A 72,089-nucleotide genomic window follows, 5' to 3' on the forward strand; every position below is an offset into this window, starting at 1 on the left:
TTATCGGGCCATCTGCAGGAAACAACTGAGTAGCGTCTGCAAGGTACGTAAGTTCTTAGGTAAGCAAACATTATAGGCAAAGTTCCAGTCCACTTGCACAGAATGTTGGCCATCAAAGTTTAAAAAATAACTTTAGTGATAAACATCCTGTGCAAGTGGATTGTATCATTGATTATTATGATTACTCTAGTCAGTTGTTTCCTGAAGATGGCCCAATAAGCCTAAAACTAATTAGAAATAAACAAAAAATTTTTAGAAAAGAAAAATTAACTTGTTGTTCAACGTTAAATATATCAATGCCTCTTCGAGAGAGAAATTACTTGTGGACAAAATCAATAGAATTATCTATATGTTCGTCCAATTTATTACTCTAGTTATGTGGAAGGGTCATAGAAAATTTAAGATAGGAACTCAGGTACGTCATGACTCCATCGGCGATTGGTTTTACTAAAGCATATAACAGTATCAAAAATTTAAGTATGGGAGATCGGGGCTAGTTAGTTTTTGTACGTTATTTGGAGAGACTCTGCTGAATTCGGTGGATAGCCTAACTTTTTGACTACCAAGTCATGTAAGACCCATCAGTTGGATATGTGTTTAAGCAGCCCCATGGAGCCGAGCGATCGCTACGGTCGCAGGTTCGAATCCTGCCTCGGGCATGGATGTGTGTGATGTCCTTAGGTTAGTTAGGTTTAATTAATTCTAAGTTCTAGGCGACTGATGACCTCAGAAGTTAAGTCGCATAGTGCTCAGAGCCATTTGAACCATTTGAAGCAGCCCCAAACACACTTTTTCCTAAAGCTTGCATGTGGACATAACCTAATGTGGATCGCAATATTTGCGCAGCACAAACTAATAATCGAGGAAAAAACACTTTTCAAAGAATAACATTTTCACAAAATAAATTCGCCAGGAATAAATAACACTTGAACAAAAATAATTCTGCGTAAATGTATAAACAAGACAGAAACTTAAATGTGTGAACAAACAATGAACTGTGTAAAAAAATTTTGCTTATTAATATAGCTACCAATAATCATTAGAATAGAATTAATGTTTTAAATCAACGTGAGTGTAGGAGCTTTGCGCTCGGTTACGTGAGCAGACGGATTCAATTTCCGCACAGTTTTACTTTGGCCATATCAAACGATATCATCCTCATCTGACCACCTCCAGTTTTCCCCCTTTTTGATCGTGGTGGACGCGCGAATCTCGTTGCCATTGGTCACGAGAATCTTCTCTGGGTACATGGACATGGTACTTCACCAAAGCCGGCCGGTGTGGCCGTGCGGTTAAAGGCGCTTCAGTCTGGAACCGCGTGACCGCTACGGTCGCAGGTTCGAATCCTGCCTCGGGCATGGATGTGTGTGATGTCCTTAGGTTAGTTAGGTTTAATTAATTCTAAGTTCTAGGCGACTGATGACCTCAGCAGTTGAGTCGCATAGTGCTCAGAGCCATTACTTCACCAAAACAAAGTAATTTACATGGCATCCAGGGTGACCAGGACACCCTTGAGATTGTGGGGGATTCGTTGTTGGTCTTGTTCGATGTGACTTATTGGCATCTTCTGAGGTTCTGCATGGTTCATGGAAACTGTCGAATGAGAAAGCCACCATGTCTTGAGACTTAGGTTGCAAGATGTTCAGGTTCCGAACTGTCATTAAGGAAGTCCAAGCTGTCCTCGCTTTCGGCATAGCTAATGTCTGACACGTCATCAGAATCCTTAGAAGAAATTCATATCGATGTTTTGTGGAAAGTTTTTCTTTTTCGACTTGTCAGACTTAGGCATCTCGCCTTTCTTGACTGTGCATAGCTTTTTCTTCGAACTGGCCCTTGCAAGTTTTGATGGGACAGTCTGTTAGAATATCAGTAAATCTTCTATTTCGGTCTAAGCTTGACTGGCGTCATGACCCCGCTGTAATAAAAGGGCAAATTTCTTCTGAGGCGATATGTATTTATTAATGTTTTACAGTCACTGTTTATTTGTGAATGAACAGCAGCAGAGGGGTTAGTTGGCATGGGTCTGAGGCGAGATTTGCCATCTAGCCCCGTAGCAAACTACGCCAAGTAGCCCCAAGGGAATATGAAAACGAAATGGATGCCACACAATCACAAACATCAAAAACAAAAGATTATGACATATGCATCCAATCATAGTTAATCTCTCTTTCGAAAACCGCCATCAGTACCGGTAGCGGCCCAATTTGGTCTACAGGTTCGCTAGAACAAAAAAAATATTGCGATGAATAGATTTACCCACCAGTCACAAAAAAGACGAAACAGTTGTCCTTCCTTCATGCCACTTGCAAGCAGGCTGAAGTTACTGTAGGTGCCGTAGCTTCACATACACTCTCATTTCACATGATGACAGCGCTCCAGCTCTCCTATGGATAGTCTTAGTGTCTTATTTGAAGTCAGGGACGACTATACACGATTGTCTCTGAAGTCCAGTTGGATTATTAACATCAAGCACGATAAATGATTTGGAAAATATCAGCGTAGGCTCAGTTACAATGGAAATCAAGGGCTACAATATTTAGTATTATATGTTATATGTGTACGCAGCTCGTGGTCTCGCGGTAGCGTTTTCGCTTCCCGAGCACGGGGTCCCGGGATCGATTCCCGGCGGGGTCAGGGATTTTCAACTGGCCCGAGATGACTGGGTTTTATTGTGTCCTCTTCATCATCATCATCATCATTCATCCCCATTACGGTCGAAGGAAGGCAACGACAAACCACCTTCCTTAGGACTTTGCCTGGTACGGCGGTGCGGGCCTACCGCATCGTTCCCCTACGCTCTGCCAAGAAGCAAGGGACTTCATTTCCATTTCCATGTTATATGTAGAACATGTAAGCCCACAGTACAAAAAGTCTCTCCCCTCCGCCGCCTCTCTCCTAGGACAGATACGTTGATACCGCTAAGCATCATCTGTAGCCTCGATAAGGCGTCAGTTCAGCGGGGAAGAGAGTCCACTAATATTTCCAGTCGTAAAGCTACTCATTGATATAAATGGATTGCGAAGAGCTAACAGACGTTGGGGACGTTGAATTCTACGATCCACCAGCTGGTCCAAATAATTCCAGACAGTATGTATTTTGTTAAAATGGAATTATTTAGCGGACCAGTCGAGATGCGATATGGAAAATTGTGTTCATCAAATCAGTCTGTCCAAAAAGTTTCGAGAGTGGATTAATAAAAAACAGGGAAAAGTTAAGTTGGTGATTGTAGTGCTTCAGGTTTTATACGTGGCCCCCTTAACCCGCACCACCCATGAAAAACCCTTCTTAGGTACGTTGTTCAATTCGCGCGTCGCATTGACTTGAGTGTCGGATACGTCGTCAAAGCTTTCACCGGTCATATGCACTTCTACAGTGTGTCTTTCTGTGACAGGTTCGTGGTGATAACTCTAAGTTTCGTCATCCGTAACGACTTTTTTCCGGGAAAGAAATGCCCACGTTTATCATTTCAACCAAGTCGCGGCAGGCGTCCGCGGTCGTTGTTTTTGTTTGGGAGTCAAGGTGTGCGGCACAGACTTTGCAAATACTTTTCACTTCTTCAAAATATTCTAGAGACTGTCTTTAACATTTCATTTCGAGATGTTGCTCCATTGTGGTTTGTCACATAATAACTTTGGCACACTGCTTAACTGATCGAATGTACATATATTGCACACGTTGTTCAAGTTGTAGTTACTGCGCTGACGTCGCTTATACGCCAGGAATAAAATCAGACTCGGAACCTATTGGACGGACGGTGTATGAATACACACATGTGAACACGGCTAGTGTCATCTTGGAAGGCGGGAGTGGCTCAAATGGCTCTGAGCACTATGGGACTTAACATATGAGGTCATCAGTCCCCTAGAACTTAGAACTACTTAATGGGGGTAGGTCGTCAAACGGGCCGACTTGGAGCAGGAGAGGCACCACAGGACATTTTAATTTCCACTGTCTATACTTTTTCAAGTAAATTCATAAAACTTTGTCAGCATGACAAGGAAGGATTCAAGATTCACACTCGTAGCAGCGGAGGTTCAAAAACATAACAAAATAATTTTTTTTACATGTGAAATTTCATCATTTCTTCACTTACTATTGGCTGCATTTGTTGCTGTAGGTACACTTTCCTTCGTAAATAAGAGAGACTGTTCGATGAATTATGAACAGCATACAAACCATACTTACAGATGTCTGAAACTCTAGAATCTATTTAATTTATGGAAAATGAATGAACTGTTACCTTTTTAAACTTTATGTTTAGAAAAAAATCAAATTTTGTAGTTAATGAACTCAATTTTTACCACTGTTTTTAATAGATTTGGAAAATTCCAGAGTTTCATACACTTGTAAGTATAGTTTGTATGCTGTGCAAAATTCATCAAAGAATCTTTCTTAATTGCGAAGAAAAATTTACCTATAGCAACAAATGCAGCCAACAGTAAGTGAAAAAATGATGAAATTTCATATCTAAAAAAAAAAAAAAATTATTTTGTTATGTTTTTGCACTTCCACTGGTATGAGTGTGAATCCTGAATCCTTCCTGGTCATGCTGACAAAGTTTCATGAATTGATTTGTAAAAGTATATACAGTAGAAAATAAAATGTCCTGTGGTGCGTCTCCTGCTCCAAGTCGGCCCTTTTGACGTCCTACCCCCATTAAACCTAACTAACCTAAGGACATCACACACATCCATGCCCGAGGCAGGATTCGAACCTGCTACCGTAGCGGTTGCGCGGTTCCAAACTGAAGCGCCTAGAACCGCTCGGCCACACCGTCCGGCCGAAGTCAGGATCTCCTCAGTATACTCATCACGCAAATGTTGAAGAAAGGGCAGCACTATGTCACCGAGAATGTTGAAATGAACGTCCTGGTTCATGACTGAGGTAACGTGAAAGAATGAGCCCAAATCATGGTACGAAAAACACCCCTAAAACATAACAGAATCACCTCTAGCCTGAAATTCACGGCTCCACACACTGCAGCTCAAACGCCTCATTGGGTCGTCGCTGTACTCGACGCCATACATAATTATAAAAATCACGACACACCTCCACTCACCTACTGTCCATTTTCTGTGGAACATTATTCCTTGCTGTAACATGTATTTTCAACCTTGCAAAAAGGGAGCATGACATTAGAACTCTCGAAGTCAGAATTTGTAAGAAAGGAATTTCAATTCCTCGAGTGAATCCAAGTCACGGAGCGAAAAACATCTGCCTACTTAACAGAACACCCTGATGACATTGTTATTTTGAGTGACAGTGAAGAAGAATTACATGATCTGCTGAACGGAATGAACAGTTTAATGAGTACACAGTATGGACTGAGAGTAAATGAGAAGCAGTAGGTGTGAGAACTTAAATCTCCTGTATGCTGAGTCTGTCCTTGATGGTCACGAAGTAGATGAAGTTAAGGAATTATGCTACCTGGGCAGTAAAATAACCAAATCTGACGGAGCAAGGAGGCCATCAAAAGCAGACTAGCTATGGCAAAAAAGGCATTCCTGGCCAAGAGAAGTCTACTAATATCAAATATCGGCCTTAATTTGAGGAAGAAATGTTTGAGAATGTACGTCTGGAGACAGCATTGTATGGTAGTGAAACGTGAACTGTGGGAAAACCGGAACAGAAGAGAATTGAAGCATTTGAGATGTGGTGCTACAGACGAATGTTGAAAATTAGGTGGACTGATAAGGTAAGGAATGAGGAGGTTGTACGCAGACTCGGGGGGAGGAAAGGAATATGTGGAAAACACTGATAAGGAGAAGGGACAGTATGATAGCACATCTGTATAGACATGAGAAAATGACTTCCATGGTAGTAGAGGGAGCTGTAGAGGGCAAAAACTGTAGGGGAAGACAGAGATTGGAATACATTCAGCAAATAATTGAGAACGTAGGTTGCAAGTGCTACTCTGAGATGAAGAGGTTAGCACAAGGGAGGAATTCGTGATGGGACGCATCAAACCAATCAGAAGACTGATGACAATAAAGAAAAGCTTAACATGGTTCAACTCAAGAAACTGCTGACCGTAACTGGAGACCTGATTCTAAGATTTTCTACAAAACTAATTGCTTTTGAATACATTGTGGGAGTGAACAGTGATCAATGTATTACAAACATTTACTAGCAAAAGACTGTTTTTGATAATAAATATTTTTTACAAAACTTTTAATTTTTTAATTTTTTCAGCATGAAAACTCTACTTCACGCTATTCATCAAGGATTTGTATTGCATTATTAAAATTCTCTCACTGGAGGGATCATGATAAATTTTTTACTTTTGCGATCTAGTACTGACTTCGCTAAATGCATAAAAAAGTTCCGTGTGATGGCTTGAGTGTCACAACGTAGTTCCATTTAAACTCCTTATCCAATGTCCGTAGGCGGATCGAAACTGCCGTCACAGCAGCAAAAAGCTTTCGGGCTGTGTGCTCAGTAAATTCCACTCCACAAACTCGGTTTACGTACCATCTTATCCACGTGGAAACTCCTCTATAGCGGCAGCGTCGTGCTAGCGGCCCAGTCACTATAAAATTTTTCCATAAGCAGCTTCTCCCCAACATCATCTAACGAAGCTGGCTGATGTAAGAAACGAGAAAACTGCCAATGAGGGAGATAGACGTTATCCAGCACAACAAGAACTGTATGTAATAAGCACATGAAAGATGTCATCAGAAAGTAATAGGCATTTTTTAATTTCGCGGGTTTTATACATCCAATTTCCAAATTTTCTTTTATCTTTTTGGTGCACATGTTTCTGATGTATGTTTGCATTTTCAGCTGTTTTGAATATTTGCTTTCTTGTTGATAGTCGAATAGGATATACGTGTTTTCGAGTGCTTGGCGAATTTTTCTTTCGAAAAAGATGCAAAGAATTTGCATTACATTTGGTTTGAAAAATGGAATAAAGTGCAATACCGCACTTTAAATGTTGACTGTGTCTTTTGGCGAATCTACTATAAGTAAGACTAGAGTTGGCGTGTTGTATAAACGTTTCAAGGATGATCGAGAAGACGTTGAAGACGACCACCCTGAACGAATTAACACGTGAGTTACTGACGACAGTCTGGAAGAAAGAAAGAAAATAGGTCTGCAAGATCACCGAATTACCATCAGAGAGGTCGCTGATAGTAGTAGGGTAAGGGCGGTATCACCCCATTTTTGATATCTCATTGATATGCAAATTAATTAAATGGATCAATTAATTATTCTACACCCTCAGCCCCCCCCCCCCCCCCAGATGACGTTATATGGTTTCCTCAACTGAAAAATCGGTCCCTGCCCCCTCCCACTCCCCACTATTTCCCCTCCCTCTCCCTACTCCTCCCCCTCCTGCCTACCCTATTGGCGAGAATTTCGAATTTTGGTGGGAACTTCGAATTTTTGGCTGGAATTTCAGAAATGGCCCACAAGGCTGCGCTGACCTCGCACCCCACTCCTCAACTGAGAATTGGAAATTAAAAACGGCAGTGCTCTTTCCAGTACTCGAACTTCGGTTCTTCTGAATGGAAAATCCAAATGCACCGCTGAACACAATCAGAGGAGCTTGAAATTCGCAGTAGCCAATAGGAATGCAGCATACAATCACATAGGGGTTATAAGCAGGGCCCAGCAGCTCTGTGCAGCCTGAGTTGCAGACAGTCAGTCACCATGAAGCGCCAGCCGAGACCATCCAGCGCTGCCCAGCTGCAGCAGCAGTAGAACGGGAATAAGCCATGAAGAGTAAATACCCCTTGCTTAATGTCTGTGTTTACAGTCATGTGAGGAAAGTGAAGTCTTTGTGCTGCTATTATTGCTTGTAACAGTTTTCTTCTTTGCTCATCAGTGGATGCGACGTCCTCCAGCCTGTCGGGGTCTGCAGCAGCGACGTATCCCATCCCTTTGGGACCTGCAGCAGTGGCAACACACTGGAATCCTGTTGCGCACCTGGTCAGTTTGTTGGAGCAAGACAGTGACCTGTTATTGTTGGTTGAAGACACCCAGCCGTCCCATCACAGAAGTGCACCGGGGGTCCGAACCAGCGTGACGCAGAACGGTACTGGACCTTATCGCACGCACCTCCACAGAATATTACAGCGATAATGCATGGACAAAGTGAGGATATAGTGGGTGAGAAGACACCAATTAATCCCTGTGCACCACTACCGTTTACTTCAGTGTATAATTTAACCGCTAGTGGTTCGAAACGTTAACATCTACATCTACATCTACGTGATTACTCAGCTTTACACAATTATGTGTCTGGCAGAGGGTTCAATGAAGCACTTTTCAGCTGTCTCTACCATTCCACTCTCGAACGGCGCGCGGGAAAAACGAGCAATAAAATTTTTCTTTGCGAGCCCTGTTATCTCTTATTTTATCCTGATGATCATTTCTCCCTATGTAGGTAGGCGCCAAAAGAATATTTTCGCAATCGGAGGAGAAAAGTGGTGATTAATATTTCATGAGAAGATCCCGACGCAACGAAAAACGCCTTTCTTTTAATGACTTCCAATCCAGTTCACGTATCATGTTTGTGGCACTACCTTCCCTATTTCGCGATAATGCAAAACGAGCCGCCATTCTTTGAACTTTTTCGATATCATCCGTCAGTCCCACCTGATGCGGATCCCGTACTACACAGCAACACTCCAGAATAGGGCGGACAAGCGTAGTGTAAGCAGTTTCTTTAGTAGAATTGTTGTACCTTCTAGTGTTCTGCCAATGGATCGCAGTCTTCGATTTTCTCTGCCCACAACATTATCTATGTAATCGTTCCAATTTATGTTATTTGTAATTGTAATCCCTAAGTATTTAGTTGAATTTACAGCCTTCAGATATGTGTGACTTATCGCGTAATCGAAATTTAGTCGATTTCTTTTAGTACTCATGTGAATAACTTTTCTTTATTCACGGTCAGTTGTCACTTTTTGCATACACAGGTATCTTATCTAAATGATTTTGCAATTCCTTTTGATCATCTGATGACTTTACAAGACGGTAAATGACAGCATCATTTGCAAGTAATCTAAGAGAGCCACGCAAATTGTCTCCTATGTCGTTAATATAGATCAGGAACAATAGAGGGCCTATAACACTTCCTTGGGGAACGCCGGATATTACTTCTGTTTTACTCCATCGCTTTCGTCTATTATTACGAACTGTGACCTTTCTGACAGGAAATCACGAATCCAGTAGCACAACTGAGGCGATATTCCATAGGCACGCAGTTTGGTTAGAAGACGTTTGTGAGGAACGATGTCGAAAGCCTTCTGTAAATTTAAAAATGTGGAATCAACTTCACATCGCCTGTCGATAGCACTCATTACTTCATGAGTATAAAGAGCTAGTTGTGTTTCACAAGAACGATGTTTCCTGACTCCGTGCTAATTACGTGTCAATAAATCGTTTTCTTCGAGGTAATTTATAATATTCGAATACAAGATGTGTTCCAAAACCCTACTGCACATCGCCGTTAGTGACATGGGCCTGTAATTCAGGGGATTACTCCTATTTCCGTTTCTGGGTATTGGTGTGAATTGAGCAATTTTCCAGTATTTAGGTACGGAACTTTCTGTGAGCGAGCAGTTGTATATAATTGATAAATATGGAGCTATCGTATCAGCATAATCTGAAAGGAACCAGACTGGTATACAATCTGGACCGGAGGCCTTGCCTTCATTAAGTGATTTAAGCTGCTTTGCTGCACCGAGGATATCTACTTCTATGTTTCTCATCTTGGCAGTTGAGCTTGATTGGAATTAAAGAATATTTACTTGGTCTTCTTTGGTGAAGGAGTTTCGGAAAACCGTGTTTAATAACTCTGTTTTAGAGGTACTGTCACCAATGACTTCACCGTTGTTATCGCGCAATGAAAGTATTGACTGCGTCTTGCCACTGGTGTGCTTTATGAATGACCAGAATATCTTTGGATTTTCTTCGTTGTGGAAATTATGAAAATCATCTCGCATTGAAGTACGCGTTATATTTCGAACTTCTGCAAAACCTTGCCAGTCTTGGGGATTTTGCGTTCTTTTAAATTTGGCATATTTTTCGTTGCTTCTGAAACAGCTATCTGACCCGTTTTGTGTATCATGGGGGATCAATAACATCACTTATTAACTTATGCGGTATATATCTCTCAATTGCCATCGATACTGTCTCTCTGAAATCATTTCACATCTTTTCTACGTTTACATGATCAGGTCGATAGGAGTGGAGACTGTATCTTAAAAAGGCGATATGAGCATTTTTATCAGCTTTTTCTTTTTTTTTTTTTAAATGGATGTGCTTTGCGTTCCTTGTTGATGGTTGTGGGTGTTTCGGTATTCAGCCTAGCAGCGACTGCCTTGTCGTCGCTAATTCCTGTTTTCGTGATGATAATCGCTATTTGTCCACGATTATTTGTTACTAAGAAGTGAAGTATGCATTCGCAGCCATTTACGCTTCGAGTCCGCTCATGAACTAATTGTTCAAAACAGTTTTCTGAGAAAGGTTTCAGTCTAATTTCGGATGACGTTTTATGTCTGCCACCGGCTTTAAACGTATAATTTTTCTAGCATATCAAGGGTAGATTGAAGTCGCCACCGACTATAATTGTATGACTGGGGTACCTATTTGAAATGAGACTCACGGTTTCTTTGAACTGCTCAGCAACTGTGTCTTCTGAGTCGGGAGATCGGTAAAACGATCCAATTAATAGTTAAGTCCGATTGTCAAGTACAACCTCTACCCATACTATTTGGCAGTAACTATCTAATTCAATTTCACTACAAGGTAAACTATTTCTGACAGCAATAAATACTCCACCACCAACTGTATTTAATCTATCCTTTCTGAACACTTTTAGATCATTTGAAAAAATTTCGGCTGAACTTATTTCCGGCTTTAGCCAGCTCTCTGTACCTACAACTATTTGAGCTTCAGTGATTTGTATTAGGGCTTGGAGCTCTGTTTCTTTCCCAACACAGCTACGACAATTTACAGCTACAATACAAATAGTTTCTACAACCACATTACTGTGTTTTACCTGCCCCTTTTAGACGGACAAAAAAACCATTCCAACCCCTACTACCCGTGTAGTCGCTTCCTGTGTGTTATGGACTCGTGACCTGTTAAACAGTACCCGGAAACCCACCACCCGATGGCGCAAGTCAAGGAACCGCCTCTGATTCAGATCCTCCACTCGGTTCCGCACCAAAAGATTACAGTTGGTCCTGTCGACGATGCTGCAGATTACCATTTCCGCTAGCCTTCCGAAACCAGAGAGAATCCCCTCTGATCCAAAGCGACACACGTCATCGCTACCGACATGGCAGTTGACTGCACCCTGTACTCTTCATGGCATCTGGAAGCACCCTTTCCACATCCATAATGACTCCTTCCGATGTGGACACGGAGTGCACACTCGGTTCCTTCCCCTCCTTGGCAGCCATGTTCCTAAGGGGCCCCATTACATGCATAACGTTGGAGCTCCCAACTACCAGCAGACCCACCCTCTGTGAATGCCCATACCTTGTGGGCCGAGAAGCTTCCTCAGGAACAGGGTGGACGACCGCCTCTGGCTCAGAGACTTCGTCAAACGAACCGGGGAGGCCCTAGGATCAGCCCCTCGGAAAGTCTTTCACTACCTGCCAGTCTTTGGAATGACCTCCCACTCGACCACGGGTGAGGGGTCAACCTCAGTGTAGGCAGTACCCGGGGCGGTCACAGCAATGGACCGATTGGGGGCACGTGGGACGTGCTCGATGTCCCTCGCATCCCTGCGTCAGAATTCCCCTTGGCAACAAACTCGAGCTGTTTGACGGAAGCCAACACTGCCTGGAGCTGTGAGCGAAGGGTCACTAACTCAGCTCGCATCTCTACCCAGCAATCACAGTGTCTATCCATTACTGAAGTCGCTCCTGCTATAAACTCGTAAAAATATGTAATAAACGAACTGTATACTCGCCTTATAAGCAGCAGGAACTCGAGTGGCTCTGTCATTGACAGTCTAACCAATACTGAGCTGTTCTAACAAAAACAAACAAAAGCCTGTACGATACGAGGGTCGATACATGGTCGATAGCAACGGCGGTACTGTACGCTACGCTGTTTTTAAAATAAAAGGTTATTCCTCGTAAGCACCCAAACACGCAAGAAATTACAAAAATGTGCTAGTAACTACACAGGTAACTGAAAATAAGTCGCTCCTGTTTGAAGCTCGTAAAAATAAGTGATAAACGAACGATGTACTCGCCTTATTAGCAGCAGAAACTAGAGGTGCTCTCTCACTGACGGTCTATACTTATTGGTATAGAAGCATCTGCAGACAGAGACTGGCGTGTTGTGGCAGAGATCGAAAATACAGCTAAAAGTGTTAAAGTGCAGCTTACAGAGATGGAATGGAATGAACTGTGTCATGCCAAACCCTGCATCAAGCAGCATCTGAGCTGTTCTCTGGACATTTACTGTGCTGCTCTGACTCTATCCGTTACAACAGTTTACAACGACTCTTCACTCCATGTGAAGTCGGGTGACACATTCATTTATCTACAGCACTCCACCATCACAAATTTATTCAGCCTACAGATGTTGCTATCCAATTGGAAAGACTGAATGAATGGCTGCCTTCTTTTAAGGCTGTGTGTAGGGACATTGCAGAGTATCTCTGTACAAACAGTGTGCATGTAGACGACTTAAAACAGTGGGTCAATATGGTGCTATCGGAAACTGATGTACTTACAGTAAGTTTGAGAGAAATACGTGCTGTCTTCTGCGCTTACAAGAAGGCTTTATTTTCTATCTTCTGTGTGCGTGTTCAGGTAGAGAAAGAATCTGTTGATGTAGTGCATCCCATGTATGGTTACTGAATAAAAATATATATAACCATGTTTGTGTTTCTATTTCATACCTCTCACTATATTGCAAGTACTAAAGCTATTGCTACCAGTATTTTCACTGTAATCATGCTACGGCAGAAAATTAAGTCATTTGAGTAAATTCTCTGTTGAAGCCCATTGCACGCCAGTACCTGACAGGGTGAGTGAAGCATCAAGACTTTATTGTAAGCGGCTGGAGCTGTGCCAGCGTGGAAGAAGACTGGAAGAAGAATGGTGTAGTCTTTCCCAACAAATACGTGTGGTAATTGTAGGTCCATCAAACAGCGGCAAGACAAATGTTGTCATTTTGCTGCTAACACATCCGACTGGAGTCCGCTTTCAGCCTGTATGTGTATTTTCAAAAACACTGTTTCAGCCCAAATACCAACTATCACAGGAGAGATTGTAGTGTGCAGATGTTGAGACATGCGCTACATTCATTTAGAGTAGTGATATGCCTCCACCGTAAACATTAAAGCCAAACTCAGTGCTCATATTTGAAGATTTTGCTGTGGAAAACCAAGATCATATTCGACGATATTTCTGTTTTGGTCGCCATATGGCTGTTGATGTATTTTATCTGAGTCAGACATATTCCAGAATCCCAAAGCAGCTGATGAGGGATTATGCAAACCTAATTATAGCATTTAAATAGACAATTTGAATTCAAAATACATTTACCAGGCCCATGTAGGAACCAATATCTCGTTCAACGATTTTGTAAAGATATGTGCAATTTGCTAGAATGGCTCAGGAGTTTCTATATATACAGCCACAGAACGAGGTGAGTACATCAGTATACGCACCACGATGGATAAATGCTCATGCATGCCGGGAGCTCAGTCTGATAGGATGGGTGTGCGTAGACTAAACATTCACTTGTACATGGACGCGAAAATTCAGACTCTCGAACGTATTAGTTGGAGGCGCAATCAAGGAACTAGAGAAGTATTGTCATACTATCTCAGACCGAACAGTACACAGAATGATCGGGTTAATGCAATCGAAAAGAAAGCAAGCGACTTAATTGAAGGGGAAATGTTATTGAGAAGGGGACAGTGTATCGACGAGTTAATGCAATTGAAGAGAAAGTATACGACTTAACTGAAGGGAAAATAGCTGTTACCGGGAAGGCGGAGCAGCATAAGAAGAAGAAGAGCGGATACAGAAAATCTCATGCTGTACAAAAGCTCGATTGGTATGCAACGAGGTGTCGACTAAGCATAAAGTCATTGAGGCCGTTCGAGAGCAGTTGCTGAGGTTAGGGAATTTGAAGCGGGAGCAGACACTGCAAGATACCTTTAAACCAGTTACTGAATCTCTCTATGAACTCCCAACGAAATTCCTCAGCGACGACGATGACGCTATTGCCGATTTAAATTACTGTCACAGCGACGCTAGGATAGACAAAACATTCAGTGTTCACGGTGAAAGACCATACATGTCGGCCAGGATGCCTATAACTTTAAATAAAAGAAAAAATAGATAGGGGGTAGGGAATTTCAAAGAACACTTGGTCTACAGGATTTTACTTTCGTAAGACCAACAAAAACTGTAAATTATTCACCTAAAGATCTGGAAATGAATCACAAAATATTGCATTTGACTGATCTACATAAGAATGCGCAATTCGAACAATGTGAAACATAAATCCATCATAAAATCGATATTGGATGGTGAAAAAATAGCAGCGGTGATGGTATTGAGATTCAGCATAAAAGAGTGAGCAATCGACTCCCGCAGTATATATATTACGATGACCTCAATGAGCTACGCATCAGCTGCTGCTGGTAATACAGCTCATTCGAATGAAGTTGTTTCGGTAATTTCTGATCGTAGAGAGAGAGGTATCATAGAATACGTATGGAGACTGCAGATCGAGAACTGCACAAACTAGTACGCAAAACACGCCCTCGTAGATATTTTATGATTAAAGGTTTCGTCGACCTGCGGCAGGTGGATCAAGTCGACATGAGGGAATATTCACAATCGAACCAAACATCACACAATAAAAATGAGAGCGATTGATGTTCGTGATAATAGACTTCTAGATACAGTATGCAGTCGTATTAAAATGCTACATAAATGCAAACAGAAATTTAATGTAGATGATCTAGCGCGTATTTCAAAACACAAGGCAGTATTTGAGAAGTCATTCGTGTCAAATTTCACGGTTTCCGAAGTGCAGAGAACGGATCCTAGACCTTACCTCTTAAAAGATAGCAATAGCACTGAAATTGCAGGATGCATTTACACAGAAGAGTTACAGAACAACTCGGAACCAGAACAGAGGGACATATGTCGTCTAGAGCACAGAGCGTTAGTTAGATGGATTGGTTTTCCCGCAGCACAAAACATCTGGATAGACGCTAACGATTTGGTATACAACATGGTGCGGAGACCACAAGCACCTCAGTAGCACAGCATGTATCATAGGAGACGCATTAGAGGAGGAGGTGGTATTATCGACAAACTACCAGTCGAATTACACATTCCTGGGTAGAGCTACAGTGCATAGAGGGGTAAATTTGCTCTACGAAACGTGTATGGAACATGACGTCGCATACACAGCAAATAAAGAACGTCACACCACCAATCGAATTTTAGCTGATAAAGCTAAGGCAATACGTGCGAGAAGGGATCTTGGCATAGGTCAACGCATTGCAACACCTGCAGTTGAAAAGACTATGCATGGTAAAGTTAAGTTGGGGGTAAAGTTGAGTTGAATGTGGAGAAGTTCAACCAAGTTATGAGCGTTGCACGTAGAGTGCTAAAAAAGAAGATGACAACCAAAGGTGCACGAAAAACTGCACCCTGGAGGCAATGTGTGCAGCCAAAAGTGCCGTGGAGCAGAAAGGAGCGAGAAAAAGCTCAGTTAAATCACCCAGGGTTCTACCAATAACCAAGACGTCGGGTGAAGTTATTCCCTTCCTCATTCCTGCCTTAACCGGTATGTCGGGGAGGGGGGGGGGGGGGGGGGGATCACTGGCTGGAGGTGCTGCGGCTATTGCCAGAACAGTCAAGAATGCACAAAACTCTCTGGAGCAACTGCAGGAGGCACGAAGACATAACCGGGGATGGATGCAGCAGCCAACGGAAAAAGCCGGTGCTTGAAACCATACAAGAAAGGACTAGGTCTCTTTACAAACAAAAAAAAGTCCCCTAGCTGTTCTACCTGGCAGGGCGCTTACAAATAGAGATCTGCTTAAGTTTGTTAAGAAGAAATTCAACATTCCGAGATTCCGAGGTGTGTTTATGCAGAATACGTTACCGAAGTCTATGTGAAAATCTGGAGAATGCGAAATTGTGAATCTAGATGTAGCAGGTGGTCCTGGAAGTCACTGGACAGCTTATGTTAAAAAAAAAAAATACAAATAACTCTACTATTTCGAATCATTGGCGACCTACAACCCCCAGAATAATTACAACGATACTTCGCAGGCAGAAGACATGTGCTCTACAATTTTGGACGCTACCAAGACTTTAATACATTCCTGTGTCGTCATCTATACATCATGTTCCTCCTGACGTTTACGTATGAAATATAAGGACAGACGCTAGGCATCCATTCAGCAGCTGCTTTTTAGATGCAAAGTCGAATGTTCCAACTTGAAAAGAACGATCGTCTGTATTACTTGCGAATTACTTCCCACCAACTGGTTTAAGCATTGGAGATTGGAGTATCGCACTGACTGGACTGGAGCCATACAACACGTATCACATATCACAGAAGCTAACAATAAATTGCACCTGAAAATTAATTGTGAAAACGAAATCGTGGCAATTGTACCTGCTACATACGATATTGAGGATTTTGTGGCGGGGGGAGTGGGGTGGAGGGTGGTAGGACGTCAAAATGGCCGACTTGGAGCAGGACAGGCACAAGAGGACATTTTAATGTCCACTGTCTATACTTTTACAAATAAATTCATAAAACTTTTTCAGCATGACCAGGAAGAATTCAGGATTCACTCTCATAGCAGTCCAAAAACATAACAAAATATTTTTTTTTTCATGTGAAATTTCATCGTTTTTTTACTTACTATTGGTTGCATTTGTTGCTGTAGGTATACTTTTCTTCACAAGTAAGAGAGATTCTTCGGTGAAGATTGCACAGCATACAAACCATAGTTACAGGCGTATGAAGCTCTAGAATTTATTTGATTTATAAAAAAATGAATGAGCTGTTGTACTTTAAACTTCATGTTCAGAACAAACTCAAATTTTATAGCTAATTATCTCAATTTTAACCACAGTTTTTAACAGATTTGGAAAATTCTAGTTTTGCATTAAGGAATTTGTGTTTAATAAGCAGTGCAAAATTCGTCGAAGAATCTCTCTTACTTATGAAGAAAAGTGTACCTATAGCAACAAATGCAGCCAACAGTAAGTAAAAAAATGATGAAATTTCACATATAAAAAAATTTATTTTGCTGTGTTTCTGAACTTCCACTGCTATGAGTGTGAATTCTGAATCCTTCTTGGTCATGCTGACAAAGTTTTATGAATTTATTTGTGATAGTATAGACAGTGGAAATTAAAACGTCCTATGGTGCCCCTTCTGCTCCAAGTCGGCCCGTTTGATATCCTAATCCCCTTAAACGTTTAAAACAATATGGAAAAGGATTGAGCTCCGTGCAAACATCAGTACACTTAAATCTGAACAAGGACGCTGAATGTATCGATTGACCTTAAGCAGAACGATTCAATAGGCTCACTACTGTGTTTCACAAACGGGCAGGTTTTGAAGATGAATCACAGTAAATTTTGTTAAACTGATCAGACAGTGGATATTCTCCCTGTCAGTACAATCCGTGTTGAGTGTAACATTGCAACAAACTCATATGGATGTTAAACTAGACTCATATGGATGTTAAACAAGAACTTATTCTGGTAAAGAGTGCAACAGATAGCAACTCATACATTCAAGGTGCTCACGAGGAGAATCAGATCATCATCAATAAAATTATATGCAATATGCTACATATCACTGTGGTAGACGTGGAGCGTTTGATGCTTTTAAATGTTCTGAATGCCCGTTTATATCTGCTATTAGCTTTCCGCTCATGGGAGGTTATTGAGTATCCGGTGTTACTGACAGCGAGCAGACAAACATGGGCTATTAAAACCTACGTGCAGCTGGAAACACTGACATTCATCATACTTGCATTTCAGACCAATAGGGGGGGAATTTAGCAAATGATTCCACCATACTTGGCAACTGTAATTTAAGTAATGTCAGAGTCTACTTGAATTCAGAATTCTATCCGTATAACAATTTACTACTACACTTGGACCAGAATGTATACAGTCTAGCATTTGACATGTATGCAAGGTTCCGTGCTTCTTACTATGAAGATGTTGAAGAGGAAGGATGCTTAATCAGTCCACGGAAATTGAATGAGATGGCACCAATAATCGTAATAGATTGTTCTATGCAAATGAAATAATTAGATCAAGATCAATAGATGTATGAATCGAATTTGAACTCTCTTAAAATTTTCCGGAACACACTGCGGTTTATGCTCTAACTCTACATGAGCGTGTAATTAGCTACTTCCCATTTACTGATGTTGTGCAGCGTGCTGTATAAATGACCAACTGCTGTGGCATGCTCAGAGCATTTCACAATGACAACTTGCAGTGTGAACGTCGTTTCCGACATTCAAGGTTTCTATGATGATGAATGCAGACGGTTCATACTTAAAGGTGTAGCATTAATAGCACACACATAAGGCGATAATAGAGAAATTCACAGCAAGAATTGCATCACGAAGACTTTTCGAGGATGTGAACTGTGCTAAAACACGGAGGAGTGCAAATTAGTTTTAACACGTTTCTTCCATGGACTCCACTGGGACGATCCGGGTATACCTTATAAAGATATGATGACGTCAGTTCGAATATTTAATCATCCTGATAGTATCATCAAGTCAAAGGCAGCCAGAAGATCACATGAATGCAGCAAATCTTGAAGTTTGCATCTATTCATGATCTGGAATTCCACGGGTGCCCTGCTTTTCATCAACTCAAGAAGAATGTGTGTGAAACTAGTATTGTACGTGCTTAGGAAGATGCAAAATTACTTTTAAGTTGGATTAATGAAACAAATGAATTTTTTACCTCACATTCTTTGTTTTCCTTTCTTTCTACCTAGCTCCCACTTAGATAATAAGTAGTTTTGTCCAGATCCCACGTCTGTGGCTTTGTTCAAGCACAGGTGATATAATTTCAGACATGTTTGCTATCTGTCTTTGGAAGCGCACATAATGAGGCGCCGCCTGTTCCCGATAACCTTTATGTTCTGCATGGTAGGCGAAATCCCATGTAATTATTACATATATTTTGTTTTCTTTCATCTTAAGTGACACCTCCTTAATGCGTCCAACTAATACCTTGTGCATCTTACACAGCCTTTGTATACAATTTTAAGGGCAGGGATTTCTGAAATAACACAAAGTCGTGTAGTAACGAATAACAATCTTTTATTCTGACATAAATATTCACAGTAGCAATACAGCTTCACGGCCACAAATCTTGTTGTTTTTACAACACACGAAGTAATACTGCTTTTAAATTCACAGTTCTTCTTACTATTGGAAATTTTTTTATTCACAGTTCTTGGTTTCACAGATAATAGGACTGGCTGAAAAAATTTTTTGCTTTACGTTGCAGTACTGATTACAACTATCAGAGAGGTACAGTTTCTCTTGCACTAACGCTATAACTATTACTAGTGAAGACTTCATTTGTACATTGAACTGGTCGGTTCTAAACATTTTCCATCTCAAGCAGCACTTAATAATAAAATGAAATGCTTGGCCAAAAATGTTCATCCTAAACAGGAGCACTAAAATGAACTGGGAGGAACTTACACTTAAAACTAATATGACTTGGTCAGCAAACTGTAGGTGAAGCTTAAAAATTATTGTATTTACACAGCACTCACATAATCACGCATGCACATGAAGCGCAAAAGAAAGAAATACGTTGAACTACTTTTTCCCTTCATTTGCATTTCTTAACTCCTTTTGATGATTTTAATCCTATTTTTAATCTTTTTCATGTATGTTGCTCTTTTTAACGTTTTTTTATAATTTTATAATTTTTTCCCAGGACGTGGTGAATATATATTCATGCATACATAGTATGCTACAAATTCAGAAATAAAAGAAGCGGAATACACAGCCATACATGTATACACAGCCATACACAGGCATACACATTCAAACACACTTACAAGCATGCACACAGACACATAAGAAATCACACATGTAGACACAGCATACATCACACACTTACAATATTTACACTTTGATAAAAGAGCCGTATTATTAGGTACAAGCTGTCACTCTACCAGCTACTCACTCTTTGTCATTCACACCATCGGAGTCCCCCATTTCCCCTTGCAGTTCAAGTGAGTAGTGTGAGTAATGGAGGGTTTTGATCCCGTCATCGCAAATGGATCTTTGATCGTCATGAGGTGGCAATTTCGACTTTAGATTGCAGCACAGTGTACACCTCGTGACCTCACAATCGAATACTAGTTTGCTGTAGCAAATGCGGAGGTTGCGGCGGAGTACCGCGAACACCAACGTACAAGCGCTGCAAATAGTCTTCGACTGTGAGGACACGTGATGCTGCATGTTGCACACCCTTAGTTCGCCTCTGGGTGGCTCCATCTATTGTACGATATGCATAAATTTTGGATCTTCGAGCCACCAAATCCATAATTGGCAATGCATCCACCTCATCTTTCATTATGTCGATAACCATCTTATTCTGAGGAACAATATCGTAAGGATTATCGGCTGTGTATCTCGATGTGTCGAATTCATTACTGTGACACCTAATTACTTGATATAGATCGCAGTTCTTCACCCAATAGATGAAGCTGTCTGTACCCATATAAAGTAACTTTGGTTTCACAACACATTGTCGAAGCGGTACATGTGGACTTTGAGGATTTCCAGTATATACATATCCAAATAAATAAGTTTCATAAATTCTCTTGAAACCTTATACATCTCCACAGCAACAAAGTTTTCATTGAAAATAGTGATCCACTTAAAATTTGGTGTGGTGATGCACTTTCTTATGCCACAAAGGCCCTAACCAAATATCGCCTTCATTTCCTACATTTTGCATGATTTTACAAAAATTGAATTATCCATTAATTTATAAAAATCTTTTTCGAAACCACTAGTCGCGCCCCCCCCCCCTCTTTCCTCTTTCAATTCAATACACTCCTTCAACAAGGGGACAGAGGGAAGGTGGTAGTCAGGGTCATTCTATGTAGCTCCAGCCCTAAGCTGAGACACTGATGGAGTGATGGAGATTATGATGATGGATTATGTACCTCTGCTTGTGTCCAACAGTGGTCATCCATGTAGGGATAGTGCTGCCTCACGGAACTTGTTGCTTTGGACATAACGGAAAGTCACTTGTCATTTCATGCATACTAACAGGATATATGAGGTCTACCTTCACCGCATACCCTACATTAGAATCAGCTGCTAGACTCAATATTTTTCCGCTGATTCCCTCTAATTCGTTTCCAGACAGCCACTGAAACCCACCAACCGGCAGTGGCTGCATCTTGGCTTGTCGTTATCAGTTATTTACATCCAAATATAGAATATAACGTGAATGGAGAGATGCATTGAACCCGCACCTATACATGAATTATTTTCCTTGGCGTGTCTAGGAACACACTGGAAAAGTCCTCCATAGATCCCACGCTCAAAGAAAAGAAACTTATCAGTATTAGTCAAAAGTGGCGCCTCGTTTTCTCGAGAATTATATCCCAGGACAACCCAGGTGCCGTGTAATAGAACGCGGGGTCCAGAGGGTACATGGCCATGCATACACTCAGGAACTTTTCGAGAACATTTGCAAGTAAGCACACGTCGGTGTCCATTTATAGTCTTGCATATTCACCCAAATTGCGAATGTTGAATTCCCTCTAGACATTCACGGCATGCTCATATTCCGCACTAGTTATAGCATCGCCTGTGAGAGTACTGGTAAATGCAGATATGTCTGGTAACCTGGTTTAGTCGAGATTCGCTCCACTATCCCGGTACTCATAAGGGAAAGATCCTTTCCTAGTCACAAGCTGAAACTTTTCCTCATCAGGGTTGCACATCAGGTGACATGTAAATTCTCCTGAGGTACAGTTTCAACGAGCTTTTGGAGTGGCGCCCGCATAAAACGTAGCATCGCAAGGAAGCGGAGCGTAATTTTTGGCGTCATTTGTTTGGAGAATTAAATATATTTCTCAACGTTCTCGGGCAGGGCACTGACCTGATTTTTATTCCAACCAAAATCAGGCAATTACTGAATTAGAAAGTGAGAGTCATACTCATTTAAATAATGGAAAAAAGGGGTATGTGCATTTGTAACTGATACTTCAAGTTGCATACATTGTGAACTGCGCCGCGGAAGTTCCCCTTAACATGAGAGTAGTCCTTACATGGAGGTTTAGCTTTTCTATCTAACGGCAGCCCACAAATATGACAACCGCATCATTGTATAATTTTTATCCTCCTCTGATTTGGTCATCGAGTTGTTGTGCTGTAAAACCTATCAACATCCCATGAGAGTTTTTGAAGCTCAGTGAGCAACCGAACTGTAGGATTATTCCCAACATAAGACTCAAAGCGGTTAAGACCTGAATCATATGAGCATGCAAGTTGGTAAGGTGCCACATATGGTACTTGCGGCAGCTTAAGTGAGGTGGTATGTGAGGCTAAGGTGTTTCCTTCACAGCAGGTGATAGGGACAAGGATACATTCGAAATAAGTGTACGTAACAAACAGACATCATTCCTGTTTGTGAGCATTCTTGAATTTAATGAACTTGGTTTCTTCTGTAGGCATAACAACACGTACCGGTTCCTTGGATTCACAGTCCTTCAGATGCGTTTTTAAATACTTTCTTTCCATAAGGTATTTAGACCCCTGAAGCAAACGCATTTTTTATGTTCATGTTTCGACAGTTGTCTGTAAAGAATGCAGGACACATCTTTGATCCATACATAATGCTGACTGTCACCTTCAGAGAAGAGCAGCATGTTTACATGAAGATCACACTCAACTCCATGTTTCAAGAAATGTAGTGGCCCAAATACAGTATACTTGTCCTGCTCATCTGCCTTGTTTTTCTGCTTCTTCAAGCCATAAAACTGAACCGCTATTCTGGGATTTTGTGACTCAAATTTTGGTATGCCCTGAATATTTACGGTGAACTCGATACCTTCAAAATTATAACATCTGGAGATTTTATTCTTTGGTACATTGTAGGATGTTGTGTGATTGGGATGGTATCTGTAATGCAATTTCTCTCACAGGCCAGGACTGACCATGCAAAACAAGCCTTATCCTTCTAATTTTGAACGTTAATGGTTCAAATGGTTCTGAGCACTATGGGACTTAACATCTATGGGCATCAGTCGCCTAGAACTTAGAACTACTTCAACCTAACTAACCTAAGGACATCACACAACACCCAGTCATCACCCAGAGAAAATCCCTGACCCCGCCGGGAATCGAACCCGGGAACCCGGGCGTGGGAAGCGAGAACGCTACCGCATTGAACGTTAATACAAGCCTGCTTGTTGTTAATATCCTCAGGGATTTTGATATAAATGGACCCTTCCTTTAACGAATCATAGACGTGAATTTGGCCTGGCAACGGAAGACAGCAAAACTAAAGCTGAAATTTTAAATTTAGCATTTGAGAAATCTTTCACGCAGGAGGATCGTACAAACATACCGCCGTTTGAGTCTCGTACTGATTCCCGTATGGAGGACATAGTTTTAGACATCCCTGGGGTTGTGAAGCAGCCGAATGGGTTGAAAATAAATCGCCAGGTCCTGATGGGATTCCATTTCGGTTTTACAGAGAGTACTCTACTGCATTGGCTCCCTATTTAGTTTGCATTTATCGCGAATATCTTGCCCAACGTAAAGGCCCGAGTGACTGGAAAAAAGCGCAGGTGACGCCTGTATATAAGAAGGGTAGAAGGACGGATCCTGAAAATTACAGACCAATATTCTTAACATCGGTTTATTGCAGGATTCTCGAACATATTCTCAGTTCGAATATAATGAATTTCCTTGAGACAGAGATGTTGCTGTCCATGCATCAGCACGGCTTTAGAAAGCATCGCTCCTGCGAAACTCAACTCGACCATTTTTCACATGATATCTTGCGAACCATGGATGAAGGATATCAGACGGATGCCATATTCCTTGACTTCCGGAAAGTGTTTGACTCGGTGCCCCACTGCAGACTCCTAACTAAGGTACGAGCATATGGGATTGGTTCCCAAGTATGTGAGTGGCTCGAAGACTTCTTAAGTAATAGAACCCAGTACTTTGTCCTCGATGGTCAGTGTTCATCGGAGGTGAGGGTATCATCTGGAGTGCCCCAGGGAAGTGTGGTAGGTCCGCTGTTGTTTTCTATCTACTTAAATGATATTTTGGATAGGGTGGATAGCAATGTGCGGCTGTTTGCTGATGATGCTGTGGTGTGCGGGAAGGTGTCGTCGTTGAGTGACTGTAGGAGGATACAAGATGACTTGGACAGAATTTGTGATTGGTCTAAAGAATGGCAGCTTACTCTAAGTATAGATAAATATAAATTAATTCAGATGAATAGGAAAAAGAATCCTGTAATGCTTGAATACACCATTAGTAGTGTAGCGCTTGACACAGTCACGATGATTAAATATTTGTGCGTAACATTGCAGAGCGATATGAAGTGGGACAAGCATGTAACAACGGCAGTTGTGGGGAAGGCGGATAGTCGTCTTCGGTTCATTGGTAGAATTTTGGGAAGATGTGGTTCATCTGTAAAGGAGACCGCATATAAAACACTAATACGACCTATTCTTGAGTACTGCTCGAGCGTTTGGGATCCCTATCAGGTCGGATTGAGGGAGGACATAGAAGCAATTCAGAGGCGGGCTGCTAGATTTGTTACTGGTAGGTTTGATCATCACGCGAGTGTTACGGAAATGCTTTAGGAGCTCGGGTGGGAGTCTCTAGAGGAAAGGAGGTGTTTTTTCGTGAATCGCTACTGAGGAAATTTAGAGAACCAGCATGTGAGGCTGACTACAGTACAATTTTACTGCCGCCAACTTACATTTCGCGGAGAGACCACAAAGATAAGATAAGAGAGATTAGGGCTCGTACAGAGGCATATAGGCAGTCATTTTTCCCTCGTTCTGTTTGGGAGTGGAACAGGGAGAGAAGATGCTAGTTGTGGTACGAGGTATCCTCCGCCACGCACCGTATGATGGATTGCGGAGTATGTATGTAGATGTAAATGTAGATTTGGAAGTCGAGGTGTGCTACTTGGCTGAGTGTTTTAGATGACTATCTTACTTCCATCTCGGAAAACTGAGCGAGCATAGCACCCAAGGTGGATTCAAGATACTACTCGGCGATTGATATAATACCATGATCACCCCTATCACCCCAAATGTAGTGCACGCTTTTCTCCTCAGCGGTATCTTGTTGTTTGGAACGATGAGTCAACTCGCAGCAGGTGCTCTTTCTGCAACATATTTTCAGAAAGCTGACTGGGTCGCGATATTCCGCGGCCGGATTCTTGATTATAGTGAATGAGATGCACCGCTCAAAGGCTCTAGCAACTGCTGAGTATTCTAGAGGGGTCATCACACTGCTAATCTAATGTCCTTCACTATCAGATGGGATAGAGCACTACCGCTAGCAACAGGTTCATTATTACTAACACTAAAGCTAGCAGACAACTGCGTCCACCTGGTGGAACACTGTGTTGGGTAGGAGGCGCCTACTGGGGTGAGGGGTGCGCGCTTAGGCACACAAGCCTTTTGCTGCCAGCGACGGCGAACAGTAGGATCCTGAGCAGGAGGAGGTAGCCGTGCTGAGCGTCTGTGGGAGCACCCAGGCTGTGGAGAGAGCGCTCGTTGAAGCTACTGCATGTTGGAGCCTTCACCACCGCCAGCCCGGGGGGTGGGAGTCCGTTGCTCTGACCGGACCATCCAGAGGGTATGCGGTGGTGTGGGGGACGGCACAGTAGTGCCTGCAGCTGCATAGGCTGCCCCTTTGATCAGCCATGAGTGGCACTTAGGACGGCACTGCACGTCGCTTCCGTGCATGTTTGATGCCTGCCCCCACAGACACTGCTCTAAGTGCCCATGCGACAGTGAGCTGTTGTGGTGGTGTCCTTCGTGATATGTCTGTAACATACGAATACTGGAAAAATATTAATGCTGAAGATTTTTTAAAAATACAGACTGTGAAAAAATAACAACAATTAAGTACAACAGCTTTCCAGAATAATAATTATATACTATAATGATGTTTGCATTATAATCAACTTTTACTCTCTGGGCCCCAGGATTAGGCAGTCTAGTCGATTTTCCTGCTAATTCTCCACCCAATCAAAGATTTCCTCCTCCTCATCCAACAGTGCGAGATAGCACTGCCTTTCAGCACTGACATGTCATGCGTTCACTCCAGTATTTCACCCTCATTGGAACTATCGTTGTAGAGCCACTGATCCATCTCACGGAAGTTGTCTACTACAAGATACTGATTATAAGAAACAACAACAAAAAACCTATACTGAAATTGCCTACAGCGAGGTATTGATTATACATAGGTATTAAAATCCATGGAGAAGAAATAAAAACTTTAAGGTTTGCCGATGACATTGTAATTCTGTCAGAGACAGGAAAGGGCTTTGAAGAGCAGTTGAACGGAATGGACAGTGTCTTGAAAGGAGGATATATGATGAACTTCAACAAAAGCAAAACGAGGATAATGGAATGTAGTCAACTTGGGTGATCCTGAGAGAATTAGATTAGGGAATGAGACACGTAAAGTAGTAAAGGAGTTTTGCTATTTGGGGAGCAAAATAACCGATGATGGTTGAAGTAGAGAGGATATAAAATGTAGACCAGGGCCGGCCAAACGCTGCACAGTGTGCAGACGTGCGGAAGTGCTGCACATGTGCGCACGTGTGCGACAGCGAGCTACAGCGACATCTGTTATTAGACATGTGTCCTAAATGAAAGGCGGCGGCTCCACATCCCTGTTTAAGTGGTACAAGCAAGAGCGCAACATACCCAGTCTCGTTTACCCCTGGCAACCGTAACCTTAACAGAGAAGTACTGAGAAATGGCAGGTACTGTGAAAAAGCAAAGAACAGAAGATCTATGTTCTCAGTCGTTTCGATCAAGCATCAGTGATGAAAGTCTCCCGCAACTGCTTGCGGGAGCCGTGCTTTTGTGCCCGATATTAGCTATATCATTTCTCATTACCAGTGATAAACGTGTTTGCATTTATTCCTTTCATAATTCCTTTCACAATTAAAAAGTATTGTTTACTAACTGTGCATTTTTGCCTCATTCTGCCCCATGTTACATTATTATCAGGAAAATTGGTCATTAAACCGATTGTTGTATACTAACATTTAAGTTATTTTTTATTTTTTTTATTATTAAATGTGTGAATGTCTACTCTCAGCTGAAGTCGATAAAACATAACATTCATCTAATTGCCGGTTATTATGCAGATTTCAGACGGAACTGATGAAAGATATAGCAATAATGGTACAGGTGATCATCGAGAGGTCTGCGGTTGTCATTCTGTTCAGAGGTCAGTGAGACAGAAATTATGTGGGTGTCACTGAGGGCACCGAGAATTAGTTATAGGAAACCTTGCATTGGTTTAACGTTATTTGAAATCATGACTAAGGTTCATTCGAAGTCGCTAAGTGCTCTCTTTCTTAAATACTAGATCAAAAACATTACGCGTATTTACATGCCGTCAGTCAAGCTGCCTTAATAAAAACCCACGGTTGTTAACTGTATTACTTGTCTTACTGGGTTACACTGTTAACATAAAAGTAGACGTCTCAATGAGTAGACTGTGACAGTATTTTAAATGTTTAATACGCGAAATACCTTCCCATGGCTGGCTTGCAAGCTGTGGAAAGAGCACTAGAATGCGCCGGTACAGAGTATCCCAGCAAGTGGATAAAGCGACATCTGTACGTCGGAACATGCACTACGTGAACGCTGACGGCTGCGGCGTGCACGCTGTGACCCGGAAGTTGCACATGTGCAGGAGCACCGCACGCGTGCAGAATTTCTGGCCGGCCCTGATGTAGACTGGCAATGGCAAGGAAAGCATTTCTGAAGAAGAGAAATTTGTTAAGATCGAGTATCAATTTAAGTGTGAGGAAGTCGTTCCTGAGAGTATTTGTATGGGGTGTAGCCATGTATGGAAGTGAAACATGGACGATAAATAGTTCGGACAAGAAGAGAATAGAAGCTTTCGAAATGTTGTGCTACAGAAGAAAGCTGAAGATTTGATGGGTAGATCATATAACTAATGAGGGGGTATTGAATAGAATTGGGGAGAAGAGGAGTTTGTGGCACAACTTGACTAGGAGAAGGGATCGGTTGGTAGAACAAGTTTTGAGGCATCAAGGGATCACCAATTTAGTACTGGAGGGCAGCGTGGAGGGTAAAAATCGTAGAGGGAGACCAAGAGATGAATACACTAAGCAGATTCAGAAGGATGTAGGCTGCAGTACGTACTGGGAGATGAAGCAGCTTGCACAGGTTAGAGTAGCATGGAGAGCTGCATCAAACCAGTCTCAGGACTGAAGACCAAAACAACAACAACTACGAAAAAATAAAAAGTTTATACCAGATGGAAGGATGACTCCGTCTTTCTCGACGCATACCGCTGCTAGATTCTCAACCTTCTTTTGCTCCGTAGCAACATCTACAACAATGAAAAATATATGCCTCACACAACTGTATACGAAGAAATAAAGAAATATCTAACAGGAATATATTACAAATGTACTTACGTTCTTGCTGCACTTCGGTCTCCATCAGCTGTTCAAGGTCAGTCAGCTGCCGCTCTAATACTGCAACAGTGAGATCAAATATTTTATAAGCACTTGTTACTATCTGAATACATCAAGAGCTTGCTGGCGACTTTCAGCTTCCAGCTGATGCTCCAATTTAACCAGCATTTTGGGAATGAATGCTAAAATAGCAAGAAATAAGAACTTTTATAGTCACTTGTTACGAAAATGTATCACAATCTCGAAAAATGTGAATACTTTGCTATCCAATTTTATAACTGTCCCAATTTAAGCTCATATTTTTGTATAAACATATATGGAATTTGCCCTTAGTTTGGACGTTTCCCATCACCAGTGCCTCTGGGATCGCTATTGGCCATTTCCTATTACAACAATCACAAGGACACGACTAGGCACAGTCAAAGACTGATGTTGGTTTTGATGGTGGTTTGGCTTTATACACCTTCGACTTCACCCTCTGTTTTACAGAGCACCAATAGGAACTCAAAATGCTCTACCAGTAAGTTATAACTTGCCTTCTTTTTCTTTAAACAGTCTGAAGAAGGCTTGCTGCAGATGACTCGGAAACATAACGCTGCTGTGAGGGAGAAAAAATTTCTGTGACAAACAGATAAAGGGAACAATCGAAAACATCCTTTGTTTGCTGGCAAGTGGCTGTATGTGGCTATGTGGCTGGAAAGTTGGACGCAGCTTCTATCTGTAGAAAAGCACTCTTTGTTAATTCTGAAACCAACAGATGAGCTGGCGCTTCCGCTCCAGCTGCATCACTAAATGTTGATGTTAGCTTTCGTTAGGGCACAGCTGTGAGAGGAGGACGCTAAACCTTGAAACCAAATCTACTGTTCATGGTAGAAGCCCGCCTCCACTTGCCTAGGGAATGGCAACTTACATTACAACAATCTGTCGATTTTTCTTTGACTACTGGCTGGCTGCTGCAGCCCCGCCCCCCCCCCCCCCCCCCTTCCCTGTGGCACCGTATGGAAGCTGAGGATGGGACCGGTAATGACAGTCCACCATCAGAGCAAGTCCCCTCACGGGAGAGTCACGACTGCACGATGCACTACATGTAGCACCTGGCAGAGCGTCCGTAGTATATATTACATTCGAAACGTAAATAAGAGTATCCAAGCCCTATGATACGCAAACTACGATCTCTGCAGTACATAAGCACCGATTTCCGATCCTCTGATTTTTTTTCGATTTCTACCACCTATCCCCTATTTATAAACAATTTCCATCTACAATTTCCATTAATATTACGTTTTCTGAAATGACAACTGAATTTTACATCGAAAATTAGATTTTACCTCGAAAATTCAAAATTCCCACCAGAACTCGAAATTTCCGCCAGTATGGTGGGGGGGAAGAGGAAGGGTGAGGACGGGGTGGAGACCCAAGTTCGGGCTGAGGAAAACACATTGCGTCACCTGGAGGCGGGGGTGTTGGGTGTGTGGCGGGTGGGGCTGGTGGGTAATTAATTGATCAGTTGAATTAAGTCGCATATCAATTTGAAATAAAATCTGAGGTGGTGAAACCCGTGCCCTACTACTTATGATGAAGTCGGCGTATCCCTTGGCGCGTGCCAAGCAATTTTTTGTTGTTGTGTTTTTGGCATGAGACGTGTAGCAGCAAAGTTTGTTCCGAAACTGTTGACTTTCGGCCAAAAACGACGTCACGTAGACATCGCTCAGGAATTGCTGAATGAAGTGGACAAGTATGCAGAACTTGTAACGAAGGTCATAACAGGTGATGGAACATGGATATACGGGTGTGCCATCGAAACCAAAGCCCAGTCGTCCCAATGGAAACTGCCCTGAAGAACGAAGACCGAAACAAATTCGACAAGTTCGATCAAACCTGCATTTCTTCTTCCTGTTTACTTCGATTACAATGTGATGGTGTATCATGGTGGTATGGTCAATAAGAAATGCTACCTGGAAGCTATGCACCGTTTACATGAAAACAGTCCGAAGAAAACGAAAAGAAAGAATGTGGATAAATCACTCCTGGAACCGGCATCATGATAATGCTCCGGCTCACACACGCTTGCTCGTGACATTTTGGCAAAAAAAAAAAAAAGCTCTTTAAGTTGCCTCAGCCACCATGTTTGCAAGACATGCCTCCGTGCGAATTCTTTCTATTCCGCAGGCTGAACAGAACTACGAAAGGACGTCGTTTTGCCACCACTGACGAGATAGGAACAGAATCCCTTAAGGAGCTGAACACACCAAGGCATCATCAGCAAACAACAGCAGATTTCTGCCTACTCTGTCCGTCAAATCATTTATCTATATAGAGAACAACAGCAGTCCTGTCACATTTCCCTGGAGCATTCTTGACAATACCCTTGACTTTGATGAACACAAATACTGGGTTCTGCAGTGAAGAGCCAAAGAATCTGGTACATCTGCCTAAATATAGTGTATCGTCCCCGCGAGCACGCAGAACTGCCGCAAAACGACGTGACACGGACAAGACTAATGTCCAAAGTAGTGCTGGAGGGAATTGACACCATTAAACCTGAAGGGCTGTCCATAAATCCATAATAGTAGGAGGGGGTGGAGATCTCTTCTGAACTTCACGTTGCAAGGCATCCAGATATGCTATGTACTGTTCATGTTCGGGGAGTTTGGTGGCCAGTGGAAGTGTTTAAACTCAGAAGAGTGTCCCTGGAGCCATTATGCAGCAATTCTGGACGTGTGGTGTGTCGCATTTTCCTGCTAGAATTGCCCAAGTCCGTCGGAATGCACAATGGACGTGAATGGATGCAGGTGATCAGACAGGATGCTTACGAACATGTCACCTGTGAGAGTCGTATCTAAACGTAACATGGGTTCCGTATCACTCCAACTGCACATGTCCCACACTATTACAGAGCCTCCACCAGCTTGAACAGTCCCCTTCTGACATACAGGGTCCATGGATTCCGTGGATTCATGAGGATGTCTCCATAGTCGTACACGTCCATCCACTCGATACAATTTGAAACGAGACTCGTCCTACCACACAATATGTTTCCAGTCATAAACAGTCCAATGTTGGTGTTAACGGGCCCAGGCGATATGTAAAGCTTTGTGTCGTGCAGTCATCAAGGGTACATGAGAGGGGTTTCGGGTCCGAAAGCCCATATCTATGATGTTTTGTTGAATGGTTCGCATGCTGACACTTGTTGGTGGCCTAGCATTGATATCTGCAGAAAATTACAGAAGGGTTGCACCTCTGTCGCGTTGAACGATTCTCTTCAGTCTTCGTTTATCCCTGTCTCGAAGGCTGTCTCCCCGGTCGGAGGTATGTCGAAGATTTGATGTTTTACCGAATTCCCGATATTCATGGTACACTTGTGAAATAGTCGTACGGAAAAATTCCCACTTCATCGCTACCTCGGAGATTCTGTGTCCCATCGCTCGTGTGCCGACTATAATACCACTGTCAAACTCACTAAATCTTGATAACCTGCCGTTGTAGCAGCAGTAACTGATCTAACAAATGCGCCGGACACTCGTTGTCTTATATAGGCGTTGCAGACTGCAGCGCCGTCTTCTGCTTGTCTACATCTCTCTGTATTTGAATACACATGCCTATACCAGTTTCTTTGGCGCTTCAATGTAGTACTTGAGAAGTCTTCGCGCCACTCACATATCTGTGAACTTATTCCATGTGCTCTTACTTCCTTTAACAGCCAGCAAGGGGGGAGGGGGAAGGCACCACGTAAAATACTTTCCTGAAGTCTAGAAATATGGAATCTGCCTGTTGCCCTTAATCCATTGTTCGCAGAATATCGTGTGAGGAAAGGGCAAGCTGATCTTCACACGGGCGGTTCTTTCTAAAGCACGCTGATTCGTGGACATAAGCTTCTTAGTCCAAAGGAAGTTTATTGTATTCGAACTGAGAATTTGTTCAAGGATTCTGCATCAAACCGAACTTAGGCATAGTGGTCTGTAATTCTGCGGGTTCGTTCTTTTACCTTTCTTATATACTGAAGTAACCTGGGCTTTTTTCCAGTCGCTTGGCGAGAGAGTCACGATAAATGCAGGATGTGTAAGGGGCCTGTGCCGTAGAGTACTCTTACCATAATCTTTCTTTAGTTCTCTATGCCATGGATGCGTATTAGTAAGTCTTCCACACGAGAGTCCGTCCGATAGTGAAATGAAGGTATGTCTGTACAATTTCTCTGCGTGAAGGGTTTCTTGAACGTGAAATTTAAGACTTTGGCTTTCGTTTTGTTATCTTCAACTGACATACCAAATTAGTCAATTAGGGACTGAATAGAAGCCTTAGACCCACTTAGCGATTTACATCAGATCAGAATTTTCTCGGTTTCTCTGCCAGATCTTTTGCTAAGGTTGACAGTGGTAGTTCTACGCTTGACGCATAGATATTTTAACACATGCACTACTAACCTCCGCTTGTCGTCATTTGTGCGCTCGCTTTCGAACCGAGAGTGCAAAGCCTCTGCTTCCTCAACGTCCTCTGAATTTCGTTATTGAACTACGGTGGATCTTTCCCATCCTCTATCCACTATGTACCCGTGGTCTAGGGGTGCTCAGCGTGTTCGGTGAGAGGGTTATCTGCCCTCGTAACAAAAAGACTGAGTTAATCCATCAACAACGAACTTAAACGGAAGTCTTACGACGTCCGCCCCGAGCAGATTCAGCCAACAAAAGCGAACAAAATGAGATAAAAAAAAGGGGGTAGCGTCTTTGACTCATAATCAAAACGTTTTCGGTCCCGGGTTGGATCCCCGCCACTGCCTAAATTTTGATAAATAATCACAATTGGCGGCCGAAGACTTCCGGCGTAAGAAGTCAGCCTCGTTTTGCCAACGGCCTTGTCAAAGAGGGCGGAGGAGCGGATATAGGTTCAGGGCACTCTCTTGTCCTAGGGGTGGGAAATTGCCCCTAAAGGCGGAAGAATCAGCAATGATCAACGACATGAGGATGCAGAAGGCAATGGAAGCCACTGCATTAAAGACACGTAACGTGTATCCACAGGACATGTGGCCTGTAATTGAAGGTGTCATGATGATCTCTCCATTGGCAAAAGATTCCGGAATAGTCCCCCATTCGGATCTCCGGGAGGGGACTGCCAAGGGGGAGGTTACCATGAGAAAAAGATTGAATAATCAACGAAAGGATAACGTTCTACGAGACGGGGCGTGGAATGTCAGGAGCTTGAACGTGGTAGGGAAACTAGAAAATCTGAAAAGGGAAATGCAAAGGCTCAATCTAGATATAGTAGGGGTCAGTGAAGTGAAGTGGAAGGAAGACAAGGATTTCTGGTCAGATGAGTATCGGGTAATATCAACAGCAGCAGAAAATGGTATAACAGGTGTAGGATTCGTTATGAATAGGAGGGTAGGGCAGAGGGTGTGTTACTGTGAACAGTTCAGTGACCGGGTTGTTCTAACCAGAATCGACAGCAGACCAACACCGACAACGATAGTTCAGGTATACATGCCGACGTCGCAAGCTGAAGATGAACAGATATAGAAAGTGTATGAGGATATTGAAAGGGTAATGCAGTATGTAAAGGGGGACGAAAATCTAATAGTCATGGGCGACTGGAATGCAGTTGTAGGGGAATGAGTAGAAGAAAAGGTTACAGGAGAATATGGGCTTGGGACAAGGAATGAAAGAGGAGAAAGACTAATTGAGGTCTGTAACAAGTTTCAGCTAGTAATAGCGAATACCCTGTTCAAGAATCACAAGAGGAGGAGGTATACCTGGAAAAGGCCGGGAGATACGGGAAGATTTCAATTAGATTACATCATGGTCAGACAGAGATTCCGAAATCAGATACTGGACTGTAAGGCGTACCCAGGAGCAGATATAGACTCAGATCACAATATAGTAGTGATGAAGAGTAGGCTGAACTTCAAGACATTAGTCAGGAAGAATCAATACGCAAAGAAGTGGGATACGGAAGTACTAAGGAATGACGAGATACGTTTGAAGTTCTCTAACGCTATAGATACAGCAATAAGGAATAGCGCAGTAGGCAGTACAGTTGAAGAGGAATGGACATCTCTAAAAAGAGCCATCACAGAGGTTGGGAAGAAAAACATAGGTACAAAGAAGGTAGCTGCAAAGAAACCATGGGTAACAGAAGAAATACTTAAGTTGATTGATGAAAGGAGGAAGTACAAACATGTTCCGGGAAAATCAGGAATACAGAAATACAAGTCGCTGAGGAATGAAATAAACAGGAAGTGCAGGGAAGCTAAGACGAAATGGCTGCAGGAAAAATGTGAAGACATTGAAAAAGATATAATTGTCGGAAGGACAGACTCAGCATACAGGAAAGTCAAAACAACCTTTGGTGACATTAAAAGCAACGGTGGTAACATTAAGAGTGCAACGGGAATGCCGGCCGCGGTGGTCTAGCGGATCTAGGTGCAAACCCCGGAACCGCGCGACTGCTACGGTCGCAGGTTCGAATCCTGCCTCGGGCATGGATGTGTGTGATGTCCTTAGGTTAGTTAGGTTTAAGTAGTTCTAAGTTCTAGGGGACTGATGATCACAGATGTTAAGTCCCATAGTGCTCAGAGCCATTTGAACCATTTTGCAACGGGAATTCCACTGTTAAATGCAGAGGAGAGAGCAGAGAGGTGGAAAGAATACGTTGAAAGCCTCTATGAGGGTGAAGATTTGCCTGATGTGATAGAAGAAGAAACAGGAGTCGATTTAGAAGAGATAGAGGATCCAGTATTAGAATCGGAATTTAAAAGAGCTTTGGAGTACTTACGGTCAAATAAGGCAGAAGGGATAGATAACATTCCATCAGAATTTCTAAAATAATTGGGGGAAGTGGCAACAAAACGACTATTCACGTTGGTGTGTAGAATATATGAGTCTGGCGACATACCATCTGACTTTCGGAAAAGCATCATCCACACAATTCCGAAGACGGCAAGAGCTGACAAGTGCGAGAATTATCGCACAATCAGCTTAACAGCTCATGCATCGAATCTGCTTACAAGAATAATATACAGAAGAATGGAAAAGAAAATTGAGAATGCGCTAGGTGACGATCAGTTTGGCTTTAGGAAAAGTAAAGGGACGAGAGAGGCAATTCTGACGTTACGGCTAATAATGGAAGCAAGGCCAAAGAAAAATCAAGACACTTTGATAGGATTTGTCGACCTGGAAAAAGCATTCGACAATATAAAATGGTGCAAGCTGTTCGAGATTCTGAAAAAAGTAGGGGTAAGCTATAGGGAGAGACGGGTCATATACAATATGTACAACAACCAAGAGGGTATAATAAGAGTGGACGATCAAGAACGAAGTGCTCGTATTAAGAATGGCGTAAGACAGGGCTGTAGCCTTTCGCCCCTACTCTTCAATCTGTACATCGAGAAAGCAATGATGGAAATAAAAGAAAGGTTCAGGAGTGGAATTAAAATACAAGGTGAAAGGATATCAGTGATACGATTCGCTGGTGACATTGCTATCCTGACTGAAGGTGAAGAAGAATTAAATGATCTGCTGAACGGAATGAACAGTCTAATAAGTACACAGTATGGTTTGAGAGTAAATCGGAGAAAGACGAAGGTAATGAGAAGTAGTAGAAATGAGAACAGCGAGAAACTTAACATCAGGATTGATGGTCACGAAGTCAATGAAGTTAAGGAATTCTGCTACCTAGGTAGTAAAATAACCAATGACGGACGGAGCAAGGAGGACATCAAAGGCAGACTCGCTATGGCAAAAAAGTCATTTATGGCCAAGAGAAGTCTGCTAATATCATATACCGGCCTTAATTTGAGGAAGAAATTTCTGAGGATGTACGTCTGGAGTACAGCATTGTATGGTAGTGAAACATTGACTGTGGGAAAACCGGAACAGAAGAGAATCGAAGCATTTGAGATGTGGTGCTATAGACGAATGTGGAAAATTAGGTGGACTGGTAAGGTAAGGAATGAGGAGGTTCTATGCAGAATCGGAGAGGAAAGGAATATGTGGAAAACACTGATAAGGAGAAGGGGCAGGATGATAGGACATCTGCTAAGACATGAGGGAATGACTTCCATGCTACTAGAGGGAGCTGTAGAGGGCAAAAACTGTTGAGGAAGACAGAGATTGGAATGCGTCAAGCAAATAAATGAGGACGTAGGTTGCAAGTGATACTCTGAGATGAAACGGTTAGCACAGGAAAGGAATTCGTGGCGGGCCGCATCAAACCAGTCAGTAGACTGATGACCAAAAAAAAAAAAAAAAAAGGAAAAATCCACTTACTAGGGACATAATTATCTACACCACTATTTACAATCTGCTTGAACTTTGCCAATAATTTCTCTACGTCCATCTTACTAGAACTAAGTGCTGTTAATTCGTTGTCTAAATGAGATGCTAACGACGGCTTATCTGCTCTGTCTAGCAGAAACACTCTTCTAGCCTTCTTGACTGCTTTATTAACTTTGGTAATCATAGTTGCTATAACAACATCGAAATCGTTAACCACCGTTTCTGTACTGACTTTGCCGATAACATCCGTCCTATTTGTAGCGAGAAGGTTAAAATATTTCAATTGATTGTGGGCTGTCGAGCTAGCTCCTCAAGACAGTTTTCAGAAGACTTGTTTAAAAGCATTTCACATGACTTTCTGTATCCCCACAGTAAATCCATAGACATCCCAGTCTATACTCGGCAGATTAAAGTCACCTACAACTAGTATTGCGCGATTTGGGTATCTACGCGCTATTGACCGTAGACCTTCGTTGAATGACTCTAGAACTGTCACAGCAGAATCGGGTGGTCCCTTAGAAACATGCAACAATTAACTGGGTTTCACCTACACCTGCTATACGCAGCCAGATAAATTCACTGTCACATTCAACTTCGACCTCAAGAGAGACAATATTTTTGTCAATTGCAATGAACACTCCCCCTCCTAAGGCCTCTAATCTATCTTTCCGATATGCGTTCAACGACTCGCTAAATATCTCAGAGCTTTCCACTTCGGCTTTCAGCTAACTCTCGGTCCCAATTATAACTTGTGCGCGAGAACTTTCCTGGAGGGCAGTAAATTCGAGAACTTTACTGCGAATACTTTCACAGTTTACTGATAAAATTGTGACAGTCGAAGTTTATGTACTCTGAACGCCGTTTGACTTCCCTTGCTGCATAACGACTGGCGAGTGTTCATCAGAGCACCTCAAACTACCGCCTAACCTAAAGAACCCTCATGTCTACTCTGCTACCCGTGAAGCTGCTTGGTTTGTATAGTGCACTCCGACCTATCAAGGGGAGTCTTACAAATCCCCACACGATACCGCAGGTCTAGAAATCTGCATCCAAGACCGTCGACAAATCCTTTGGCGGGACCTTCCACTCGGCTCCAAATCAAAGGATCCAGATCAATTCTGGGAACAATGCTACAAATTACCGCCGGCCGTCTGTACGAACTGAGGATGCCGTTAGAACCCATGCGACAGGCGTCGTTGGCGCCGACGTGACCCACAGCTTGCAGGCGAGTGCATCCTGTACGCTCGATAGCCGCTGGCAAGCGCGCCTCCACATCTCGGATGAGGTCCCGGGCAGACACACCAAATGCATATTGGATTTCTTTCCAGCCCTGAAAGCTATTTGCCTAAGAGGCTCCATAATGCGCCTAACACTGGAGCTCCCAATAACTACAATAACCAGTAACCCCTCCTCCCGCCGCCCCTGTGTGCCTGCTCGGACCCTGCTCAAGCAGCGGCCACCTGTCCACTCACAGGGCGAATGGGCGAGGCCAGGCGGCCATGCTACCTCCACATTGGCCCACCGCCTCGAACGACGCGAACGCGTTACCACCTGCCACTCACCCTGCGCCACATTCGCCGCCACCGCTACATCCCGAGGCAGCAGCCTGAAGGTGATTGACCGTAGCCAAAAGTGCATTCAGCTGTTCGCGAACTACGTCCAGCTCCTCCTGCATCCGCACAGAGCGTGCGCACATCCTACCCATCCTAGCAAGACTAGCTGATGTTCAACTTGTTGGCCTCCTAGTGTGTCACCAGTGCACACTGACGCGTTAATGAGAAATGTAGCTGGCTAATCGATGAGCAACTATTGCGGTACAGAGTGAATGAATTTACACTGAAAAAAAAAAAACGCGAAATCAAACCTCTTAAACAGAGAAACAGACAGGAAATTCAATAAATGTTCTACGAGGAAAACGTATGAAAAAGATGAACACTTAACTTACCGCTCTGTAGTCGTATATCAGCTGAGAAATGTAGCTGACTGAGTGTGTTACTAAACGAATGGACTGTTGCTTTAAAAAAAAAAATACAAATGAGTAACTATTGCGCTGCAGACTAAATGAATGTACACTTACAAAAACTTGAGATCAATCTTCTTAAACAGAAAAACACGCGTGAATTTTAACAATTATACTACGAGGAAAACACCCAAAAAGATAAACACTAACTTTTCGTTCTCCAATTTTATATCAGCTGAGAGATGCAGCCTGCGCCATTCAGCATTCGGGTGCGCAATCAACAGCCACAGCTTCATCGGGCAACACTATCTGTTAAGCGAAGTCACTGATATACGAAATGTCGACTAGCCCTTATGCTTCTGTTTGTCTAACTGGATTGACCGAAGCGAGGCGACCCACTGGGTGCCATTGTCTGACTTATCATGATTTGGGCCCGCTCAAGGAATTTCAGTTCCTTTCTTACTATCTCTGACTTCAATAGTTTTAATGACAAGCCCCTTTTTTTCGCAAGTGCGATACCTCTTCTAAAAAGAGAAAATATTTCTTAATGTCTGTTATTCAATGGGCCAAACGTGAGAGGATATGTACAGTAGGCGACAGATGGCATGCCGCCATTTTACCCCTACTCTGATTATGTAACAAGGATTCGAGTACACTGCGAGCTAACATATCAAAGATGTTCGGGCTCACATGCGGTTCCTCTTCGTCGAAATGTCTTGGCTCAAACTCGTCTAGGGTTTGAACAGCACTTGTCTCATTACACCCCCTAAATTAGACACTTGTGACCCTTTGGTTAAATTGTCTGGCTGATGGCAAGTTTGCTACATTGTATGAAACATGCAACGTTAATATAACCTATAACAACAGTAATAATAACATCGGGGGTTAAATTAACGACCCATAAATGACGTAGGCCACACAGTTGCGATCTGGTTAGAATAATGTTTATTTGGAAAGAAAACTAATAGTGAAAGTGTTCGTACTTAGAATTATTATTACTCTCGAGCGCATATCCATTTGACACAGTTCGGTTATTCACAATCTTAACACGAATTACAAGTCCAATACTCCCCTTCGTTAACTATGCATAAAGGTAGAGTTCACACCAGGCGCGTGGCTGCTCACCGCTCAGAGACTATTCCCGCGATACCACACAACGCGAAATTTTCTAAGTCGTTTCACTTCGTAGCTGCCTAAAGATCGACCGTCCACTTTCGCGTCTCCACCAGCACTGTCCCTCTGCCCGTCCCTGGCCGCGTTTCCCGCGCACCGAACATACTTGCTCAACTGACTAGGGCTGTTCCCTTTCCTGAAGCCGTCCATCTGATTGTCTACAGCTTATTATACATTATTTTACATTTTAAAATATTTAAATAACTACAGCTTGACCACTTTCACGTTCTAAATAAAGTAACAATAATACGAGTATCTATTACATAAAAAACGGTAAATTGCAGAATGAGATTTTCACTCTGCAGCGGAGTGTGCGCTGATATATGAAACTTCCTGGCAGATTAAAACTGTGCGCCCGACCGAGACTCGAACTCGGGACCTTTGCCTTTTCGCGGGCAAGTGCTCTACCATCTGAGCAACCGAAGCACGTCTCACGCCCGGTCTCACAGCTTTACTTCTGCCAGTATCTCGTCTCCTACCTTCCAAACTTTACAGAAGCTCTCCTGCGAACAGTCGGCTCTCAGCCGTGGCAGCGTGCGGACGGCCCCGCGCGCCGGCCAGTGCTCCGCTGCAGGCGTTGTTTACTTCCGCGTCGTAGCTTTAAGGCTTGTGTCCGTCCACCGCGAACAACATGTCGAGCGCTTACCGCCGTGCGACCCTTAAAGTTTCCTTCCCAGCTGAACATGCGCGACCTCGTGCACATGAAGTTGAAACGCTCATACGTGAAGAAGTTCATTTAGATCCTAACCACGTTCTCAGAATCCATTTTTCGATCACGAGTAGTGTCGTTCATATTAAAATGACAAACACCGAGGTGTGTGAAGATGTTATTCGCCGCCATGCCAATGGACTTAAGTTCAAATACTCTGATGGTCACGTCGGAGCTGTAACACTTGAACTCGCAGAGTACGGTCAACGCACGATTAGGGTGTTTGAACTACCTTTTGAAGTGCCGAAGTCTCTGCGTTACAACCATACGGTAACGTCATCGGTTACGTAGAGGAAAAATGGCAAACCTTCACGACCTACCATGTCCTTAATGGTGTGCGTCAGGTCAAAATTGAACTGAAAAAACATATACCATCATACCTGACCATTGGCGGGGTGCGAGCCATTGTCATGTACGACGGCCAACCCCGAACATGTGCGGGTTGTGGACAAGAAGGCCACGTCAGATCCGCCTGCATGCGACGCCGCCTGATCCAGACGCCGGTCGGCGAGGAAGCGTCCCAGCGGTGATGACTCAGATCCCTGTCACATACGCCAAGATTGCCCAGGAAGGTAGCACCTCTACACAGTCTTCCTGCTCCGTTGACGTCGTCTGATCAGGTAGATGCAACCGCTCCTGAGATTCCTTCTGAGGTGCCACAGACGCCAGATCCTGACCTGCCGAATCATCGCAGCACTGTGACTGAAAATGCTACTGAGATGGACGTTGATCCGGGAGTGGTACCTACTTCTGCTTTCCTTCAGAGTGGTCCGGAGTCAGACGAAAACCACCCGCAATCGGACTCTGAACGACCTGTTCGAAAACAAGGGTCGACACGAAAGAGAAAGAAACGTAGCCATACACCCCCTGATGAATCCATTCTACGGATGAATACCAGTGATGCAGACCCGAAGATGGACGACAAACCGCTCTTTGATGACCAAAAGTCTGATGCGAAAGACCCGCCACAGGCGACCACTGGCAACGAACACCCCTCCTCACTGGCGCCGTCGCCCCCACAGGTCGACGTTGAAGAGAGCCTATCCGATGAGACGAAAACTACGTCTCCTCTCCACGTGGATGATGTGCACAGCCGATGCCCTACCGCAGTATCAGTCTCCTGGGCAGACGACGTGGAGATTGAAGGGACTGAGGTGGACGCTGCCGATGATGGGGCACCCCCATCGGTTGCGCCCGCTCCCGCGCCCGCAAACTCTCCACAATAGCAGCCTCTTCAGCGGACCGGCAAGATCGACGACCTCTGGCTCCTGAAGAAGAAGCCCCACCTGTGCCTGTGGGACTCCAACACCAGCATTATCGTGTCGCAACGATTAACCTCGCGACCATTCGTACGCCCCACAAACTAGCGCTGCTCCGCGATATGATTTATGATGCGGACATAGATATTACGCTTTTTCAGGAAGTGCATGTCGCCGATTTTTCACCACCACATGGCTTCACAGTGCATCTTTCTCCCGCTTCGGACAACGGTAGTGGTGTTGCCATCATCTTACGCGAAGATCTTCCTGCCGAAGATGTCCTATACCTCCCCAACGGCGGAGGTATGGCCGTTACTCTCTTTGGTGTACGCATCGTCAACATTTATGCGCCGTCGGGCTCCAGCTACCGTCGTGAACACAATGCCTTCTTCGCGCATGAAGTTACACCCCTTTTTGTGGGACCACACGATGACTGGGTCATGGGTGGAGACTTCAACTGCACCCAGCGACCTCAGGATCAATTGCCGCTTCACTCACCATGCGCAGCTCTGGAAACAGTCGTCACGCGGCTACAATTTGTCGACACGTGGAGACATGTTCATGGTGATCTTTTGGGCTTTACGTACTACACTGCGCACTCCTCTAGCCGACTGGATCGCATCTACATCTCGCGATCCCTAATTCAACACACTCGACAGGCTGAAATCTGGCCTGTTGCTTTTTCAGTTCATGAGGCTTACTTCTGTGATGTTGTTCTCACAAGACAGGCAGTATGGCACGGACGTGATTTATGGAAACTGAACACGGCACTTCTTAATTCACCTGACTGTCGACTTCTAATAGAAGACACTTGGATCACATGTAATAGACGCCGACCCACGTATCCGTCTACCATATCCTGGTGGATCCAGTGTGCAAAACCTGCTCTTCGAAAAACTTTAATCCGGTATGGCAAGGATGTTGTCGCCTGGAGGGAGAGCACTATGGACTTTTACTACAGGATCCTACGAGAATGCTCCACGATGCCAGCCTCCCCTGAGCGCCATACAAGGATGAACCAAGCTAAGGCCCAAATCTGCAATCTCATGCGAAGGCATTTGGAAGGAGCGATAGTACGATCTCGTACTGCTGATCGCATGCCTCATGAACATCCGTCGATGTACCATATCATCCAAGAACGACAAAATCGACGCCGAAAATTGATTCACGTCCTAACAGATCAAGAAGGGCGTCGCTACGTAACCCAATCTGCAATAGGGAATGTGCTTCACGCCCACTACCAGCAGCTCTACGCCGCAATTCCACATTCCCCAGAGTTGATCGAGGAAGTCACAGCTCTACTTCGGTGGTATCCCAGGAGATGCGGCGATTGACATGATGTCAGAGGTGACTGATGATGAAGTCCGCGATGCGATCCGGTTAGGAACCATCAATCGCTCCCCGGGCCCCGACGGTCTTCCCCTCGAATTTTATCGCACCTTCCGTGATTTGTTAGAGTCCACCTTCACCTCCATCTGTCGGGAACTGATGTCTCCGGAAGTACCTGTGCCGGACGCTTTCATTGAAGGAATTATTATTCCTGTACATAAACCGCACGGTGGCAACAGTATCAGTGATTATCGGCCCCTCACCCTCCTTAACAATGATATGAAAATCTTCACTCGCCTTTTGGCAGCACGACTTAAAAACGTTGCCCGATATGTTGTGTCGCCAGACCAAGCATCTTTGGGAGGGGATAATAATATCCGCACGGCTTTATGCCGCTACAGGGATATGATCGCCGTTACCCAGGCACAACGCCTCTCTGGGGCACTTGCGTCTTTGGACTTTAGTCAAGCTTTTGATAGGGTTGACCATTCGTTCCTTACGGCCGTTCTCCACCATATGGGTTTCCCCGTCGCCATTATCACGGTAGTGATGCGCCTTCTGCGGGGTGCCTCTTCCAGGATTATGTACAATGGCAGACTCACTCCACCGATAATAATAGGTCGATCCGTACGTCAAGGTTGCCCTCTATCAGCAATTTTGTACGCCTTTTCCTTGGAATCCTTGCTATGTGGACTAAGACAACGTTTGGTAGGGTTGTCTATAGATCGCTACCGATTCTGTTGCACGGCCTATGCTGACGATGTAGTCATCTGTTTACGTAATGCCGACGAGGTTCGAGCTGTTTTGACGTGGGTAGCGACTTATGCTGAGGCGTCGGGTAGCTCTTTAAACGTACGTAAGTCACAAGTTCTGTTCATTGGCATGGGACTTCCCGTGGAGTGCGTTACACCTCTCACCACCGTTGATACCATTCGTTGTTTGGGAATAGATTTTTCATCTGATCACCGGCGTTCAGCCACCATCAACTGCCGACGCCTCCTTTTAATGATCAGAGCAGGTCTTATGGACCATCGCCTTCGATCCCTAGATATTCTCCAACGAGCTCGATATGTCAATATATATATCGCATCCCGAGTTCCCCATGTAGCACAAGTTCTACCTTTCCCGCTTACTGTGGCACGTCGCATATTGGCAGCGATGGCATCTTTCGTCAGCTCTGGGCTGTTGTTCAAAGATAACTATGCAACCCTTACTCTTCACGTGCCGGACAGAGCTCGCGCCCTACTTGTCAGCTCCCAGATGACGGTATGGACACGTTGCCCAACGAGCCTCACTGGTCTCCTCCTGTCGGCATATTCGCCGGTCTCACTGTCAGCCCCAGTGATGATCTCGGATGTTCCGGCCCAGTTCCATTATATACGATACTTCTTCTGGAACTCAGTTACCTACGCCTCACCTTACCAAGACAGCTTTTACTCAAGACAAAGGCAGTATACAATGTCCTCCAATTAGGTCGTCCACCTAACCCGATTGAACAAAAGTTCCCCCACGTTGACTGGCGTCATGTATGGCGCGCGGTGTTCGCCTGTTACCTTGACACGAATGTTCAATCTGTCTGGTACCTAACTGTCAATGGTAAGCAAATCAACCAATTCCGCCTTCATCGTATCCACCTCGCCCAATCACCTCTATGCTCCACGTGTGGAGTGCCAGACAATGATGAACATCGGTTTGTTTGCGGACCAGCGGCGGAGGTTTGGCACTTGGTTCGACGTATTGTGGCTTTTCTAACGCGGGACATTCCGGATCGGATTACTCCCCTTTCATTATTATTTCCGGAACGTTACTATTTTCCTCGCACAAAGACCAATGCTGTGAATTGGATTCGCGGACATGCCATTCACTACTTATTTGGACAAACTGTAAACTCTGTACTCGATTTTTGGACATACCTCAATGACCGTCATTATGTCGTTGTCCGTCACCCAAAATACAGACAATTTTTCTCAAACTTCCTTGGGAGTGCTTTCCACGAGCCGCCTCGCAGCTGAAATGTGTTAAGGCAAGAGAGAAGAAGGTTTCCTGTTTGAACCAATGAACATTTCTGAACAATTGAACGGAACACATCAATTTCGAGAAGACGTGACTCAACATATTACCAGCGGGGCGCAGAAGGCCTCTGATCAAATTACACAAAAAAAATAAAAAATAAAAAAAAATAAAATAAAATTCAGAAAAAGGAAGATTTTGTTTTGTTTGTAAGGATAGCCCTAACCTTTGATTTCCCATATTTCCCCTGGTATATAGGCAGCTCTCTGGGGTAGGTTTAGTCAGGAGCCAACGCCTGAAGTGGCCCAGATTTTTTTGTTATAGGATGAAAAGTGGTGGTGGCACTTGTTTTTTTTTTGTTCCATTTTATTAAAGGGTTTTCAAAAAAAGTGGAGAAAAAAACAAATAAAAAATGTGGAAAAAGGGGGTAGAAAAAACAAAAAACAAAAAAATATATATATAAAAAAACGAAAGAAAAAAAGATGGTAGAGCACTTGCCCGCGAAAGGCAAAGGTCCCGAGTTCGAGTCTCGGTCGGGCGCACAGTTTTAATCTGCCAGAAGGTTCAACGGTAAATTCTTTTACATAAAAGCAATACAATTTCCTTCTAACTTTGAATGCCATGGCCAGTAGCCTTGCACCAATGTGCTTTCTGGTAAATAAATAAAGAACGACAGTAACTATTATGCACTAAACTTTACGATAAATATTCTATTATCTAATAATTCAATAAGGTGTCATGCTGTCATCGTTCAATGTGTTTTGTGTGGAGGAAATGATGATCTGATGCTTAAATGTAAATATTGATAATTTAAATTTACTATATCTTTTAAACAAATAACGTTACAGAGCTGATATTTACAACATTTGTAAATATTGATAATTTAAATTTACTATATCTTTTAAACAAATAAAGTTACAGAGCTGATATTTACAACATTTGTCATTTTAATGATATGAAATGTCGATCGTTAAGATCGACCAAAGCGTTCAGGTTTCAGTATTCAGGTCTTTGTTACAAAACTTGTTAATTTCACTTTAACAGTAAATCATAACTATTATAGATGTAATCAATATTCAAGTTTTACTGTGATCACCATGAAATTTTATGGAAGATGGCAGATTAAAATTACTGTGGCTTCATTCCCTGCACTACTACAGAATTAAATAGTTTTCATAAATGTTTCTCTTTATAGGCGATTTTAGGTCCGCGATATTTAACATTGCTACGTCTCCTTGGCCACAAAAGCCTTGTACTGGGTTTCCACATGACGTAGGTTCTCGTCTGTCTCACTCGTACATTACAGCGCTTAGGTCTCATTCAGCAAAATAGACGTCTATGAATTTCCTCATCTCGTGGCGAAGCTGCGCTCTAGGTGGCACACAGTCCTGGACGACAGGGTTCGTTTCTCAATTCCTGAAGGCTGACTCTTTCGGCCATATACTTAAACGAGAGCGAAATGCTCGTTAGCTCACAACACAAACGACAAGTTTTAATGTTATTCTCCCTTAATGTGACTACTCTTATTGAAATAATAAAAAGCACACTCTCATAGTGGCCTTTAACGTGAATGAAGACAAATTGCACTGAAGATGTTCTACACTCTAAATACAACCTATCAGTGTAAATGTATTCTTTGAAATGCAAAGTCCCAAAGCATTCGTTGAAGCAGAAAGTGTCTTCAAGTTCTCTGCAACTCAAAATTATTTTATTTAGCTGAAAATTCTACATAAAATAGGAAAATACTGTGTCAACGTAATACAGTTTATCGGAATATTAATTCATCTTAAATGTGTTGTGTTCGCATTTGCTACTAGAATGAACAGAGGACAAATATACGTGTGAAAATGAGGATGAAACTTCGTAAATTGAAGAAAGGCTTCGGTTGGAAAATAATTTGTGAAACGTCTTAATATTATTTCAGATATTACTCATAAATTTCGTGAAAAACATATAGAAATACGTCTAATGGACCACGTCTCTGCACAACACCAAATATTCACAAAACGCATGAAAAGAAGCTCATTTTCGTTAATCCTAGTAACGCTATTTAGAGGCTCCAAATGTAGCATAAAAACGATATATATCTTCAGATGACTCAATGAAAAAGGGATATTGACCTTTACATATCCAAACAAAGACGCAGTCCGAATAAACACGTAACGTTGTTCACATTGCAGAAAAGTGTCCCGCATATGCACCTGAAAAATCGCATAATATTTCATTACGCCAATGAAATGCAATTATCTCATCAATAATCTTGGAGACTGCAGCTTAGAAATACCACCTCAATAATACACAAAACAAATGTCTGAACTTTACAAATCGTTAGCAGGCAGCGACGACAAGGCGAATAGCCGCCTGTCCTCAAGGCCCTATCGAACTTGAAACACTGCACCAAGCTACCTGCACCAAGTCTTTACTTGCAGACAAAATCATGACTTAAGAGTCTTTGGGTCATGTAAGTGATTTGCATATCGCACTATATACGTAACATGAAAGAAGTTCTTTAATTCAGTTTTGTTCCTCATCATCCAGTCCATACACAATATTATATTCATAGTCAGTTGATGTACTACGAGGAATGCTTATTCCATTTCCATCTGACTTGTTTTTCCTGGTGAGCTTACACAATTTTTCTGTGGCTCCAATAATATTCATCCCTCACACAGATACGGGATGTGGCAAAACATCCTTCCCAATTTAAAGTTCAAATACAAAACAGATGAGTCAAAATAAAAAAAACTGCAATAACGTGAATTTTCACTTTTAAACAATGTGTCACTCAGGTCGTTTCCTTCACTATCAATGCATTGCTGAATACTACTTCAGAAATTTTGTATACGCATTTCTTGAGGAGTAAGACTATGTCCTTCCTCTATTGCATTTCTCAGGGCTGGGAAAGACCTCGGCCGATGTTTGTGAACACCTTAACAAGCCTCGACTGAAAAAAAAATCCTGGGGAATAAAGTTTGGTGATCATGCTGGCCAGGGGATGTCGTGTGAGCAGTGTCTCTATACAGCTCAAACCATCCCTGGTGAATCTACTGCGCATTGAGTCCAGATGTAAACACCATCTTCTTAAAAAAAAAAAAAAAAAGTATCAGTTACCGCTTATCATCCAATCGCTCCCTCTACAGAAGCACGATCGCAATGTAGTGGATTTTCACAAGGTTTCACGAATGTTCTCTCGACTCCAGTATCGGAAATTTTAACGATTAGTGCATCCCAATACGTGAATATGCAGACACGTTTTCAAAGAATTTTGCACAGTACCTCACACAACTGACGTAATCATGTTCAAAAAATTGTTGAACAACGACCATCTTGTGCAGATGAAACTGCAAGTCGTGATGCGATATTCCAGCAAACTACGATCAGGTAATTGAAGAGCTCTAGCTTGTTTTAGAGAAGATTCCTATGAAAATTGGTGAAATGGACGTCTTACAGCGTTAATGTTTTCTGGAATTCGAGTACTGCGTGGCCTTCGTCCTCCCATTTTTTGACCATGTCACCACTTGCTTTAGTCTAGGACAACGCATGTAAACCGGCCCCCTTCCACCACACTCTATAGAAATCATTCACGTTAAAACGGTTTCTTTATTGTGACCGATATCTTTTTATTTAAACTTTAAAGTAGCGAGGATGTTTTCTTGCGCCCTTTACTTCCACGATCTTGCCTTTCCGCAGAGTCCACTCTTACAAACTAAAGTGATTAACACTACGTGTAAACTCGTTTCCTTCTTCTGAAAAAGCTAACATCCTTCAGTGGTTACCTGATGTCATTTTCTCTGGCGTTCACGTCGTTCTCATTCAACAAGCCCTCCTCAATATTCTTTTTCCTAAAGGATGACCCATCTGAACCGTCTTCCACTGTTGTGATTCTTGCATTCTCGCATCCTTATCCTCGAACTTACTTATAAAGTACTCTGTCACACCTATTCTTTCATTTCTATTCTCTTTTCCTTCTTCCTCCACTTCACTATCTTCCTCCTCACTCTCACCTAACTACTTTCATACTCTCATAACTCTTCTTCTTTATTTCATTCTTCCCTTTCATGTTTCCTTCCTTCATTCCTTCCTTTTGATTTGAATTAGCCTCCAAACCATCCAAAACTTATCTAAATCTTTTAATATCCTTTGGTAATTCTTCTTCGTGTGCGCACTGCTTATCACTTCTGATTGTTTTCTGATCTATAGTCACTGATAGGTTTCTGCTCGCTGCTTTCCTTCCATTGCTTTTTCTGGGCGTATTTTAACCATGGTGATTCTGTTGTGTTGAAAATGCTTCTGCCACATCCTTACTCCCGCTACAGTTGAGGCCCTTACTATCAGAGCTGGCCGTTGTGGCCGAGCGGTTCTAGGCGCTTCAGTCCGGAACCGCGCTGCTGCTACAGTCGCAGGTTCGAATCCTGCACGGATGTGTGTAATGTCCTTAGGTTAGTAAGGTTTAAGTAGTTCTAAGTTTAGGGGACTGATGACCTCAGATGTTAAGTCCCATAGTGGTCAGAGCCATTTGAACCATTTTGAACTTCACTGTCAGAGTCCTTTGTTTCCCTCACCTTCATTCCCTCTGTTTACCATGAATCCTCCTCCTCATTCCTTCCCGTCTTCTAATACCTTCATCTCGGTTCCCATTTGCTTACCTAATGGTAGAATCATTGTGGTCTCGAGGATTCTATTCGTTACTCCTCTTCTATTAAATCCATAGTCCGCCCCCGGTAGCTGAGTGGTTCCAAGTTGGACTTTGGCTGTGCTGCGGTGCGGACGCGCTGTTTGTGTTCCTGCCGCAGAACGAGCCCTCGTGTTGTTTACGTCGTACTCGGCCGTTTCGCGCGTGCCGTACTTAGCATATAGGTCACTATGGCGCACCAATACAGAAAATCGACGGTCAAATTTACGTTCCGCAACGAATTTGCACGGCCGAAAGCACTCGAAGTCGAACGATTTCTACGAGAAGACGTTAAAATCCCGGCGACCGACATTATCGGCACTCACCTGTCCATTGTGAGTAGTATCGTATATGTCAAGATCATCAGTGACGCAGCATGTGAACGGATCCTTCGGGAAACGAAACAGGGCCTCCGTTTCTGCCATGCTGATGGCAATGTGGGGACTATGCACGTCGATTATTCTGGCATGGTACTTGGCACGATCAGACTTTTCGAACTTCCTTTCGAACTACCGGCGGAGGACGTCGTGACAGCGCTGCGCCCCTACGGCACGGTGCATGATCATACTGCAGAAAAATGGACGCAATTCCAGACATATCCGTTGCTGAACGGAGTCCGCCAGGTCCGAATAGAACTTAAAAGACATGTACCTTCTTATCTGAATATCGGTGGCTGCCGTGCCATCGTTATATACGATGGGCAACCGAAGACCTGCTCTGGTTGTGGTAAGGAGGGACACCTCAGATCCGAATGTATTCAACGTCGCATCACTCAACTGCCACCGGCTGACGCGGACCCGCCATCGCAGCCGACGCTGCTTCCCGTGACTTATGCAGCAGCCCTCACGACAGCTACCGCTTCACCACGACAGCCGACATCCACTGTTGGGTCGCGGCTCCATCCTACAATACAGGGCGATGACGACACACCCGCTCCACCAGCTACGGCTTCAACTCCGATGCCGCCGCCCCCGTCGACGGATAACAACATACATGACGATAGCATGGCCGTAGAGTCGCTTACTGTGGCTACGGCTGCCTTTGTGCCGGAACGTCGTGACTCTTTACCATCGTCTGACACAGAAGGACACTCCAGGAAGCAACGCTCTACGAAGCGACGGAAGCGGAGGCGTACAGCAACTTCCGAACGGGATGCGACACAGCCTCCAGAGGACGACGACTCCACCTTCAATGACGACGACGCTACCACAGAGGCAGGCGCCATTTGCTGCAGTGTGGCACCACCAAACGGAACTGAGGATGAACCACACACATCTACAGTGACAAAATCGGATGCCGATTTGCAGGACAGATACCGCCCACCACCTTCTGGAGTGCAAGCACCTATGCCGTGTCCTGAGGAGGCTAGGGAAGCCGATCTTGCTTTGAGTTCCCCGACGTGGGCGGATGACCATGACGACGACGACACCATGCAAGTTACGCCAACAGGGTCCACGCCATTGGCGCCGGCTCTCTAGACAGGGCTGCAGGTGAGATTTGGGGGGATGTGGCGGTGTCAATACAGTCAGAAACGTCATAGGTAATTCCAGTCTTAATGAATAACTTGACACCTGCGGTTCGGCAACAAGCTTATCGTATTGCCACGCTTAACCTCAACACGATACGAACGGCAGTGAAGATCCAGTTGCTGCGTGAGATACTTCGTTCTTCGGATGTTGACATTGCCCTGTTGCAAGAAGTGTATATAGCGGCCCTCCCCGCTTTCTACGGTTATGTGACATATATGTCACCGGCGGACCGAAATGGCAGCGGTACGGCCATACTAGTGCGCGACGGAATTGCCATCGAAGACGTGACTTACCTTCCGTCAGGAAGGGGGCTGGCGATCACAGCACTGGGCACGCGCATCATTAACATTTACGCTCCATCAGGAACTGACCAAGGCCGTGAACGATCGCTGTTCTACTCGAAGGATATCGCCCCCCTCTTTATCAGTCGCTTCGATCAATATATCTTCGGCGGTGACTTTAACTGTGTGCTCCACCCCAAAGACCAAGTCCCACATTTCTCGACTTGTCAAGAACTTCGGCTCCTGGTTCGAGATCTGCTTCTCACCGACACGTGGGAGACAGTGCACGGTGACCGTCCCGGGCCGACATACCTTACTAGTCACTCAGCCTGTCGCCTAGACCGCATTTATGTCTCACGCGCTCTATTTTATTACACGATGCTCCGCGAACTCGCCAGCCAACCACCATCTCCAAACCGACAAATGGAAAGCCACCGAATTAAAGGTAAAATATTGTCTCTTACGAGGAAACGTTTGAAGGGGGTCGTTGTGCGATCGCGACGTCAAGACCAAGCGGAAGGAGAAAACCCGTCTATGCATCACATCGTGCTCGACAGCCGCCGACGCCGCCAGCAGCTGATCACGGACCTCGTATTGCCAGGTGGTAGGGTCGTCATGACTCAGGCGGCGGTTACAGAAGCCTTTGCGGGTCACTATCGCCGGTTTTACGACGAGGTGAATTCAGAGGAAGCGGACGATCACGACATACTGCAGCACGTGTCGCACACCCTCCACAATGCATCAGCGGCGACGCTGTTAGCTGAACTTACACGGGACGACATCGAGGACGCGCTTAACAAGGGAGCCCTCAACAAATCTCCCGGGCCAGACGGACTGCCGCTCGAGTTTTATCGGACTTTCCGCGATCTAATGATGCCCCGATGGATCATTATGTACCAAGAACTGATGACCCCCGGTTGCCACGTGCCACCAGCATTCGTGGAAGGGCTCCTTATACCGATACACAAGTCTTCCAGAGGTCGGACGGTCGAGGACTACAGGCCAATTACAATGCTGAACTCGGACTATAAAATCTTCGCCCGACTACTCGCCAGTCGCATAAAGAAGGTTCTGCCCCTACTCCTCTCAATGGAGCAAACGACACAGGGCGGAGTGACCAACATGCAAACGGCAACCATCGAATGCAGGGATTTAATAGCCATCGCCACATCCTGTCGCCTTCGAGCTGCTCTGATCTCCATTGATTTCGACCACGCCTTCGACAGAGTTCGCCACAGGTTCCTTCTGACCGTTATGGCCAGCATGGGCTTCCCACCTGACCTTCTCGACATCTTTCAGCGCCTTTTCGGTGGAGCTGCATCCCGTGTACTGGTGAATGGACGGATTGCTGGTCCCTTTCCGATCCGACGGTCAGTTCGCCAAGGATGCCCACTCTCCATGATCCTTTACGCGATCGCACTCGAACCACTTGTCGGAGGGTTGAAACACAGGCTCTCGGGCATGTCATTGAGGGATCACACCTTTCACTGCAGGCTATATGCTGATGACCTTCTATTACTTGTCCGCTCTGGTGACGAGGTACGCTCGGTGATAGAATGGATCAATCGCTATGGATTGGCAGCGGGCAGCCTCATGAATGTGGCCAAGTCGGCAGCGATGCCCATTGGGAGAGGTCTACAGGAGGACGTTTTAGCCCCACTCCCACCAGTCAACAAGATCCGGTTCTTGGGCATAACATTTACACAGGACGTGCGCCGCACGGCTGCCATGAACTATGCACGATTACTACAGGCAATACGCACAGAAGTTCGCCGGAAGCTACTTCAGCGTGTGGAATACCTCAACCTTCACGTGGCGACTAAGATGATCCACATGGCCCAAGTCCTACCGATATCGACAGCGATGGCCCACAGACTGCAAGCAGCGTTTGGATATTACCTCACCGCCGGTCACCTATTCAAAGTCCGCTACGAAACACTCACCCTCCCTCCGCGTGATGGCGGACTGGGACTTATAAATGTACGAGCGAGGGCAACAGCGTTATACTTGTGCACAATGATGAAATTGTGGACCCACAAAGATGCTTCCCTTACGGGACATCTGTTAGAGGAAATGCTGCCGGCGTCTCTTCTGCCACCTGTCACGGTTGCGCACATTACACCCTCACTCTCGCACCTCTCGGCTTTTATTCTTGACTATAGTTACGTGCACCCAGACCTTCCCAACACTCGCACTCCCAAGGCGAGAGACGTTTATAGGCTGCTGCTGAGATCCGTCCCTCGCAATGTGATTGAGAGGAAGAGCCCTACGACCCTATGGCCTGCAGTGTGGAGAGCGGTCCAGAAGCCGTTCCTCCCCCACGCGGGTAAGAACCGCGTGGTACCAGGTGGTGAACGGGAAGGTTGTAACTCGACAACGACTGCACGCTATTGGGATGACGGATTCCCCCCTTTGTCCACATTGCCACCTCGTGGATACTGACGAACACCGTTTAACATGTGGATCGGCGTTAGAGGTATGGCTGCTAGTGCAGAAGATCCTCGCCTGCTACCTACGAATCGCGCCTCGCACAATTGAGCCACGGCTCCTCTTTTGTCCAGAGGATACTTATTTCCCACCTGCGAAGACTCACGCTCTCACATGGTTTAAAGGCATGTCCATATACTACCTCTTTCGAGATGATGAGAAGATGGTACTTGATTACTGGCAATTTCTCCAGGACAGTCATAGCACACTTGAGTGTTCACCCCGATACCGACAACTATTTGCGAACTATTTGCGCAGTGTCTTCGATAATCCCCCTCACAGTTGGGGGGTACCGGGCAGAGGATGACCGCCGTCTAGAGCTCCAAACGCTGCGGAAGGTTGTACCAATTTGGAACATGGAATCTGTACGCAGATGGGCAACGCACACGGAATGGCGTGCAGGATTTGGTTACATTTTTCTTTCTTTATTCTCTATCAACACACTATTGGTTTCAAATTCTATTTCATAGTTTAGGAGGAACTCTTTTTCTGTTGTTGCTACGGATGTACATTCTAATTTTGTTTGTCGTAACTGAAAGACGCCTTTTTCCGTATTAAAAACAACAAAAAAGTTGGCAGAGAAATAATTTCCAATAAAAAAATAAAGGAAAAAAGGGGGTAGCGTCTAAAAACAAGTGGTCAGCGCGAAAAAAAGGGGTAGCGTCTAAAAAAAAGTTGGTAGAGCACTTGCCCGCTAAAGGGGAAAAAAAATAAAAAAAAGGTGGATAGAGCGTCTACCATGTAAGCAGGAGATCCCGGGTTCGAGTCCCGGTGGGAGCACACATTTTCCGCTGTCCCCACCGAGGTCAACACCTGTCGGAAGCTGAGGGTTTCAATTAATTATTATATATTTAAATAATGATTTATTATTAAATAAAAAAAATTAAAAAGTGGTCAGCGCGACAGACTGTCAATCCAAAGGGCCCGGGTCGATTCCCGGCTGGGTCGGAGATTTTCTCCGCTCAGGGACTGGGTGTTGTGTTGTCCTAATCATCATCATTTCATCCCCATCGACGCGCAAGTCGCCGAAGTGGCGTCAAATCGAAAGACTTGCACCAGGCGAACGGTCTATCCGACGGGAGGCCCTCGTCACACGCCATTTTTTATGAAATCCATTACCTTCCGACTTTTCGTCTCATACCAACATCCCATCCCACAGACCCTGCTCAAAAACCGATACAAAACGCATCCTGTTGCACTCTCATATTTCCTATAAGCTCATGGGAGTTTTCTGCAGGAAGCTGTATTACGTCGTCTTCTACCAGATAATCTAAATTTTCTACCAGTTAACATGATCTCTCATATTTTCTCTACTATTCCTTCTACCTTTAGTGTATTTTCTAAATTTTTGTCTAAACCATCTCATAGTTTCACACGTTTTGACAGTCCACCCTATTGCATCTCATGCCAAACTTTGTTCTACCAATTTTATTTTCTTGTTCTCTAGGTAATCTTCAAGCATGAATCTGACGGATTCGTCTGTAAACACTACTGGGTGTACATTTTCCTTTAAACGCCTACCGTATTACTGCATCCTTCCATCCAACTGACTGATATTTTATATCCATTCCTTTCTAAATGATCTATTTTTTTCTTATCCCTTTGGGCACACTTTGATTTTCTTCTTTTCCTGAACTGCAGATACTAGCTTGATTTGCTGATCCTGCTCACAGTTGTTGAAAAATTTTTCAACTAAACGAGTATACCTTATTTCTGACTACATAGACTCTTTATTAGACTATTTCTGACTCTAATTCTAACTTCATTGACCTCACTGACTTTAATTGTAACACCACGGCATCACTGTTTGACTTCAGTTCTGACTGCTCACACTCCGTATTGGTTTACGTAGCAATTAGTGCTTCTGTTAAAGACTAATATATTTATTCTTTCTTTTTGGTTGTTGACTTTCTAACCCTTCTAGACTGAAGCTGTCTCAGTCTTCACTCTTCCATAATCCTGATGATCCCATTCTGTATTTTTGATTTTTCCCTTTTATCAGATTCCCCTTCATCTATTCCCTTAACCACCTTCAAGTAACTCATATTCCCCAATTCCCCCATCTCTTCTTTTACATGTGTTGACTTCTTACTACCTGCATCTACTTGTGGAGGTGAAGTATTTACATATTCACACTGTCTTCCTATATTCGTTCTCACTTGAACCTTATTTTAAAATATCTGTACTGAATTCCTGTTTCCCTGGTATTTTGACCTCAAAAATTTTATTTCTTTATTCTCTTCTTTGACGGATCTCGATTTCCTACTCTAGAGTTTCACGTCATGAACCTTTGACTACTTGGTCACCAAATATTGTCCTGGTCGCAGTTTCAGACACTTTCACTGGCTTCATTGATTAAACTACTTTGTATCATACGTCTGCTCACTGTTGTTACTTACGACAGTCTCGTTTGTTTATTTCTGATTTACTGTTAATAAAAGTAAAAACCAGAAAGACGTTCAGTATTCTCATAATCTTGTATATACCGTTGCTGGTAGTATTACTCTACCCAGGATTTACACCCGTCGTCATTGGTTCTTCCCATAGGCACTGATTACTGGTGTAGCTGTGTCTCCCACATACCACCAACTATATGGAGAAAGTGAACCACAGTTCCTCATTAAAAACAAATTCCGGCCTCTTGGATTCATAACGTGGTGGATTGTTCTTTTTTTCAGGTTAACAACTCACTCCAGCTGCCTATTTACCCTTTCGCCTGGACGCAACTGTCTTCTTGGGATCAGGTTTCGCTTTCAGGGCCACTTGTCCCAAAGCCACTGACCGACAACATAGTAAAATTTTACTCAAGACTCATTTGCTTCCTTCATTAAACGCAGCTTGACAAGTATTTATTCTGTAATAACTTTGAAATTACCTATTTTTACTTGAGTCACTAACAATAAATAGGCCATGCATGTGCAACTTTCTTCGTGGCCTACTATTGGCCGTATCTGCCGTGTGATTGTCTCTGATCCGTAGCTAGGAGACCGCGTTAAGTGGTCGCATAGTCAGCGGCGGCCAGGCATATAGAGCGGTGTTCAGCTAGCTGCAGAGAAGTGACTTGCTGGCAGCAGTGATCAGTTGGAGGTCTGGGTTTACGAGTTCGTGTGAGCAGTGTTGGGCAAATATAGCTGGAAGGCCGAGGTCTGGCTCGTGGAGTGTTACTGACACCATCACGCCTGTCAGTACTTGACCATTGGAGGAAGCAAACCAGCTCTGTGAGCCTTTTCGTGTCCATATTGTGGACTATATTGTCAGACATTTTGCTACTGGGCAGTAATTTTGTTCTTAACCTATGTGTGAGGCTCTGTATCCTGGCTGCTTTTGGTCCTACTTGATACTTGTGTTGTTCTGCTGGCCGCTGTTGTGAGCGAAAAGCGCTCGTTTGTGGGTGCTCGTTTGTGTTTTGCTACTGGGCTATATCTGATTTTCTGAAAACGTCTTTCTGATTTGTGACGAACGTATTAGATTTTGATTGGTTGTCTACTCGCCACGTAACTGAGCAGCGTAGCTGGCTCGTTTGCGTGTACAAAGACGAGCTTTCTGTCAAATAGTTCTGTAGGATACCTGCCTGGCTTATTGATTGCTTACGCTATGCTTGTCAGTCTTCTTTAAACTTTCTTGTATTTTATTAAAGCAGTTTTTATTATTAATGTTGACTATTACCTATCTGTCTGATATATTACCTACTCATCATCATCAACAGTGTTCTGCCAAAAGGCAGGTTTTCACACGGTAGTTCTCCAGGCTGTCCGGTCTTCTGCCATCCTCTTCAGGTCTGCATAATTTTCTTCCCTTTATGATGTCTATCATCTTGTATTTCCCTCTTCCTCTCAGTCTTCTCCCACAAACCAATCTTTCCAAAGCATCTGCTAGCATCACTCCCTTCTCAATGAATGCTCCAACCAGTTCTTTTTCCTTTCTCTTACAACTTTCAGCAGACATCTTCTCTCACCAACCCTTTCCAATGCTCTTTCATTACTCACTCTTTCCACCCAGCTTATTCTCTCCATTCTCCTCCACATCCACATCTCATATGCTTCTAACCTTTTTTCATCCTCTCGCCTCAACGTCCATGTTTCTGCCCCATATAGTCCCACACTCCAGGCAAAACATGTGCCAAGCCTTTGTCTCAGACTTTTATCTAATTTGCCACATAAGAGTCTCCTCTTTCTGTTGAATGCATCCTTTGCTATGGAAATTCGAGTTTTCGTCTCCTGGTGACAACTCAAGTCTTCAGTTATTGTGCTTCCAAGATATTTAAATGCACTTACTTGGCAAATGGTAGATTATGCTATTTTAATATTGGACAGCCTTGTTTTGTACTGATGACCATACTCTTTGTTTTTGCTGTGTTTATTTTCGTCCCATATTCCACACAAGCTTCATTCAGATCTTTCAACATGTCATTCACTGTCCTCTCACTTTCTGCCATGTCATCAGAAAATCTTATACATTCTATTCTCTTTCCACCAATACATATTCCTCTTTTCCCATCTAAGCCTTTCGCAATAATCTCTTCAAGGTGTGCATTAAACAGTGAGTTTATAAAAACAGCGTTTATTCAATACTCGTCAAACTTTTAAGCGCTTGCCTTGCTCTGATGTTTTATACGTCCTTTGTATATGATTTAGTGCAACTGCTCTTCTCTAAATCCCTTTTGCAAAGGCCTAAGCGACGCTGTCTAGAGGTGGCATTTAGTGTAAGTTTAACGTGATGGTTCAGTCGGCCACTGTACTGTAAAGCTCCCTGTGTTTAAGTTTAAGCTTCTTCAAAGTAGTTCCTAATTTCTATAAATCCGGGAGCACCTTCCCCTGTTGTAAGGCTGCTGCACGGCCGCTTGTTAAGGTTCCTCGTCGTGTAGTTCTGTCCACATAAGTTTTCTCGGTGTTACCGGTAAACTGATCTTTATGCCCGAGGCATTGTGTTGCTTAAGAAAATTTTGTGTTAAAATTGTATTGAACTGGCTTCACCATGATAGATATTTATCACAGTGACGTAAGCCGTTTGTGAAGTTGCTCAGAATAATTATCTGGTTGATCTTAACCTGTGCTCTTTGTTAACCACTTGTGATGCCATTGCTTAAAATTTTATACTACTTGTCCTCGGCGTGGAAGACATCATTGGGCCATAAGCCGTTCGTGTAGCTGCTAAGTATTACCAGTTTATGTTTTTTATTTCTCTGTTAACGATCAACCCCAACGAGCAATTAACAATTTGGAAGTAACTGCTTAGTACTTCAATTGTTTTATAATTTAATTTTTACCTCCAAAGCAGGGCAACCTTTCCGGTTTTTTAATTATCATCTTACTCTCAAGAATTTCAAGGGTTGTGTTTTTACTGTATAAGTTTTACATTTTTTTATTACTAAATTTCTGTTCTATTACACTTTATTTTCCGAGTCCAACACTTTCCCACTACCCAAACAGGTCCATGCCGCTTGAGTAAACAATAGCTTCCGAGCAATGCCATTGTGCCCACAGAATCTAACAGCGTATTTGTATTTGGAATACCACCGACGCCGAAAAGCGAATTGATCACAGAAAATGTCAGACCAACACAGTAAATAGACATTACAGAAAATATGCTTATTAGTGCCTACTACAGGTGCCCAGTGTACAAATATTCAAAGAAAATGGATTTTAGTGTTTTATTCTTCGTTTTAAAATTGCTATGTGTGCACAGTTATTATTAAACCTTAATTAAAATATAATGTTTGAACTGTTTGAAAGGCAAAATGGGTACTCTCTCAGACAATAGCGAACTGGTTAACAAAAGATAGAGACTGTACTTTCAAAACACTGGTACTGTTTTGAAATTATACAGGCTTCTTACTTTTTGATGCTTCCTTCACCTGTAGCACTGATAGAACTTCGTACTGGGAACTATCATTAGTGAATTGTAACTGAAATTTAGTATTTATAATGTCATCCATTCTCTCAAAAAAAGTAACAAACCTGTTGCTCAGACCAATTACGATATTTATACTATTTGCAAGTTAAGTGAGATCTGACTATCTATCCAAGGGATTCAAACTCTTCAGTTGATTATTCTACACCTCTGCTGCTCGCCGCTTCTCAGGAATCTGTTCTTTAAATGGTACTTTGTCTCTACTGCTACTCTCTGTAACCGATTTTTGGCACCCACCCGTTCACTTGCTGTCACGTAACGAATCCCTGATTTATTGTTACACAGGCATTGATTTGCAACTAAACCCATAGAAATGCACTCGTTGAAGTACACAGTACACTCATTATTCAATGAAAAGTTATACGATGACTTAATTAGTTTACAGTAGCTGGTAAGCTGATACTGGATTGACGACAAGTCTCTTTGTAGCACTTACATAGATAAATTTATACTCTCAGTATCGCTAGTGGTGGCTGAGAAGCGCAGTATCACTCCATTTTCTCCCTACAGGCCTATGTCAGCATCGCATGTCGTTCCTACCACGCCTCATCTTTCCTCAGCTGGTTCTGCCAATGCGTTCCCTGCCTCTGACTTTATGGAACCACTCCACTAACTCCTTGGGCTTAGCCAGCCACTTTTTTTCATTTAGTAACGGGAGGTGGACGAAAATATTGAGACACAAAAAACACAACACATTACCAAATCTAATACAGTTTAGGAAAACCCTTGGCATTCCGGCTGCTGTGGCCGAGCGGTTGTAGGCGCTTCAGTCTGGAACCGCACAACCGGTACGGTCGCAGGTTCGAATCCTGCGACGGACATGGATGTGTGTCATGCCCATAGGTTAGTGAGGTTTAAGTTGTTCTGAGTTCTAGGGTACTGATGACCTCAGATGTTAAGTCCCATATTGCTCAGAGCCATTTGAATTTGGCATTGAAATTAGCATGCAGTTGCCTCAGAATGAATACAGGTTCTGTATGGTAGGGAATCTTACACCATTCATTCTGCAAAATAATGGCAACTTCAGTCATGAGTGATTTTGGAATTCATGATTGCCCTGCTTATAGAGCTCCCTTCATGTTGTATTTATACTGATAAAGTTCGCGAGTGCAGCATCCAGTCCTGCGTTAACTTTTGCAGCTGTCTTATTTTTCGTCACAATCCTCTTCAATAACCGTCTGTCGCGATCAGTGAACACACACTTCGGTTCGTACTGTGACTCAACGGATCATGTTTAGCGCAACGTTCAGGCTTGGCTAGAATTTGCGTTTATGTTCAAGCATGAATTTTTCGCGGCATTTCCATATTTTTGTCCAACCCTTGTAATTTTAATTGATCTTGGACGTAGTAATACATTTCGACTGAACTTTTCTAAATCTAATAGAAATTTCTACTTCTTCACCAGTCAGTTTCAAAAATGTATGTGAAATCTTATGGGTCTTAACTGCTAAGGTCATCAGTCCCTAAGCTTACACACTACTTAACCTAAATTATCCCAAGGACAAACACACACACCCACGCCCGAGGGAGGACTCGAGCCTCCGCCGGGACCAGCCGCACAGTCCATGACTGCAGCGCCAAGACCGCTCGGATCATCCCGCGCGGCCCAGTCAGTTTAACCCACATTTAATTAAATGATTTGATGATCACGTTTAATTTTCAAACTACAGTCTTTTGACGGGGGACAGTTCGCAGCCCAGATCGTCCACTTCCTCTAGGCGCTTCATTACCATGTATAGACTGGAAACGCTATCGAAACTTCTGGCGACTGGTGGCACAGGTTTGCACCAAGCTCCCCTTGTCTTCCTTCGAGTATTCTCCACCATCCATGGAAGCATTACATGTGGCTTTAGCTGGAAATGACATAGATGAAGAAGCTTGTGGGCTCTTCTCATCGACGATCTGAGGCCATTATCAAAGCTAGACGTGGCGATTCAAAGCATTAGTGTGATGTCTCCTATTTTTTTGTCCGCTGTGCTTACTACTGGTCTCGTACAGGCGTTTTACACCATTTATCTCACCCGCTGTTACATTATGGTAATTTTTTGTGGCTTTGCTCTTTACCATACGGCTTTTTACAGCTGTTTCCATGTACACTTTACGGAAGCCTGCTTTTAAACTGACTGTAATTTTCTCCGTGAGCACAACTCGTGGACTCATGACAAAATTTCTACTCTTGGTAAGCAACGATTTCAGATAATGTATGGGTAAATTAATGGTAGTGTGGGAAGTATCTACGTGACAAGTCACCCGATTAATCTGCAAACTGTCAAAATTCTTCTTCAGCATACTAAATGGTTCAAATGGCTCTGAGCGCTATGGGACTTAACTTCTGAGGTCATCAGTCGTCTAGAACTTAGAACTACTTAAACCTAACTAACCTAAGGACATCTCACACATCATGCCCGAGGCAGGATTCGAACCTGCGACCGTTGCGGTCGCGCGGTTCCAGACTGTAGCGCCTAGAACTGCTCAGCCTCCCAGGCTGGTTTAGTATACTAGACGCTATCAAAATATGCTTCCCAATAACAGCAAGCAATAATCTATAAATTTTATCCCATTTTCCAGTACATAATTTATTACTGGTAGTAATATGCACAGACGTTAACTTCCAGATTGTGTCTCTCAAGTCCCCGCTGCAACTGGTGAACTCACTCTCGTTGCAACGTCTCCTCCGTACGTTTCATAATCCTCTGCGACTTCGCCGAGCCGAGTAGCTGCTTTATTCTCAGAAACTTCGGAACATCGGGGGTCGTGCAACGAGACGGATATGTGGGGGCACCCAAAAGTTTCACTCTCTCCTTCTGGAATCTGTCCAGGCGTCACACATCTTTTGACATCTTCTCCCCGCAGATGAGTCTAATAGTAAAATGCGAACTTTCTCGCTTGGAAATGTCACACTTATTAAAATTATCCAGACTATTTTGTGTGGTCGGACGAATTTCTTGGAGACTTGCTGCGTTTTGTCTCCATCTGTAGAGGGCATCTTCAACGATGCTGCAGCTTTTTTGGAAGCCCGCTTCACACATTGGCTCGTATCTGACTGAAGTGAAATATCCTTTCCGCATACTGTGACGTAAAGGTGTGCCTCGTTCGCTACACCTGGTGCCCAATGATGGATGATCAGAGTTCAACATACCATTCAGTTCCGCATCCAGACCGTGAAGCGTGTTCCGAAACGGCCGTTATATCTGTTTCTCCCCTTTTATAGCTTCCATTTTTTTTTTTTTTTTGGTCATCAGTCTACAGGCTGCTGACTGGTTTGATGCGGCCCGCCACGAATTCCTTTCCTGTGCTAACCTCTTCATCTCAGAGTAGCACTTGCAACCTACGTCCTCAATTATCTGCTTGACGTATTCCAATCTCTGTCTTCCTCTACAGTTTTTGCCCTCTACATCTCCCTCTAGTACCATGGAAGTCATTCCCTCATGTCTTAGCAGATGTCCTATCATCCTGTCCCTTCTCCTTATCAGTGTTTTCCACATATTCCTTCCTCTCCGATTCTGCGTAGAACCTCCTCATTCCTTACCTTATCAGTCCACCTAATTTTCAACATTCGTCTATAGCACCACATCTCAAATGCTTCGATTCTCTTCTGTTCCGGTTTTCCCACAGTCAATGTTTCACTACCATACAATGCTGTACTCCAGACGTACATCCACAGAAATTTCTTCCTCAAATTAAGGCCGGCATTTGATATTACTAGACTTCTCTTGGCCAGAAATGACTTTTTTGCCATAGCAAGTCTGCTTTTGATGTCCTCCTTGCTCCGTCCGTCATTAGTTATTTTACTGCCTAGGTAGCAGAATTCCTTAACTTCATTGACTTCGTGACCATCAATCCTGATGTTAAGTTTCTCGCTGTTCTCATTTCTACTACTTCTCATTACCTTCGTCTTTCTCCTATTTACTCTCAAACCATACTGTGTACTCATTAGACCGTTCATTCCGTTCAGCAGATCATTTAATTCTTCTTCACTTTCACTCAGGATAGCAATGTCATCAGCGAATCGTATCATTGATATCCTTTCACCTTGTATTTTAATTCCACTCCTGAACCTTTCTTTTATTTCCATCATTGCTTCCTCGATGTACAGATTGAAGAGTAGGGGCGAAAGGCTACAGCCTTGTCTTACACCCTTCTTAATACGAGCACTTCGTTCTTGATCGTCCACTCTTATTATTCCCTATTGGTTGTTGTACATATTGTATATGACCCGTCTCTCCCTATAGCTTACCCCTACTTTTTTCAGAATCTCGAACAGCTTGCACCATTTTATATTGTCGAACGCTTTTTCCAGGTCGACAAATCCTATGAAAGTGTCTAGATTTTTCTTTAGCCTTGCTTCCATTGTTAGCCGTAACGTCAGAATTGCCTCTCTCGTCCCTTTACTTTTCCTAAAGCCAAACTGATCGTCACCTAGCGCATTCTCAATTTTCTTTTCCATTCTTCTGTATATTACTCTTGTAAGCAGCTTCGATGCATGAGCTGTTAAGCTGATTGTGCGATAATTCTCGCACTTGTCAGCTCTTGCCGTCTTCGGAATTGTGTGGATGATGCTTTTCCGAAAGTCAGATGGTATGTCGCCAGACTCATATATTCTACACACCAACGTGAATAGTCGTTTTGTTGCCCCTTTCCCCAATGATTTTAGAAATTATGATGGAATGTTATCTATCCCTTCTGCCTTATTTGACCGTACGTCCTCCAAAGCTCTTTTAAATTCCGATTCTAATACTGGATCCCCTATCTCTTCTAAATCGACTCCTGTTTCTTCTTCTATCACATCAGACAAATCTTCACCCTCATAGAGGCTTTCAATGTATTCTTTCCACCTATCTGCTCTCTCCTCTGCATTTAACAGTGGAATTCCCGTTGCACTCTTAATGTTACCACCGTTGCTTTTAATGTCACCAAAGGTTGTTTTGACTTTCCTGTATGCTGAGTCTGTCCTTCCGACAATCATATCTTTTTCGATGTCTTCACACTTTTCCTGCTGCCATTTCGTCTTAGCTTCCCTGCACTTTCTATTTATTTCATTCCTCAGCGACTTGTATTTCTGTATTCCTGATATTCCCGGAACATGTTTGTACTTCCTCCTTTCATCAATCAACTGAAGTATTTCTTCTGTTACCCATGGTCTCTTCGCAGCTACCTTCTTTGTACCTATGTTTTCCTTCCCAACTTCTGTGATGGCCCTTTTTAGAGACGTCCATTCCTCTTCAACTGTACTGGCTACTGCGCTTTTCCTTATTGCTGTATCTATAGCGTTAGAGAACTTCAAACGTATCTCGTCATTCCTTAGTACTTCCGTATCCCACTTCTTTGCGTATTGAGAGTCTATATCTGCTCCTGGGTACGCCTTACAGTCCAGTATCTGATTTCGGAATCTCTATCTGACCATGATGTAATCTAATTGAAATTTTCCCGCATCTCCTGGCCTTTTCCATGTATACCTCCTCCTCTTGTGATTCTTGAACAGGGTTTTCGCTATTACTAGCTGAAACTCGTTACAGAACTCAATTAATCTTTCTCCTTTTTCATTCCTCGTCCCAAGCCCATATTCCCCTGTAACCTTTTCTTCTACTCCTTCCCCTACAACTGCATTCCAGTCGCCCATGACTATTAGATTTTCGCCTCCCTTTACATACTGCATTACCCTTTCAATATCCTCATACACTTTCTCTATCTGTTCATCTTCAGCTTGCGACGTTGGCATGTATACCTGAACTATCGTTGTCGGTGTTGGTCTGCTGTCGATTCTGATTAGAACAACCCGGTCACTGAACTGTTCACAGTAACACACCCTCTGCCCTACCTTCCTATTCATAACGAATCCATTTTCTGCTGCTGTTGATATTACCCGATACTCAGCTGACCAGAAATCCTTGTCTTCTTTCCACTTCACTTCACTGACCCCTACTATATCTAGATTGAGCCTTTGCATTTCTCTTTTCAGATTTTCTGGTTTCCCTACCACGTTCAAGCTTCTGGCATTCCACGCCCCGACTCGTAGAACGTTATCCTTTCGTTGATTATTCAATCTTTTTCTCATGGTAACCTCCCCCTTGGCAGTCCCCTCCCGGAGATCCGAATGGGCGACTATTCCGGAATCTTTTGCCAATGGAGAGATCATCATGACACTTCTTCAATTACAGGCCACAAGTCCTGTGGATACACGTTACACGTCTTTAATGCAGTGGTTTCCATTGCCTTCTGCATCCTCATGTCGTTGATCATTGCTGATTCTTCCGCCTTTAGGGGCAATTTCCCACCCCCAGGACAAGATAGTGCCCTGAACCTCTATCCGCTCCTCCGCCCTCTTTGACAAGGCCGTTGGCAGAATGAGGCTGACTTCTTATGCCGGAAGTCTTCGGCCGCCAATGCTGATTATTTATCAAAATGTAGGTAGTGGCGGGGTTCGAACCCGGGGCCGAAGACGTTTTGATTATGAATCAAAGACGCTACCCATAAACGACGGGTCCTGCAGTTATGTTTGTTTAATCGTTTCTTCAATTTTCGTAGTACCCACTTACACATCACAGCTACAACGTATAATTTAAATGCTTAGTTTTTTGCGATCGTCGCCACCCGCGGTGGTCGAGCGGTTCTAGGCGCTTCAGTCAGGAACCGAGCGACTGCTACGGTCACAGGTTCGAATCCTGCCTCGGGCATGGATGTGTGTGATGTCCTTAGGTTAGTTAGGTTTACGTAGTAGACTGATGACCTCAGATGTTAAGTCCCATAGTGGTTAGGTGTTCCTGTATCTTTAAATTGGGTTTCCTTGCTAATTTTGCGAAACTCTTAAATACTGTCTCACAAACGTTTAATTTGAATGGCACGACCAATTTGAAGAACAGACAAATGACTTGTCCTTGGAGAGCTCCTGTAGCCAGAGGCAACAAACATATTTATGGAAAAAGTTCCGTTAAATGCACTGTACGTTTGTATTGTGGAAGTATGGCAAAGAGGAACTAGATCGTTTTCATTAACATCTCGGTAAGACTAATCCAAAGGTTCATTTTACCATGAAGGAGGAAGTTACATTTTCTGGATGTGGCTCTCTTCACGAAATAATATAGTACCATGGGCCACATGATATACAGTAAATCCACATAGACGAATTGTTACAGACACCAGGCTTCATCACCCAAGACAAAAACGGCTAGAGCGAGGAATATCTGTCAACCAGGTATGCTCGACGGAAAATTGGAATCTCTGGGTTTCGCCCACTGAATTGAAAAAAGAATTAAAACCGATCCGTAAAGATCGTAGATTTGTACTGCACTCTGGCAAATTCACAGTTTTGCTACTGTACATAAACACGTTACTCGGAGCTCAGGGAAGAGCTTGAAGGAACAGCGTATCGCATCCAAAATATATAATTAGCAATACCTAAAGTCGGACGAAAATCCTCGCAAACAGCTGCAAAAGGCAGGAATTTACAGGATTAAATTTAGTTTGCGGATGTGTACATGTTCATCTACATCTACATCTACATTTATACTCCGCAAGCCACCCAACGGTGTCATTACCTCCCTTTCCTGTTCCACTCGCGTATGGTTCGCGGGATGAACGACTGTCGGAAAGCCTCCGTGCGCACACGAATCTCTCTAATTTTACATTCGTGACCTCCTCGGGAGGTATAAGTAGGGGGAAGCAATATATTCGATACCTCATCCAGAAACGCATGCTCTCGAAAGCTGGACAGCAAGCTACACCGCGATGCAGGGCGTCTCTCTTGAAGAGTCTGCCACTTGAGTTTGCTATACATCTCCCTAACGCTATCACGCTTACCAAGTAACCGCTCTTCTTTGGATCTTCTCTGTCTCCTCTGTCTACCCGGACAGCGCACTGTGGAAAAACGACTGGTACACAAAGCGGCTACAGAAGTGGAGAAACAAACAGATCAGCTGTTCGGGAACGTCCTTTGCAGCCGGGAAATCATTAGAATAGACTTGATAAAACTCTTTCCCTGCCAAGAGCGAATACTACGACAGGCTATACAGAGAGCTGACAGATTATTAATACATTGGTCATTTTAATCGGAAGGAGTAGGTGTAAAACACGACATTTGGATTCTCGTGCTGATATGTAACTGTGTTTCACATTGGAACTATAGGAAGAGCGGGCGATAGAAACCGACACAGTCCAACTGCGTTAGAGTTTTGAAAGTTTGTGACGCACGAGAGTACGCGGAAACGAAATATTATCTCACTCAGTAATGAGCCCGAGTGTGAATCGACTTTCATCGAAGCAACAACTTCTCATGAAGATGTCCGCCGCAGATGGAAACGAAGTGTTGGGTTTCCGCCAACCACGTCATAATAGCCAGGGATATTTTAATTAGTTTTTACATTCCGTTGCCTGAATGTTTAATTCTCCTGGAACGGTTTCTACATACACCGACATATCTTAAAACCTGGGGGTGATATGGTAATTGAACAGTAATCCATTCTTATATATGAAGAGGGTGTTCTCACTCTTGCACATGCGATTAGCGCCAGGAAGGAAATCCTACCACTAACTGTCACTGACATTGCCAAAACCCATATAGCATCGCCAACCCCATAGACAAACTAGAAAAGACGAGGAAGAAGAAGAAAACGAAGAAGAAGTAGCACAAGAAGCTGTGTCGTTTCTCATTCTTAGTATACGGAGCATATTTCCTTGTAGGCCAGTAGCTGTCGGTTCCGAACAACAGTGACACGTGTTGCTCACAGTATTCGAGTAAACTGCCAGTTTTCATTTGCAGATCCTGTTAATTTACGTTATGTTAGATTAGACTAAAAAACTTCTTTCACGGAAACTAAAAGTATTGAATTTATGGGTATTTAATGCGAATTTCTCAAAACACTGCGAATTGTATAGGTAACTTTAAAATTACTAAAAGGAAGTGCTGTACTTCCCTTGTGGCTATCACTCATGTAGAAGAATCCATGCGGAAGACTTCCTCTAGAGTGCACTTCTTGCTCGTGTTTTTCCTTTATAAATATTATCAACTGACTTTATGTACTTATAATTACTGATTGAAGTAGGACATGAACCAGCTTATTTCATACACAAGGGCAACTCTTCGTGACAACCATTAATGTCCTCAGTAATTAGACACGATGAGAGGTAAAACGCTTATAATATGTTACGTCTACTGTATACTACTAATTAGTATTCATAAATCCATTTTCATTATCCGGTCCACCCAGATACTCAACAATGACGTCTTGGAAGTACTCTCTTCAGAGTACCTCTCGCATCCCCCGTGCAGATGAACGACTTGTGTATGGCGGACAAACGCAACGAATGCGGGCAGCAAAAGGTTCGGCTTCTGTTACGACCCTACAGGCTACATTCTGCTGCCGCCGCGGTCCTAAACTCAAGGCCGCGGCTGCGCACCTGTCCCGGTCTAAACACTTTCTGGGACACAAACGAAACGCACATTCGTTGCACAACTACGGAGAACCTGATTAGGTTAGTATGTCTGTTTACAGACAAACGTACCAACGCAGTTTACACTGGCCAATTAAAATTGCAGCACCATGAAGGTGATATGAAGCAAACTTCAAACTGGTGTGAGTGGTACTACACTCCTGGAAATGGAAAAAAGAACACATTGACACCGGTGTGTCAGACCCACCATACTTGCTCCGGACACTGCGAGAGGGCTGTACAAGCAATGATCACACGCACGGCACAGCGGACACACCAGGAACCGCGGTGTTGGCCGTCGAATGGCGCTAGCTGCGCAGCATTTGTGCACCGCCGCCGTCAGTGTCAGCCAGTTTGCCGTGGCATACGGAGCTCCATCGCAGTCTTTAACACTGGTAGCATGCCGCGACAGCGTGGACGTGAACCGTATGTGCAGTTGACGGACTTTGAGCGAGGGCGTATAGTGGGCATGCGGGAGGCCGGGTGGACGTACCGCCGAATTGCTCAACACGTGGGGCGTGAGGTCTCCACAGTACATCGATGTTGTCGCCAGTGGTCGGCGGAAGGTGCACGTGCCCGTCGACCTGGGACCGGACAGCAGCGACGCACGGATGCACGCCAAGACCGTAGGACCCTACGCAGTGCCGTAGGGGACCGCACCGCCACTTCCCAGCAAATTAGGGACACTGTTGCTCCTGGGGTATCGGCGAGGACCATTCGCAACCGTCTCCATGAAGCTGGGCTACGGTCCCGCACACCGTTAGGCCGTCTTCCGCTCACGCCCCAACATCGTGCAGCCCGCCTCCAAATTGTGTCGCGACAGGCGTGAATGGAGGGACGAATGGAGACGTGTCATCTTCAGTGATGAGAGTCGCTTCTGCCTTGGTGCCAATGATGGTCGTATGCGTGTTTGGCGCCGTGCAGGTGAGCGCCACAATCAGGACTGCATACGACCGAGGCACACAGGGCCAACACCCGGCATCATGGTGTGGGGAGCGATCTCCTACACTGGCCGTACACCACTGGTGATCGTCGAGGGGACACTGAATAGTGCACGGTACATCCAAACCGTCATCGAACCCATCGTTCTACCATTCCTAGACCGGCAAGGGAACTTGCTGTTCCAACAGGACAATGCACGTCCGCATGTATCCCGTGCCACCCAACGTGCTCTAGAAGGTGTAAGTCAACTACCCTGGCCCGCAAGATCTCTGGATCTGTCCCCCATTGAGCATGTTTGGGACTGGATGAAGCGTCGTCTCACGCGGTCTGCACGTCCAGCACGAACGCTGGTCCAACTGAGGCGCCAGGTGGAAACGGCATGGCAAGCCGTTCCACAGGACTACATCCAGCATCTCTACGATCGTCTCCATGGGAGAATAGCAGCCTGCATTGCTGCGAAAGGTGGATATACACTGTACTAGTGCCGACATTGTGCATGCTCTGTTGCCTGTGTCTATGTGCCTGTGGTTCTGTCAGTGTGATCATGTGATGTATCCGACCCCAGGAATGTGTCAATAAAGTTTCCCCTTCCTGGGACAATGAATTCACGGTGTTCTTATTTCAATTTCCAGGAGTGTATATGCTTGGACATCCAGACGATTACCAGTTCAACAGAAGCTGATGACGTAGGTACGAGTAACATGGTCTTCATTTTCGGTTTAAGGATAGATCACGTAGCGGGTTCTGAGCCGTGCTGCAGCTCGTGTTGGTGCCTTGTGTAGGTTTCTGCCAGACCGTATCGTTTAGTTGGCATGGTTGCGTTGTTTCTCTTCTTCTCATATCACTGGTGCCACTCGGTTTCGTAAGCGTTGTCTGTCCGCTAGTGGAAGCAGCGGCGCTTATCGATATGTTGTTCCTTTGGGCGATCTCGTGCTTCTTCCGTGTGGTGTGAGTGGGGAGTTCGGTTGGGGACGCAGGAACAGTGGTGTCCGCGCAGAACGCCAACACACCGGGACTGCTGGCGGCGTGTATGGACTACCTGATCGAAGGGCAGTGGTCACGAGGGTGCACGACCTCGTCGAAACCGTATCCTGCATGTTTAAGTTGATTACATTGCTTTTCGCGTAGCGAAACCTCCACCATTGTTAAATCTCGGGATTCTCCAGTGACTTGGGTTCGTGTTCTACTCGTAGTATCGCCGAGGTGAAAAGCAGCGACTCGAGTAACTGGTGAAGGCGGATCTGATTAGCCTTCCTGAGCTTCTAATTACTATTTACTATTTTTCAGCTTCTTGTTAAGTTCAACAAGCAGTATTTTACTGTCTTGTGACCGCTAACGCCCCAGTTACCTGCACTGGGGGTTAGTGTTTGTAACGGCAGTGTACATTTCCTCGTCTTGCCGCTGCTGTCTATGG

The sequence above is a fragment of the Schistocerca serialis genome, chromosome 1 (assembly GCF_023864345.2).
Source record: "Schistocerca serialis cubense isolate TAMUIC-IGC-003099 chromosome 1, iqSchSeri2.2, whole genome shotgun sequence".
Taxonomy (NCBI): domain Eukaryota; kingdom Metazoa; phylum Arthropoda; class Insecta; order Orthoptera; family Acrididae; genus Schistocerca; species Schistocerca serialis.